This window comes from Acomys russatus, chromosome 15 (genome assembly GCF_903995435.1).
Source record: "Acomys russatus chromosome 15, mAcoRus1.1, whole genome shotgun sequence".
Lineage (NCBI taxonomy): Eukaryota > Metazoa > Chordata > Mammalia > Rodentia > Muridae > Acomys > Acomys russatus.
In genome coordinates this window covers 17,519,162-17,591,066 of record NC_067151.1, presented here as the reverse complement: position 1 = coordinate 17,591,066, position 71,905 = coordinate 17,519,162, and the positions used below count along the sequence as shown (strand labels likewise).

Here is a 71,905-nt window from a genome sequence, read left to right as displayed (position 1 = left end):
GTGAAATTCTGTGGGTGCTTCTCTGCAGGTGGAGGAGAAGCTCCCTCCCCTCCCATTGAGAATACCCTCTGCTGAGAAAAAATCCACCAGGCCCAAACTTGTTAAAAGGCTAGTTCCTTGCAGCAAATCCTAAACCAAAAGGTGTCAAAAGCTGGCTCTTTGAAGAAAAACATATCAAAGGTGCCCTGGAGACAAGCCCTGAGAAGTATCCTGGGAGTGTCTCCTGCTATTCAGGCTCCCTTCTCCCGCTAGAAGGGACACGGATTCCCATTATCTCAACCCAAGGCGGATTCCCATTGTTTCAACCCCAGGCAAGCATGGCTGCCCTGCGCTCCCTCCCTGCCCAGAAGGCCTTCTTCATGATCAGCTTTCAGGAAAGAGCCTTCTTCAGCTAGCCTCCAGAAGCCTGAAGAAAACTCTGTGACCAGATTCTCAGGCCAGCCTCCCGGAGAAAGGAACCCACAAAATTCCTTCTTGTAAATGCTGAATCTTTTGTGTTCTCTGTCTCTGCTGCGAGCGTGAGCAATGTGTGTTGCCTCCCTTTCCCCAGCTCAACACATCTCCTAAACTAGCTGTGAATTCAAGGACCATGCATACGTTTTGAACACTAAAGGATAAACGAAGCCTTCCATATTGGCCATGGAGTTTCAGTGATCTTGATTAAAAAGTCACAGCTATTAATACCATTGAGTATTATCAGCAGGAGGCAAATCTTGATAATGTTGTTGGTGGAAGCAGGATAGAAAGAGCTCATCTAACAGAGAATGTTGCAGGGTTTGGCTAAAATCTCCTCCTGTGCACATGGTCAGCATGAAAAGCACAATGGTGCGGAGCATGGTGGACTCAGTTTCCCATGTAGCTATGACTCTTGGGATCTGAGTCATCTTGGGTCATCTTAAATGACTTAAACCTAAAGTGCCTGCTTCCTCGTCAACCAAGTGTGGCTATGAGAGGATAACATAAGTCAATTTGTGCATCATACCTAAAATGGTGTCCAGTGAGATGTTATTGTTTGTTTGGTGTTATATGTGAAACTGACATGGTGTTCTAAGAGGCTCAAGAAGAAAATTGTGCCCTCTCCAAAGCATACTGACCCACATGCTGGAATGTTCTGTGAAATGTCCCATGGAGGCGTGTGTATTTACACACTGGGCCCCCAGATGATGGAGGTAACTTATAAGACAGTACAACCTTTAAGGAGTAGAGTCAGGTTGGAGGAAGCAGGGGACAAAAATCTAGCATCTGAACTGAAGACATACATGTAATGTTTTATGTTGCATGCTTTCCAAAGCTGAATGGTCTAACAAGTATCCACATGCCATTTGCACTACAGTAGGTATTATAAGTTATCTGGAGATTATTTGACTCATGTGGGAGGATGTTTATAGTTATATGCAAATACTGAATCGCCAGTTTTTATAGGCTTGAGCATTTCAAGTTGGGTTATCACTAAGAGTGGAGTCAATTATCTGAAACCACTCAAGTGACCATTCTCCTCAAAATAATGAAAATTTTGGAAGATGCTTTAGGGTTTCTTTTACTGTAAAGTGACACCATGACCACTGCAACTCTTATTTAAAAAAAAAATTTAGTTTGGGGTTGGTATACTGCTTCAGAGGTTTAGTCCATTAGTCATGGTGGGAAGCATGGTGGCACATAGGCAGACATGGTGCTGGAGAGGTATCTGGGAGTTCTACATGCAGATCAGCAGAAAACAGGAAGAGAGAGTGAGCCACTGGACCTGACGAGCATCTGAAACCTCAAAGCCCCCAGCCATCCACCCCCAGTGACATCTACTACAACAATGCTTCATGTTCTAATCCTTTCAAATAATGCCATTCCTTGTGAGACTTTGGGGGCCATTTTCTTTCTAGCTACCACATTTAGGTCCTTTCTCAGAGGGACCTACAGCTTTTTACAAAGGTAACTGTACACTGGGGGGAAAAGAAACAATTAGATTCTTCCAGGTTCTATTGGATGCTGGTTCTGAAATAACACTGATTCAGGAGGATCCTGAGAAATATTGTGTCCCTCCAGTTAAAGCAGGAGCTTGTGGAGGTCAAGTGATCAATGGAGTTTTGGCTGAAGTCCAACTCACAGTAAGCCCAGTTGGTCCCCAAATTCATGCTGTGGTTATTTCCCCATTCTAGAATCAATAATTGAGATAAATATACTTACAAGTTGGCAGAATTCTCACATTGGTTCCCTGACCTGTGGGGTGAGGACTGCTATGATTGGAAAGCCCAAATGAAAGCCTTTAGAGTTTCCCCTGCCAAAGAAAATGTGAGTCAAAACCCCTGAGGGAACTTCAGAAACTGTACCATCATCAAGGACTTGAAAGATGCAGAAGTAGTGGTTCCCACCACATCTCCCTTTTCCTCTCCCATCTGGCCAGTGCAGAAGACAGATGGATCTTGGAGAATGAGAGTTTACTATCAAAAACTCAATCAGCTACTGCTATTCTGATCACAGCTGCTAGACCAGATGTGATGTCCTTACTTAAGCAAATTAACACATTTCTTGGTACATGGTATGCAGCTAAAATGGCCTTTTTCTCTGTAGCTGTCCATGAGAATCACTGGAAGTAATTTGCTTTCAGTTGGCAACTCTCTTGCCCTGTATCAAAACTTAGAAGAATTCTCACTCATCTGTCTCATCCACAAAATATTACATTGGCGCACTATGTTGGACCAAGTGAGCAAGACATAGCAACGACTTTGAACTGATTGCATATGCATTTCAGAGGATGGGAAATAAATCCAACCAAAATTCAAGGACCTTCTACTTCACTGAAATTTGCAGGGAGCATGCAGAGATATTTCTTCTAACCTGAAGATAAATCATAGCACCTGGCCCCAATTGTAGCACCTAGCCCCTCCAACCACTAAGAAAAAAAGCACAATGTTTAGTGGGGCTATTTAGATAGCACATTTCTCACGCAGGTGCGTTACTCTAGTCTGTATACCAAGTGATGCAGAAAACTAGCTTTTTGTGGGACCTGAAACCAAGAAGGCTCTTCAACAAGTCTAGGATGCTGTGCAGGCTGCTCTCCCACTTGGACCATATGATCCAGCAGACCCAAGGGTACTTGAAGCATCCCTGGCAGATAGGGATGCCGTTGGGAACCTTGGGCAGACCCCTATAGGTGAATCATAGAAAAGAACTTTGGGATTTTGGAACAAAGCTCTACCATCATCTGCAGACAATTCTCCCTTTGAAAGACATCTCTTTGCCTGCTATTGGGTCTTAATGGAAACTGAACATTTGACAATGGGCCACCAAGTTACCATGCAACTTGAGCTGCCGATCATGAGCTGGGTGTTATCTGACCCACCAATTAATAACTAAGAAATACACAGCAGCAATCTATTATCAAATGAAAAGTGGTACATATGTGATTGGACTCAATCAGCAATGAAGGGGCAAGTAAGATGCATGAAGAAGTTGCCCAACTACCTATGGTTTCTACTCTTGTTACAATGCCAACTGCTCCCAAACACACACCTACAGCCTTATGAGACGTAGGGAAAACTAGGTCTTGGTTCTGCATGTTATACAGGTACAGCCCAGAAAAGGTCAGCTGTAGCCTTATAACACTTTTCTGGCATAACCCTGAAAGACATAGGTGAAGGGGACTCTTCATAGTAGGCAGGACTTCAGGCAGTACACATATTATATGTTTTGTTTGGAAGGGAAAGTGGCCAGAATGTGTGATTGTTCACTGATTCATGGGCTGCAGGCAATGGATTGGCTGGTTGATCAGGAACTGGGAAAAAGTATGATTTCAAAGCAGGCGAGAGAGATATCTGGGGAAGAAGTATGTGAGCAGATCTCTCCTGATGGGTGAAGGATGGAAAGATACTTGTTTTCCATAAAAATGTTCATTAAAAGATGACATCAGCAGAGGAGGAGTTCAGTAATCAAACACATAGAATGGCTCATCCTGTGGACAGGCAGCCTCTCTGCCTAGCCATCTCTGACATTGCCCAGTGGCCCATGAACAAAGTTGCCACAGTAGCAGAGATGGGGCTTATCCATGGGGCTCCACAACATGGACATCCACTCACCAAGATTGACATGGGTACAGTTGCTGCTGAGTGCCAGATCCATCAGCGGCTGAGACCAACACTGAGCCCCAGATATGACACCATTCCCAGGGTGACCAGCCAGCAACCTGGTGACTGATCGACCACTTAGATCGCTTCCTCAGTGGAAAAGACAATGTTTTGTTCTTGCTGGAGTAGATATTTATCTTAGTTATAGATTTGCCTTCCTATGTGCAATGCTTCTGCCAAAAACCACCATCTTTGGACTTTATCCACCATCATGGTATTCCACACAATATTACTTCTAACCAAGGAACTTACTTCACAGCCATTGAAATGCAACAGTGAGCCCAGAATCATGGCATCTACTGGTCTTGCCATGTTTCCCACAGTCCTGAAGCAGCTGGCCTGATAGAGAGACAGAATGGCCTTTTGAAGACACAGTTACCATGCCAATTATGTGACAGCAGCCTGAAGGTCTGGGGCAGAGTTTTCCAGAAAATACCATATACTTTGAATCAGCATCCAATATATAGTAATATCTCTCCCGTAGCCAGAATCTATGGCCCAAAACTTGAGAGATGGAAAAGGAATAATTCTCTTCACCATCACCTTTAACTACCTTCTAGGAAAATATTTGCTTCCTGTTCCTGCAACCGTAAGTGTGGCTTTCTTAGAAGATTCAGTTCCAGGGTGGAGCACTCCTACCAGGAGCTTCAACAAACTTTCTCTTGAACTGGAAGCTCAGACTTCCCTCTGGTCACTTTGGGTGTCTGATGCCCTTAAAACCAACAGGCTAAGAAAGGAATAGCAATGTTAAGAGGGGTGATGGGTCCAGGTTACCATGGGAAAATTGCATTGCTTCTCCACAGAGGAGATAAGAAAGATTATGCCTGGAGTGCAAGAGATTCTTTAAGACAACTCTTGGTTCTGCCATGTCCTGTGATTAAAGTCAATAGGAAACTACAACAGCCTAATCCAAGCAGGGTGACAAAGGGCCTGTACCCATCAGGAGTGACGGTATGGGTTAATCTTCTAGAAAAAGAGTCAAGACCTGTAGCTTCTTGCTGAGGGGAGAGGAAATACAGACGGCGTGGTAGAAGAAGGAAGTTATAATACCAGCTAAGGACATGCAGCCAGCTACAGAAAGGAGCATGAATGAGTCCGTTATATTTTGTTAGGAATGCATTTGTGCAGATATTTTGGGTTTTTTTTTAAATCAATTTCTTTATCATGTGTGTAACATCAGATTATCAATAGCCAAAATAATTGTTTGAAATGCCAAAAGGATGTCCCCCAAGGGACATTGCCATCCATTCAAAGTGCATAATGCATTTGTATGAAGGATAGTTATATCATGGAGGGTAGGCATAATCATGACCTGGTTAAATATATACGGTGTCTGCAATTGTAAGTGGCATAATTGTATTATGTTTAGGTTCTGTCATGACATGGTTATTGTTTTCATTTAGAAACCAAGCATGACATTAAGAGATATGATTCTGCATAAAGTTGACAAGGGGTGGATTTGTGATGGCTATTCTTGGTTGTCAACTTGACTACATCTGGAATGGAATGGACTACAATCCAGAAGACGAAAGCACATCTGTGAGACTTCTTTGCTTGGTTGGAAGATGTGGATCCACTTGTAGTCCAGACCTTTGAGGTAGGAAGACACATGCTTTTGATCCAGAGCTTGATCCAGGCAGGAAGACACACCTTGAATCTGAGCCATAATTTCTGATGGAAGCCCATATAAAGACACAGAAGATGTGAGGTTTTTTTCTTTGTCTGCTTATCCTTGACTTGCTGGCAAGTCCATTCCTTCATGGACACTAGAGTCCACTTCCTTGCAATCTCAGCATATACTGAAGATCAGCTCAGCCTTGTGAACTAAATAACTGCTGGATTATTAGTCTTTCTGTTCGCAACCACCCATTGTTGGATTAGCTGCACTGAAGCCTGTGGTTAATTCCAATAAAGGCCATATATATATATATGTGTGTGTGTGTGTGTGTGTGTGTGTGTGTGTGTGTATACATACCTATACATACATACATACATATGTATGCATATGTATGTATGTATGTATGTATGTATAGATAGATAAATATAGATAGATAGATAAATTCTGTAAGTTCTGATACTCTAGAGAACTCTGACTATGATCGGGCTTGCAAGAGCGATGGCTCAGTGCCTTAGGGCACTGTCTGTTCTTCTAAATGACCAGGGTTCTATTCCCAACACCCACCCACATGGAGGCTCACAACTGTCTTAGGACTCTAACCCTCTGCTCTGGCCTCTGTGAGCACTGGGCAAGTATGTGGTGCACAGACACACATGCAGGCAAAACACCCATACCCACAAAATAAAAATAAATAAAAGGTCAAAGGACACTTAAAAAAATACAAAAGTAACATTCCAAAGAGTAAATAATGTTAATGAGCCTTCCAAGAATGATACATTGAACATGTTGAAATTCAAGGCCCTAATACAGAATTATAGATGGATCCTTTATAAGGCCATAAGGTCATGAGAGCGGGGTCCTCACACATATGATTGATGCTCGCTTAACAGGAAGCCAGGTGAGTGCTCCTATTCCTCTTCTGCCTCTGAGAGACACAAAGAAATAATGAAAGCGCACAGCTTGGGAGGAAAACCCTTACCACGTGCTGGCCCCTTCATCTCCTCTTCCTTATAAATCATCAAGTCATTGGTGCTATGTTGTAGCAGCAAACACTGATGAAACTGTTACGTGGTGAGAACAATGCAGGACCAGGTAACTGCCAGGTGTGCATAGCCACTCGTAACTCCTCAGAGGGACTGCAACTGCCCCGAAATGGTGATGTTCTGAGCAGAGCAAGTAGCATATCAATTTATATCTGTGGGTGCGGTGGGGTGGGTATTAAGCATATGCTTGCATATATAGAAACTTGAGCAAAGACCAAGAGCCGGGAGAGTGGAAGAGACAAATTGCTTTAGCGGGTAATGAACTAGAGAGTTGGCTGTGTAGAAAAGCCAGAAATCAACAACTGTTCTCATAGAAGGGCAGGCTCCAGGAACATCCAGAAATAAAGAAGCAAGCAGGAGCCGGATCCTTGAAGGGGGAAAAACAGAAGAAGACACCGCCACAACATCAAGACAAGAGCTATAAGGAAACAGGTAGGATGCCAAGAAAGACTGTGCTCCCTAGAGCTTGCTCCAGGTTGCCTGGATACTCAGTTGGCATCGTGAAGGAGGTGAAAAGAGTACAGAGGATGCTAAAACTAATTAACGTAAGGTCTGTCGGAAGCTTCCAGGCACCACAGGCAGGGATCTGGGAGCTGTGCTGACGCCAGAGGGAAGCGTGAGGTGCTCGTGACATCTTTGCAAGAAGCATGAAGAGCTTATTGGTGTAACTCACCATGCCGCGGTCAGGAATACTTCTGCAGAAATGTCACCATGGACACCCAAAGGAAGGGGAGCCTGATTTGTAAATACATATTAAAAGTGTCATGTGTGTGGATAAAAGGCCTTCAAGCTGCTGCCAGCAACACTAAGAGAATATTAACATGTGTTTCAAAAGCAAATGTGTGTGTATGCTGTTTGTGGTTGTGTGTAATGTGTGTGTAATGATTGTAGAAAAGTATGTCATGAATTTAAGAGGATGTGGAAACATGAAAGGAGCTGGGAGGAAGAGAAGGGAGGAAATAGTATAAATAGAGCATATTCCTATAGGGAGTCTCAAAATATAAAAATAAACATTTTAAAAATGTTTAAAATAGCATATAAGTGAAATAGTTAAAATGATTTTAAAAGTTATGCACAAGAATTATAAAATACAAGGTAAAATTGTACAGAAGAAAGTCAAAGAAAACCTAATGCATACCATATTTGTTGCTTGAATAATGTTAATAAATTATATGAAACATTATTGTGGGAGCTGAAGAGATGGCTCAAAAGGTACTATCATGTACTGCAAAGGACCCAATTCAGGTCCCAGCACCTGTGGGGTGACTCAGGAATGCATGTCATTTCAATTCTAGAGGCATATGATACCGATGGTCCCCTCAGCCACCTGATTGAGTACACACATACACACACACATACACACATGCACACACACATAATTAAAATAGCAAAGATACATGTTCAAACACATTATTGTAATAAATGTTTGTTATCAGTACTTACAAACCATCTCTTTTACCTACGTTACCTTCCCTATTCAGCTCCTCTAAATTGGCATGTGACTTTCCTTCAGAATTTTCCACATGCTGGGCTTTCTTTGGTTATCCACATGAGCTGGAGCTAACAGAGTGACTACACGCAGAGGGGCAGGGCTGAACTCTGTTGGTCTTGCTCTGTGGCAATTGTGTGTGGTGGTTCCACATGCTGGTAGGCTGTGATGATGGAGTGCAGCCGTGCCTGTCCAGCATGTGTGAGTCCTGGGCTCCATCTCCAACACTACGAGGAAGAAAGTTCTCTTCATGTGTGAATTAGACTCTAGTAACATTGAGTATTTAAAGTCAAAATATGCAATTGCCAATTAAGCAAAATGGTGGCTCCTGTGAAATGAGAGAGGTAAACAGTGCTTGCATGAGTGGTCTACAATAGAAAATTATATATATACATGGAGGCAGATGTAGGGGGAGAGGGAGAGATTCCCCTGGTACACACCATGTTTTCAACATCCTGATTCTCCTCAGGGACAGAGGTAACACCACTTAGCATCAAGGAGGATGACTTTAAGCAAATCAGAGAGACTTTGCTGCTTAGGGAGTTTCAGCGGCCGTGGACTAAATCTACCTGATATTTGTTCTTAAGATCAAAAGCATGAATCCACAAAGTGGATCCCTGTGAAATCGAATTTACCAGAATCTGCTCAATTTCTGGCTTCTCTTTAAGGTGCTCTTACAAGTCTATTATTTTCTACACAAAGAGAATGACTTCAACTAATGGCTTTCTTTGTTTAACTCTATTTACTAGTGAAAATGGGCTTAAAGGAGAGAAGGGGGTTTTATTCAGTCAAATGTGCAACGTTTGGTCCTAAGAGATGGAAACTGTTGAGACTCCCTGAACAGTGAGGCTTCATTCGTGAAAACAGCTCTGACTTCTAGTTAAATCTTTCTCCTCATAAAACATTAGGGATCTGGCTCCATACATCCACTATAGAGATGAGCAGCCTGCAGTAGTGACATATTACAATATTTTCAATTGCATTCTAATAGTGAGTAAAAGTAATTAAAACACTGTTTTTCGCATCTGCATCCTTCAGCTGGGGACAGTTTTCACATCTGCATCCTTCCGCTGGAGACGCTTTGGGGTTTTAGCTGTTGCTCTTCTGAAGCAGGCTCTGATGACTAATGCAGCAGAGATTGACCTTGAACTCGGGACTCTTCTTGCCTCAGCCTTCCAAGATCCAGGCTTAGAGGTAACAGCATTGCACTTGGGCCACTCCAGGACAACAAACTTGTCTGGAGAGATGAGAATGATGTTCGGTACAGCAGGAGAAGTCGGATCTCTCTCCATCTGCCGCTTTTACTTTTTCCCAATCCCATAACTGAATCAACTAAAGACAATGGAAGGAAGAGGCGGAGGAGCAGAGCCTTTGCAAACAAGTAAGTAAGGTTCCGAGCCAGAAACTGGGCCCATGGTGAGAATATCAACATGATATTATAGTATTAATTCTGCTCCTTGTGAGAATGAGAGGCACACAGGCAGGCCCTGGCAGGAGGGTCCTCGGGGTTTGCTCCAGGCCAAAGAGAGATCCTATCTCAAAAACTAAGGCAAGGAAACCTGAGGTACAAGCAACACTGAAGGTTGTTCTCTGAACTGAACTCCCACCTCTACATACACACAAACTCACACTCACCATATGTTCACATACACATCGACACACTACACACACATACACCATACGTTCACACACACACACACACAACCACATGACCACACACACACACACACACACACAACCACATGACCACACACACACACACACAACCACATGACCACACACACACACACACACAACCACATGACCACACACACACACACACAACCACATGACCACACACACACACACACACACACACACACGCCACATTCTCATACACATCACCCCACTGCACATGCACAAACATACATACAAATCTCATCACATACACACACACACTCCATCACACACTCACAAACACACACATACCCATACATTCACATACACATTCAAACACCACACCAACATAATACATCATACATTTATATGCACACTCCAACACACACACACACACACACACGCCCTTTACCACACACTCTTACACACATATACACCCTTCACCACAGACACACACCCTTCACTATACACACACACATACATACACACACACCCTCCACCACACACACACACACATATGACATTCACATACATATACCCCACTGTACACTCACAAACATACAAACAGATCTCACCACATACACACACACACACACAACACACACACTCAGAAACACATATATACCCATACCTTCACAAACACATTCAAACACCACACCAACAAAATACATCATACATTTATATGCACACTCCAACACACAACACACACATACACCTTTCACCACACACACCCTTCACCACACACACACACACACACACACACACACTCCCACACACATACAAGAGAAACTATATGTAATAATCTTCAGATGTCTTCAACAAAAAGCAGCATCTTTATAAGCAGCTGCTATTACATATTAAGAACTGTGAGCCAATGGTCCCCAGGGAAAATTAGCTAGTGACCTTCACTGGGCCCCTGTGGTTCCCACCCAGCTCAGAGCACTTTCCGCACTGTTCTCTTTTTTCTCCATCTCCTAACATCCTTGATGGAGGGGTAGTTACACTGGGTGACCATGGTGGGGTAGTTACACTGGGTGACCATCGTGGGGTAGTTACACTGGATGACTAGCATTGACCTATTTGAACATCTAGCACAGAACCTCACAGAAAGTGTTTATCTTATTTTTATCTTCCCTGTCCCTCCCAAAGCCTCATGGGAGTTTCTGGCTGGCTGTTGATTCACTAGCGGCTATGGAATTAGGAATTTAAATGACTCTCTTACTATTGGCATTTAAACCTTAAAAAGCATAGTTACAAATCAAACAGGTTACAACAGCAGCTGAAAGTGTGCCTGGCCTTGAATGCAAGGGCAGGAAGCTGGCCTTCAGAGCCCTCAATATGCTGCTGGGGGCCAGAGTAAGGAGGGTGTAATCGCTAAATGGATTACATCACACTTAATTTCTCAGTGGGTTTCCTAAGCATTTGCGGGCAGCACCATTTGAAACATGCTTTGAATTTCAGATGTTTATACTATGTGCACTATATTTAACTTGTTTCTTTCTTTAGAAAACAAAAGAATGCTTATGAACTACATTAAGCAGAAAGATTAAGGGGCTGGCACAGGACCTCCATCGCTAAGACAGTCGCTCTTCAGGACCTGCGTTCCGTATCCAGAATCTGTATGAAAGAGTCAGATATGGTGGCTCACACCATCTTCGTGCTGGAGAGGAGGAGAGAGACCAATCACTGTGGCTGGATGGTCAGCCAGTATAGTCCACTTGGTTAGTTTCAGGGTAGTGAGAGACTCTGCCTCAAAAAACCCAGGTGGAAAAAAAAAACCAAGGTGGACAGTGACAGAGAAACAACAACATGGTTGTCCTCAGACCTCTGTACACATGCGTACACGTGCACATGAAGAGGCACACACAAACACACACACACACACGAGAGAGAGAGAGAGAGAGAGAGAGAGAGAGAGAGAGAGAGAGAGACACAGAGAGAGACAGAGAGAGACAGACAGAGACAGAGACAGAGACAGAGACAAAGAGACAGAGACAGACAGAGAGGCAGAAGAGAAAGAGCATCACTCTTTTCTCTTTACTGAGATGGGGGTGTAGAGACTAGTCCCCATGCAATAGCAAGATAATAGCCGGGGGCTATTGGATCAGAGGAAGTCACAGGAGAGTTGATTTTTGGCATCTATGTAAATTTCATTCCTGCAAAGTGCAAAGTGAGCTCACCACATCAATAAAGAAGAATGAGGTAATAGAGTATCCCAAGAGTGGAAAGGTTTTAAACAGATGAAAAGTGGGTCACTGCCTAATTGAGAAGTGTCACGAATAACAGCAGAAACCCGGTGAGTAACTTGGAGAGTCACCTCGCCTCGCTGGAGGCCTGACATATCAGCTGTTGGCTGTTGGTTGTAATTAAAACCCCGTTCATAATATTAATGAGGACAGTTTCGGTACGGGTGACTGGCAAGTTCTAATCAAATAAGGAGTAATGGAGTGGAGGAAGTCAAGGTGCAGGGAGGCGTTCAGATGCCACACCTCTCCTGCCTCCACCCACTGCCCAGTTCTGCTCCTGGGGGTCTTTTGCTGACATCTCTTGCAACTTGTCTCACTCAGTCTCCTCTGCAAGTTCTGAGCCTGCTGTGAGGCACACCTGCAGATTCAACCGTGCAAGGATGGAAAACATCTGAAAACAGTTGCATCCTTGTCATAAGTCAATGGGCAATGCATAGAATCTATACGTACAAACCCTGTGACAATGTGGCTTTTTCCCTAGAGGGAAGCCAGGTCCTGTGTGCATTAGGCAAGTTCTCTGCCCTTGAGCTACACCCTATTCATAAACTTCAGTAGCTGCCAGGGGTCCAGGAGACCACCTGCCACAGACACGGAAGGATGACTGGACTCCCCAAGGACATGGCAAAGGAAACAGAGAAATGACCTCACGGGTACACAAAGCATGACATGAGTGCTGGCATGCAAGTGCTTAGCACAGTCTCAATGGGAGAGCCTGTTGACTGTGTTTAAAAAGGGGGGGTGGTCCCTAGCTGCACCCTGAATGTTCACTTTGGTACATCCATGCTTCCCAGTGCATCAGCGTGTCACTTCCTTTTCTTGTTGCTATGACAGAATAGTTCACAGAAACAACTTAAGGGTGGAAGGGATATTGTAGTGCATGGCTCCCACCATACAGTCGGTCGTGGTGAGAAAGGCTTGGTGGTGCGATGAGCTCTTGGTGAGCATGGTGGGAGTCTGTTTGCTCACATTTGGGGAATCAGGAAACAGAGACAGGGGTTTTGTCTCCATCCTTTGCACCCTGTCAGGTATCCCAGCCCAAGGCACAGAGCTGCTCATGTTTGTAGGTGGCTTGTTCCCCCCCAGATTTCCTCCGTGGAGGAGCCTTCCTCAACAAGTTGTGGACACACTCAATGTGTGCTTCATTGCACACTGCCTAGAGCTGCTCCCTTGAGTGATGCAGTCCAGGATAGCTATGACTTCAGCACATTACAAAAGAATAAGCTTATTTTTAAAGATTAAAAATTTATTTTTTATTATGTTCTTATATTGTGATTGCAAGGTTCTCTAGGGTATGAACTTTGTAGTGACATGGTCATGTCAAATTTTTAAAATGATGAACTGAAAAGCCCTTTCCTTTCCCTTCCTACTTTCCTTCCTTCCTTCCTTCCCTTCCCTTCCTTCCCTCCCCCTCCCTCCCTCCCCTTCCCTCCTTTCCTCCCTCCCTCCCTCCCTCCCTCTCTCTTTCTTTTTTAAAATTCTTTTGAGACAGCATATAGATCATGCTGGCCTTGAACTCACAGGGATCTGCATACAAGGTGTATTTTAATTCATTCAAGATAGAAAATGGGTATGAGCAAGGAGACACGGGGGGGGGGGGAGAGAGAGAGACAGAGAGAGAGACAGAGAGAGAGAGAGAGAGAGAGAGAGAGAGAGACAGAGACAGAGACAGAGACAGAGAGACAGAGAGAGAGAGAGAGAGAGAAAGCAGTATAGCAATAGAATGATCCAGAGAGGAAGGGGAGGGGAGGGGAGGGGAGGGCTGCATCTCCAAAACTAACTTAGCATCCTTGTGGTTGGAAAGAACCCAGGAAGGATTAGAATGTTCTTTAGGTAGACAGCCAGGCCCCGGCGCCACACTGCACCCACTGTCCTGAGGACTCCAACCTTCAGGGAGAGAAGGATTCATTTGCTTTTGATTTCAAACTAAATTTAGCACAGTCTCTGAACAATGCATACTCACTGTGTGATAAACAAAGAATTCCAGAGTCAGAAAGACAATGCGAGAGAGCCAGCAGCCTAACAACCAAGAAGGACACAGAACTTGCTGCCTTACAGACCACACCAGCATCTCCTCTGACTGCTCAGTTTCTGCATTGTAGGCATCACTTGATAGTTTTCATTACCCCCTGGAGGGACAGTTAGAGCATGAAGTAGCTCCCGCAGCTGCTGAGATTGAACTTGTGCTCTAGGAGGTCAGGGAAACTTGAGGAGCTCAGGCCTGGCCGGAGGAAGCTGCCCTGCCAGGGAGAGCGGTGGTAAGCACATTCTCTAGGTCGTTTTCAGCAGAGCGTGGACTCCACTTCACTCCCACTTCCGCATGATGGACCAGCACCACTGAAGCCCCCAGACTGCCCCCAGGAGTTAATGATGTTAATTACATTTCCAACTCTTACAGCAGCAAAACAGGACACACAGTGTGCATACCTCAGTTCTAATGCAGAAACAGCAACAATGACTTCAGATGTAAGACTTCTGGAACTTTTGAATTCTCTGAAATATCTCGAGTCTTTTCATCTATAGTTGGGGAGTCACAGATAGGATGATGCCCATTCAACTTATGCTAGGGCATAAAATATACAAAGTATCATATTTCTTAATATGATATATTATGCTACATACACAATTTTATTGAGAAGAAGAGGAAGAGATGGAGATAAAGAAAGAGAAAGAAATTTGTTTCCCTTTGGAGCACAGATTTGAAGGGTATTAGAATAATTATCATTCTCAATTATTTCCATTGCTGACAGAGGTAATCAATATGCTTTATGCTGCCACATTTCAAAAGCGCAAAGCGTTCCATGTGTTTTCAAGGCTTGCAAAGTAATCATTTTAATCACAGTCTAGTATTCTACATATTGGGCTGGAGGTCCCCTCTTACCTTTTAATACTGAGGGAAAACCCTGGGTGTGGCTGTTGGCTCTGAGCCATAATTTTCATTCAAGCTACCCCTCTGCATGAATGAAGGCAGTGGTTATTCCCCCCTTTCCCCTTTAAAGGTGATTTGACAATCACTGAAAATGGAATAAACTATGACTTAGTACTTGGCAGCTTCAGGGTCTGTCTTTCCTGTAATTCATATTCATTCATTCATTCATTCATTCATCAAGTTATTGAATGCCCATGGGGAATAACTACATCCTGGTAGAGGGAGAGAAAAAAAAATACAGTCTGTGTGCCTTCCAAAAACGTGAGGTCTGACGTGCTAACTAGATTAGTGCATGCACAGTGCATAAAGGAGAAAGAAGGCGAGATAAAGTGGTAACTGGGCGGTGCCTCCTCACTGGGGGGGGGGGGGGGGGGCGGGGCTGGTCAATGACCCTTCCATACACTGAAGGCAGCTAGTGATAAAACTTCATAAAAATCAACACCGTCAGTCAGATGGTAATTGCTCTGCAGTAGTGTAGGCTACAGTGAGGACTGGAAGTGGATGGTCCCAACTGGTGAGAACAAGTAGCAATGGGGAGAAAGTGGGTACGCATGGTCATAGGAGTGTGTAGGTCCACAAGGCCACATGCCTTTAATCTCAGCCCTCAGGAGAAGGAATCAAGAAGAGGGGGAGCTCAGCTTGAGTTATGCGGTGAGGGCCTGTCTCAAGACACAAGGAGAGCGGTGGGGTGAGCATTACCAAGATACACTGTATGACGTATTTACATTTAGTAGAATAAAGAATATTCTACTAAAAAAATAATAAAAGGTATTCAGGTGGATAGGAAGATTTCATACAAACAAGAAAGCGAAAGGAGATGCGCGAGCAGCGCCTAGTCTTCTGATTTGAGCAGCCAAAGGGAGAATGTACCCAAACAGTGATAGCAATCCAAGAGGAAGAACAGATTTGTGTGGGATGAGAAGATATGTTCGTCGCAATTAAAAGGAAAACACCGCACGGTGACTATGTTCCATGAGAGTGTTTTTATCAAAGCAACTCTGTGGCTCTCTGGGCTACGCAGAACATTTATTTGTTCAACACCAGTTACTGAGGAACAATCGTGCCTGAGAGAGGAGGCGAGGGTTTGAGGGTGTATGGTGAGCACATATGGCCTCTGCCCTGAAGGAGCTCACAGAGTCCGTGAAAAGTCACCCAAATAATGAGTGTTGCTGATGACAGAGGAGGTCCTAGTTACTATGAGAGACCAGATAGGGAAAAGTCCACATTACATCTGCTGGCTGCAGCTCTCAGGGGTGGAAGGATTAACTATGCGTGCTGTTGGCTTGGAAGGCTATGAGGGAACTATGGGGATGTGGAGAGGCCTGTCACTCAGCTCCATGGCAGGCTTTTTGTACTCTCACAAGCATGGCTCAATGTATGCTCGTGGTGACGGGGGTTTGAGAAAACAGCAGAACTTTTGAAAGTGTAGGATGACATCGTTTTGAATAGGGTGGATGCTTTGTGGAACGCTGGATAGAGAAGAAACATTCAGACAGTTGCGATTTCCCAGGAAGAACAGAAATGACGAACAGGCCAATAATGCCGAAAAGAAATCAAATTTGGTCACGCTTCGTGAAATTAGGATGAAAACACGGCTGGGCTGAATGCTCAGGGTGTGCTCAAGAGACCCGAGAGGGACAGAGTCGAGGGGCGGGACAAGGTGATATTGTTCCGGCCAAGTCTAAAGGCCTCTGAACTATGTGAGCGGAAGGACTTAAAGCTATAGGATTTGAAGCCCAAGGACAAATGTATAGAATTGGGGCGGGAGGGGGGCATGCTACAACTCACAGACCAAGTAGAAAAATTTTGGAAAACAAATTATGTTCTTCATGGCTGCAATAAAAAGGGGTATCCCAGGAGGGAGCATAAACAGACAACTTCTCTGTTCTGCCTTCTTGTTCTGACTCCAGTTCTTTACATGGTGCCAAATAAATACACTGAGGTTGATGTCCCCTAACCATGTGCCAACTCAGGCAAGGGTCTCCTCTGGATGTCCCTTCATAGACATTCATAAATAATGCTTAACTAACTGTCTAGGTGCCTCCAATGGCCATACACATTAACAGATAAAAATCTACCTCATGGCTGGTTGTGGTGGCACATGCCTGTTATCCCAGCACTGGGGAGGAGGAGGCAGGAGGATCTCTGTGAGTTTGAGGCCAGCCATAGCTATATAATAAGATCCTGTCTTAAAACAAAATCCAGTCAACCCCATTGGCCAGATAATTAGAGTTGCAGCTCTCCTGCCATGGCCTTAATAGCTAAATGGTGACATTAATGAAGATGGTGACCACAGTTGGGGGCGGGCAGGCACATGCACATGTGTCTCTAAACCATAGTAAAGGGCTTGAAGACACTAGTAGGAGATCCATGAGGCCAAAGGGGTCCTCATTAAACTAATGAAAGGTAGTTTGCCTTTTCTCTATGCAGATGTTTAAGTGATGGCTTTAGGGGCTAGTGGCTCTCCAGATCCAGTCGGCAGGAGCACTCAATGGGGCCATAAGTCACTGCAGCTCACTGCTGCAAGACAGAGCATAGAAACAAAGTCAACTTGACTTAATGTCACTGCCAAGGAGAGTAGAGTACAGAGATTTTTTTTTTTGCTAAAAATCTCTCGCTGTGTGTATTTCCTGCTACGTACCATGTGACCCATTGCCTTGGTAGATACTCAGTGTGCTCGGAGCAGCCAGTTCATCTACACAGTTTTCATGAATGCTGCCCTTAAGAGACGGGACAGCTGACAGGCACATTTCAGTTATCCAGCCCAAACAGCGTCAACAATGAAAGACATATGCCTGCCATCTTCAGGGAAGCAAGTGGCGATATTTATTGCCGCTGACAAAGCATGGGCTTTCCAACCGCAATAAAAACCTTAGAATAGGACTGGAGAGATAACTCGGTGGACAAGAGCATTTACTGCTTTTCCTGAGGACCCACATTTGATTTCCAGCACACATATGGAGGCTCAAAACTGGCTGTTACTCCTGTCCTAGGAGATCAGATGCTCTCTTCAGTCACCAAGCATGAACTTGGTGCACAAACATGCCTTTAGGCAAAACACCCATATGCGTTGCATTTATCCTGGAGTGGTCATCTTTGTTGACTTGACCAATGTTTTTAAATTAAAATTTTAATAAAAGGCTATACACAAAGCAGTGTATGAAATAATGGGTTTCTTTCAGGCATTTTTATGTGTAAATACCATTGTATGTTGTTCTTACTCTTTCCATACTTGCTCCCTTTACTCCCTGCCCAGACAGCCCCCTTTCTTTTGATTTTGAATGAGATTTGTGGGAATACCAAAATTTGAGTTTTGCTTCTTGTCATTCTGTGTAAGAGAATGTCTCTACTAACCTCAGTGAATATTTGCCAGATCATAAGTATTCAAAGTTATGCAATATGTCTGAGAATTTATTGTAATATGCCAGAAAAATGCATTGTTATAGTGCAAGAAAGACAAACCAGATTTAATTGAATCAGTCAATTAAATTAATTGCCATGAACTCAGATCCCATTTCATAACTTAATGTTTAAGATGGCTCTATATGCCAAATTTTGCTGCAATATGAAGCTGAGCGTTAATTATTATATGAATAAAACATGTTATTGTTTTGTGTCTTTTCTAACTACATATTTCCCCCGGCTTGGTTGTTGTGTGTATATAAGACAGAATAGGTCAACACGAAGTATATTTCCCAGCAGGCAAAGATTCCAGCTATGTTTTATTACATCTCACATTAAAGAGATTTGTTAAAGGGGATACTGAATGAAGTCTTCTCCTGGTATTTTGCTGTTGCTTTGAAAAAAATATTTTATAAAATTATATTATTTGTATTAGCATGTAATTGGCTTATGGTTATTTAAACATGATATATTTACACTCTTTGTTTTAATAGGGCAAGTACATTCCCATATGAGCATAGTTTGGAAGGCACATAAACATGATTATTCAATTACTAGTAAAGTATAAATGTGTGCTGAGGCAAAGAAAAATAAAAATAGAAACTTGATTACCTTACATAAAGAACGAAAAGAGAAAAACAAATGACTGGCCTTAACAACTTGCTCATTAGAGTTGACATCAAAATGTCTACAAGCATTTCCTTGACCTGTCTCCCTGGTAGAAGATGCATGACCCAAGCCCTGCCCCAGTGGCTCTCAGCCAAAGGCATAACACACCTAGGGGCTTCTTGCACTGGCAGCCGTCCTACACTCCTGTTTCTTCCTTGAAGATTCAGCACATACTGTTTTGTTTTAGTTTTCTTTATCTTTGGAAAAGTTGCACTGCAAAATTATTTCCTCCCAACCCAAAGCTCTTTGTTATCTCCGTCCTATATTTTCTTCTATTTTGAAGTTATCATTGGCATTTCAATACTAAGCATATAAGTTTTCAATCCTTCCTGAAACCAAAGAGGAAGTTAGTGTCAGAGATCACAGTGCAGTAAGGAGTCGGTCCAGGAAGGACCGCTCAGGGAAGCCTTCCATCCCCAACAAGAGCAGAGGTTGGAGGTGTGAATGTGACTGTGTCCAGAGAAGAGAAATGAGATGTGGAACCCTGGAAGACATCACACTGAAGGGAGGATGGATGAAATGGACCAAAAGAACACCGCGGGAGAAAGCAGCTCAACTAAGCAGGGTCTCACTTAGAAAAACATTGAATGTTACACTGACAGGATCTAGAATAAGCTAGCTGGGAGAAAGCAAGGGCATTGCCCCCCCCTCTGCCCTCTCCAATCCCCCCTCCCTTAGGGTTGAGTCTGAACAAGTCATTTAAGGTGGGAAGACCCATGTTGACTGGGGGTAGCACCACTCCACGGGTCTGGGTCCCGGCCTGACTAAAGATGAAAAAGCGAGCTGAACAACCACTTTCATCCTGCTTCCCGACTCATGATGCTTCTGCTGCCATACTTTCCGCCATGATGGACTTTGCGAGCCAAAGTAAACGCTGTCTTCCTTATGGTGCGCTGGCCAGGTACATTGTTACAACCAGGACCCTGGCTAGCAGAAAGGCATTTGAGGCAGCAAGACAAGCAGGGGAGGCCTGAGAACTGGTGCATTTGAAGGTTATAGAGACCTTGCTGACAGCGTTTTTTGTCAGAACTGTAGAGAAACTTTTCTTTCTTTCTTTTTTTTTTTTTTTGAGTTTTTGAGAGAGAGTTTCTCTGTATAGCCCTGGCTGTCCTGGATTCACTTAATAGAGCAGCTGGACTCAAACTCACAGAGATCGGCCTGCCTCTGCCTCCCCAAGTGCCATGCTAGGACTATAGGAGTGCATCATGGCACCCAACTTAGGTGGCAAACTTAGGAGAACTTAGAAGTTGGAAACATTGAACTTGGCCTAAATCTTTCCCAAGTTTTAAGTTAAGGGGAAAAGCCCTCAGTCTTGCCCTCCTCACCGTCCGGCTGTGCTTATGCATGCTTTTTTGATGTTTTTGGGTTTCGTTCTGTTACTGAGAGACAACAGATGAGTCTTGTGTGAAGAGCGGGGCAGATCCTGGATGCCTTTGCTAGGACTGCCACCAGAGAAAGCAGCAGATGGTGATGCGACCTACAGAACTGCATCTTCTTGTGGTGTGGAAACCGGAAGTCTAAGACTTAGGTACCAGCAGGCTGGACTCTGGCCAGGCCACTGACTTTGGTTTGCCAATGGCCGTGTTGGCACTGTGCCCTCACTTAGCCTTTCCTCTACCCAAGCATCCTGGCCTCTTCAGTCCTACTGGGTTAGAGCTTATAGACGCATTTAACTTAAATCACCACCTAAAGCCTTATCTCCTAATATAGCTGGGTATCAGGGCTCCAGGCATTTGGGAGTAAAGGGAGAGATGCCATTTGAAAGAACACCCAGTAGGTATTGAGTGGAATGGCAGACATGTAGCCTTCTGCTTTCTAAGCACAGAAAGTGCAGATGAGAAAATCCTCAGACAAAGTCACGGTCAAAGGAAAGATGAACAACTCGAGAGTGTGTGTGTGTGTGAAGTGTGGCTCAAAGGAAAGATTAACAACGAGAGAGAGAGAGAGAGAGAGAGAGAGAGAGAGAGAGAGAGAGAGAGAGAGAGAGAGATATGTGTGGCTCGGGCAGAGAATGTACACAGTAGAACCAAGCTTACAAGTCACAAAGCTAATAATACTAGTGAAAATTCCAATTTGTAGAGAGACTGCAGCAGCAGGAACAGTTACACAGAGAGTCGAAGTGGAAGTTTCTCGTTTCTCTGAAGATTCAGTTGTGTCCCGTGCTGTTTGGCTGAAAGCTGGCTTGCAAGAGGTCACGTGATGGTTTTCTGGAAGAGAGGGCATGTGATGTTTCGCTGGGAGCAGACAGGTGAGAGGGCGCGTGAAGGTGGGAAGGAGAACAAGGAGAACTGCGGGCCGTGAGATGAGGCTTTTGGCATCTCTACGCCACCACGCAACTTCTCACTGGTCTTTGCTGGACTTCGTTGGTTTTCTCTGGTTTTTGCTGGTCTTCAATGGTCTCTGCTGGTCTTTCCCTCACAGAGAGAAACATTCCAGAGAACTTCTCAGGGTACTTTGACTGACTCTGGACACTTCCATGGACTGTGCCAAATTGCCAGAAACTTGCGGTTTCTGCTGGATCGTGACACCTCTATAGATTTCTGTGCTCTTTGCTGTCCGCTGTTGGGCTGGACTGCTGGTATCCTGACAACGCAGAGTAGAATTGGCCCAAGGAATTACATCTAACCAGGTCCACAACCCCTTTTTCCTATTAACATTCTTTCTCCCCTTCCTCTGTTTGGTTGCTTGGAAGTGAGATTGAAGTGTTTAATAACCATAAGTAAAGTAGGTTTTGAAAAGTCTAAGTCTACAGAGAGTCAATAAGATGTCCTCTTATGCATATGCATATATGCATAAATTAATAATATATTTTTTATGCAAGTATACATAAATTAATAATATAGCCACTTATGCATATGCACATATCTATATTTTAGTATTGAGTTTCAAAAGTTCTATTTTCTTCATTTCATTGCGGTTCACATATCCAGTCTTAGTGATGTGAATGAAGGTGAATCCATGGGACCAGGCACATGCAATGAAGGTGGCACCCAGAGACATTGTCTTGTGCTCTTGATTTCAAGTGAGGAGACTAATGCCTTTTTAAAAAGACTATTTTTTATGTTTGTGGATATGACTAGGTGAGTGCAAGCTCTGTGTATGCAGATGCCCTTAGAGGCCACAGGAAGGTGTTCAATTCCCTGGAGCTACAGGGCACGCATCTCCTGCTTTAAAACACCATAGGTGTGGCAGGTCGTTACAAAGTAGTTGGAAACTGATTCAAGCTGGGTGTGGTGGCACACACCTATAATCCCAGAGGCTGAAGCTGGAGGAGCCTCCGTGAAGTGGTTTGTGTCAGCTGAGTGGTTCTGCTAACTCCAGGTTCCTGCAGCCATAAGATCTCTGTCCCTTTCAGGCATCCCCTTTCTGTCCCATCCTGGGGATGACATGTTCTCAAGTACATTTGGGACTTCCTGTGGATGTCTCCAGGTTAACTTCCTGAGACACAAAGCTGTGTATGTATATCTTTCTGAGGTAGAGGTTCCTCCTTTGTGGCCACTGCAGTTACTGGGAGGGACAGTGCCAAAACTACCTAGGGGTCCACAGGTTTGACTGACACCCTCGAGGCTACCTTCAGTCTGTGGTGTTGGATCCTCAGAGGTTTTCTCTTTCTGGGGTCTCAGAAAAGGATCAGTCAGTTGGCGCATGTTCAGTCTTTGTCTGAGCCCCAGTTCTGAGGCTGGGGGATTCCCAAGCCACCAACTCTCTGTTAGCCTTCACAGTCCTTTCCTGAGCTGCTCTCTCCACTAAAGCAAAGGGCAAAGCTCACCTTTGACACTCCTCTGCCTCACATCCAAGCTTAGCAAGTCAAGGCTGCACAGTTTAAATAGTCACAGAAACGAATATCCCAAGGCCCACACCCACCAGGAAGCAAGAACAGTCCTTCTTCTGGTTCTGATAACATGTTTCTCCTCAGGGCCTTCAGATCCTTTCCCTGTCAATGTTTTTTGTTTGGTTTTGTTTTTGTTTTATAATCTGTGTTTCTAGTAAGCACCACTTCGAGGCTCTAAGCTTTGTCTATTATTCTTTAAACTTCTAGGGGCTTTGGGTCAGACCCCCTGAGAGCCACGCCCTCTGAGAATTGTCTATGGTGGCCTTGTAGTACTAACATCTCTTCTATGGCTGGCAAAGTTATCACAGACTCAGAATCTTAAAGCGGCATCCGCTTATCAGCCCACAATTTCTGTCAGACTCGGGTGATTCTGGCCTTAAAGTATCATGAGATCCAACTCAAGGTGCTGCTGGCTATGGGACTCCAGCTTCCTTTCCAGACGCCTTCCTGTGATCCGGGACTTGCGTAGCCTACAGATGTTGTCCTTATGTCCCATTTCCTGTTGGCAGTTAGCCTAACTCCCTGGGTCATTGTCCCAGCCTTGCCTGTGGCCATTGCTGTTTTCAAGCCAGCAGAGGTGCACTAAAACTTCCTGCTACAACTTGCCTTGTACCCACAACAGGACAGAGAGACTTTCCGAAGACCATCAGGCTTCTGCATCTGAAATACGGCGTTTCTCTGGTACGAAGGACTCTTTTTATGGGCATTCCTTCTGATAACACCTGTGATGGCTAATTGTGGCCGTCCATTAACACACCCGGGAAGAGGGAACTCAGCTGAAGAACTGTTTCCATCAGACTGGCCCATGTGGCCATAGCTGTGGGGCCATTTCTTAATTGCTAATTGATGCCCGAGGGCCCAGCCCACACATGGGCAATACTAAAGCAGGTGGCCCTGGGCTGTGTAAAAAAACTACTAGAGGGCTGGAGAGGTGGCTCAGCGCTTAAGAGCATTGGTTGTTCTTCTAGAAGGCCTGGGCTCAATTCTCAGCACCCACAGTCCCAGGGCTCCAATGCCCTTTGCTGGCTTCCTACGACAGCCTTGCAGGTATATGGTGCACAGACATACATGCAGGCAAACAGCCATGCAGATATTTTTAAGGATTCATTTGAGAGAGACGGAGAGAGACAGAGAGGCAGAAAGACAGAGAGACAGCGAGATGGAGAGAAACAGAGAGAGAGAGACAGAGACAGAGAGAGAGAGATGGATGAGGGGGGAGGTAGGGCTGGACGGAACAAAACTGGGAAGCGAGTCAGTAAGCAGCGTTCCCCCATGGTTTCTGCTTCCCAGGTGATGGACTGCAAGCTGTCAACCAAAGAAACCCATCCATCTCTAAGCTGCTTTTGGTCAGTGTTTACCACAGCATCAGAAAGTAAATTAGGACAGTTTCGTGCCCGCTGCCCCTCCCACCACCCCTGCCTTGAACTTTTGGGTTCTGCTTTCTCCTCAGGGCACACTTGGACTGCAGTGTTTTCTTGCAGCTCTGGCTTGCCTTATCAAGCGCAACCACCTTGCTCTTCTGGGCGTTCAGGAACCGTGCCTGAATTTCTAGTCCGTGCTGTGTGGACATATGCAAAGCACAGCTTGTATCTTATCAATCACAGAAAGTGCCAGTCACTTGTGCGTGTGAGTTTTCTAAGATCTCCCGGAAGCAAATAACGAAGGCATATAAGAATATAAAGACTAAAATACTCTTCATTCATTTTACTTGACATTCAGCCAAATTAAACTACCGTGCGCTATAATACAGGGCCACAGTACCAAGATCATATCAAATAACAAACGTACCTGGGAAAGATACAGCAGGTGCCAACTCTTACGTCATATAGTAAATTACGTTTGAAAAACATTCATCTTAAGATAGGTTTCGGTACACACTGTTTAATTTTTAACAGTATAAATTAAGTAAAAAATTTGACTTTTCTTATTTTATGGAATACCCTCCAACCAATACTCAAAGTTGAAAAATCAGTTGATTTTAACCTTAATTTAAGGTAATTAAATCTTAGAAAGTGCCAAGTTGTTGAAATAAGACCCAGTTTCTAGACTTGGCTGAAGAAACACAGCAATTTTGCTATGTGTTGATGTGTTTTCAGGTCGTGCTCTCTGTTTCTACAGTCCAGGACCCCAGGCAGGCACTGCTTGCCACCCACAGTGGGCACATCCTCCCTCGCTAATTAACATAACCAAATAATTGCCCACAGTCACTCCCAGAGGCCCACCTCCCAGCGGGTCTCTTGTGCATAACTTACCATAGTACCTGCCAAAACTGATTTAGACAGTTACTTTGTGTGGCAGCAAGAAAACAACCAGCAATGTAAATGTAAAACTCATTGCTCTCATGCACATTCTATACTCATATGTTTTTTTTGTTTTTTTGTTTTTGTTTTTGTTTTTGTTTTGTTTTTCGAGACAGAGTCTCCCTGTATTAGCCTTGGCTGTCCTGGACTCGCTTTGTAGACCAGGCTGGCCTCGAACTCACAGCGATCCGCCTGCCTCTGCCTCCCGAGTGCTGGACTAAAGGCGTGCGCATCTGGATGCGATTTTTATCCCATGTGCTCAACAATGCGGAACTGTGCCTGGGACTCAGCCTGTCAAGTCACACACAAAGTTTCCCATTCTTGGAAATCATCTCAGCCCTTTTTATGTTTCGAGCATCCTTCTATTCCAGAGGCTGAGTTAGTATGTTCAGCCTGTGTTTGTGGGTCACCCTGTTACTTTGTGTATCCCCTAGAAGGGTACAGCCTTGACACTGCAGCCGTTTGTTTCACTAGTCCTGAGGCTTCACAGGCGTGGTTGGACAATCCTGCCACTGGTCCTAGTGCACTTAGTTCATGGTGCTGGAGGTGGTGACACTGGGACCTCAGTGCTTCCTGGGATGTTGGGCTGGCTGAGTCTCTCTTCGTATGGTTGCTCTGCATGTTCTCTTAAGTTAGATAGTGAGGTTCTTAATGGTGGTTCTTTTTTTTTTTTAATTTTTTTTTCTTTTTTATTGAAAAATAAAATCATTCATATTACATCTCAATTGCTATCCCATCCCATGCATCCTCCCATTCCTCCCTCCCTCCCGCTTTCACCCAATCCCCTTCCCTATGGCTGTGACTGAGGGGGACCTCCTCCCCCTGAATATGATGCTGGGGTATAAAGTCTCTTCTTGGTAGCCTGCTATCCTTCCTCTGAGTGCTATCGGGCCTCCCCATCAAGGGGACATGGCCAAATATGGGGCACCAGAGTTCGTGTGAAAGTCAGTCCCCACTCCCCACTTAACTGTGGAGAATGTCCTATCCCTTGGCTAGATCTGGGTAGGGGTTTGATGCTGACTGCACTTATTGTCCTTGGTTGGTGCCATAGTTTGAGCAGAACCCCTGGGCCCAGATCTGCCCATCATAGTGTTCTTTTTGTAGGTTTCTAGGACCCTCTGGATCTATCTATTTCCCTATCTCCTATATTTCTCTCACCTAGAGTCCCCGTAGAATGTCCTCACCTCTATCCCACTTTCCTGGTAAGTGAAGACTTTCATGGGACATGCCCCTTGGGTTAGTGTCCAGTTATAAGTGAGTATGTACCATGTGAGTTTCTCTGCTTCTGCGTGAACGCACTCATTATGATCATTTCTAGTTCAATCATTAATGGTGGTTCTTAAATGTGAGCCTTCCCTGGTGGAGAATCCTGGCCTGGAACTGATGTACTCTCATGTCTGTTACATTCCAATGTGACCAACAGACTAGACTGTCTAAGGACAGCCACTGCAGGGAGCAGGGAGCATCTAGGCATCAACGTAGGAGACACAGGTAGCTGCATGGTAGGGAGATTACTACTTTTTGCCTCCCCTTGGAAGAATGGGAGTCTTTGCCCTTATTTATAGGACATTTTCCAAATTCTGTCATCGCAGCCACCGCTGATTGGACAGTGTCTCACAGCCACACCTGTCAGGCTCTGGTCTTTAACCAACTCAGTGTTGACTTAGAATTTCAATTATATTTTTCTGCCAGAAGAATTCTTCAAAGCACAGCAAACTTAGGCAACACTCAATGAAAGCAGAAAGAAAATTTAACAGCCTCCAAAAGAAAGATGGTATATCAGGAAAATCAAAAATATAGACACCTGCCCCGGTTGACTTAAGAAAATTATGAATTACATCTTGGTGGCTAGCAAACCACTCATCTAACTTGAAACAAAAAGAGGCACAACTGCCTGACACTGTGACGGGCCTTCTGATGTACTGAATGGTGTCTTTCTCATCGGCGTTATCATTACAGCGTGCCTCAGTGAGCTCTCTGCAGTGTACGCAATACGATCTTGATATCTTAGAAAAATTTCTGCTTTCTCTAGTTTTATTTTTTATGTAATTGTGTGTGTATGTGTGTGTGTGTGCATGTGCACGTGCACACAGGTATGTGCAAGTAATTACAGGTGTATGTGCGTGTAGGTATGTGCAAGTTAGTGCACAGTGTCCTCAGAGGCCAAAAAGGATAGGATCCCCTTGGAACTGAACGTTATAAGCCAACCATTGTGCATGTTGAGAAATGAACTCCGGTTCTCTGCGAGCCTTCCTAACTCTTAACCTCAGAGCCATTTCTCCAGCCCTTGAAGACAACTTTCTTACTAGATTTGTGACTCCCAAAGAAGCTAGTTTCAGTTCATCCTTGTGCTTTTGAGCACATCATGGTAGTCTTCCTCCTGAAGGTAACCGACCATCCTGAAGCCGTAAGTGTGGCTCAGCAGATAGAAGTAGTTTGGAGAATGAAAAAGTAAAGTGTGCTGCTGGGAGCATGGATAGCCTGAGGACAGGTGATTAAACAGTAGCTTTCATTTCCCTGGGAACGTTCACGTTAACAAATTATATGCAAGCTAATGAAGTGATTAATTTAGCCTCTTTCCTTGCCGTCTCACTGGAGGATGTGCAGCAGACATAATAAAGTTACAGAAGCTCACCTTGACAGATGACACTTAACACTGGTTTCTGATTGGTATAATTCTATGTGATTATCGCTATGATTCTATATAGCCATACGGCATAGGCCACATACACAAACTCTTGAAGGTCACTTATTACTAAATCCAGTTCCACACTTCTCTGATATTTAACATGTGGTTCTAAGATTGCGCATAAACGGATGATACTCTGTGAAAAGGTGCAGGGTGACTTGGGCTTAAGTTAGGTCACCAAGACTCAGCATGGTCAATGCCTGGCATATTGGTAGAGGATCCTAACTTGCTGCCTAAAAGTTCCTTTCTGCCTCTGAGAGGCAGACAAGGCCGAGTTTTAAATTCACACTACTAAGTCTACTGTAGGTGTAACATAGGGTCTACTGACAATTAATACTCCGTCTAGGAGCCCTGCAGTCAGCTCCTTCACCATACTTGGAATGTCTTCATCACTCTGGCCTGACATTCCACAGCATACAACTTATCTGGGGTTTCTCTTATCCTTTGAGGGGAAACACCTGTACCTCTTACATCTTACAAGCAGAAAGCTACTTGATGGATATTTTCTAGAACAGGGCAAGCAACAAAGTACCTTCAACATGTAAAGCTTATAAAGGCACTCCTCCTAAAGGTGCTCAGGAGAACAACAGAATATCTTGGTCGTTGGCGGGGCAGTATCTTACTAAGCCACCCAGACTGACCTAGAACTTTCAGTAGTCCTCTTGCCTCAAGCCCTGGAGAACTACTGTATTCTTACAAGTTAATGCCTTTCCTATGCTCTCCATTTCGGTTAAGTTCAGTCAGCATAACCAGCTTGCCCCATGCATATGCAAACAATACCTGCACTAAATAGCAAGATTAAAACTCACGTGGGATGGGTGTGGCACTTCCGTTACTTTTCTTCCAGCTTCTGTCCTGTTGAGTGGTGTGTGGCACAATCTGTGTCGAGTTCTTTAACAATAAATAAATAAATAAATAAAACAAAATAAAACAACAACAACAAAAAAAGCCACTTGGGGGGATTTCTTCCCTAGCCCTTATAAATGAAAAGCACTTTTCTTTCTAGAATGGTGAGCTATTTCAAAACCCAAAATGTACCTTCATGGGAAGGGTAGTGTGTTCTCTCTCTGTCTCTGTCTCTGTCTCTGTCTCTGTCTCTGTCTCTGTCTCTGTCCCTCTCTCTCTCTCTCTCTCTCTCTCTCTCTCTCTCTCTCTCTCTCTCTCTCTCTCACACACACACACATACACACAACGGCAGTGTACTTCTTCTGTGCTGTAGTCAGCCACTGCCTCCGACACTTGGGCCTCCTGCTATGTGTGCCTTCCTGAGATTCAGTGAGAATCATATGTAAGCTCTCTGGAGTAGGTGTAGTAAAGACTACTCGATCTGGCCAGGAAGCACAGAGCAAGCGGAGCTCATCAAAGCCGTGACATCGTCTGAGATGCACAACTCCTCAAAGCTTGGCTTTTTGAGGAAAACCCGAGGATGTACGGCAGACTACCAGTAGGAGTCCTCTGCGTTTTCAAAGCTTCTTACTTAAAATCCCTAAAAATCTGAGTTTCTGATGTTTGTGCCTCCACCTGCTGAAATGGCCTAAATCAGGGTTTACAGAGAAATGGATAATTTTCCCTACCAAAGAAGAGAACAAACAAGCATAAATATAAAAACCCCGGTTTGAAATTTTATTTGTGCTTTTTAATACCTTAGTCTGTGAGGTGAATCTTTTGGTTGGAGGTATTGGTCCTAACTGGATGAAACCTTATTTTATACATAAGTGGTTAAAACGATAGTTGCAGTATATAATCTGCTTAAAATGTTAATATAAACATCAACTTTAACAATATGATGAGCTCACTTTTCAACCATATTTGATGAAGGGTATAACCCTGGATGTGGATCAAAACCAATCTGTTACAAGATTTGGAACGAGAATTTGTAGTTTTCAAATAAAGGCAATAGAAACTGAGACTCTACTTTATCCAGCCAGTTTGCTTTGAGCTAAATATGTACCTCACCTCTAATAGTGAAAAAAAAAATCAGTAAAAGAAACATTAAATGAACAAATTGGTCTACATGTGTCAAATATGCTTGAAGATGTGAATAATTTCACATTTATGAAACTTTGAAGACTTAAGAACATTTTATTCACAAAATAATAAGGAAAACTATTTTTAAAATGTCTTTCCCCAGAAAGATGCCAGTCTCTTCTGTTAAAGAAAATATGGCTAAGAAACTAAACAATGTATGTGAGCTAGAGGCAAATCTTATTTTTCCCCTCAAGACAGGCTTTCTCTATGTAGCCATGGCTGTCCTGGATTTGCTTTGTAGAGCAGGCTGGCCTTTGAACTCACCGTGTTGGGGTTATTGGACCCAGCTGGTGGTACACATCTTTAATCTCTGGACTCAGTAGGTGGAGGCAGGCAGATCTCTATGTGTTTGAGGCCACCTTGGTCTACATAGCAAGTTCCAAGTCGTCTACCACAGCACAGGGAGACCCTGCCTCAAGCAAAACAAAACACACACACACACACACACACACACACACACACACACACACACATGGAGCAAATAATCTGTTATTTTTAGTATTTAGGCAATTGATAAATTTGATCAAATCGTATGTAAGTTATTGTTAGCTTTTCTATGAGAAGCAAAATAAGTGAATTGTGAGGAATGCATAATTAAAAAATTAATATCCAAATGGGCCTGAAGATTAATGACAGTTATAGCTGATGTTTTTCAGGAGACATGATCCATGCCTGCAATCCTAGCACTAGTTAGGTAGAGAAAGGAGGATAGTCACGTTGAAGGACAGCCTATGCTACATACAAAGACTGCCTCTCAAAAACTGTTCCATTTCATTGAGGATAGCCTACTAGACCAGGTTTTTCTCTATCTTCTGGTCTAGGCCTAAATTATTATTATTATTATTATTATTATTATTATTATTATTATTATTATTATTATTATTATTTTAGTTAACTTAGTAGTGGTTTAATGGTAATTACATATACAGGATAAATTAAAACAAATATATATATAATCTCCACTTAACAGTCTTGCCCTATGCTGTAGGTTAAGTAATGACTAAAGCTGTTAAAGCAGAAACTAACCCAAACTGTAGCTTTATGAAAATCAGCTTCCAGGCAGTTTTGGAGAATGAACTCATTTCTGCAGGTTCGCTGGCAACCCGGACAAGGTGCCTGGTACTACAGGTGCAGGAGTTAAGCCAGCAACAGATAACACCCTACCTCTCAGCCTGAGCGGGCCTAACAGAGCCGCCTTCCTAGCTAGGGACGGAGGCAGACGACGTCCGGCTTTCCTGGGAGAGCACAGGGAGCGATCGCACAAAGGCGGCCACGGAGCCTAGCTTGGGGACCAGGACGCCACTCCGTCACCGCAGGACCAAGACCCACTCGCGCTCGGTGTGGGTGCGGAGGACGGTGGGAGGGGCAGGGCGGAGCCGTGGCGCGCGGAGTCTGAGGGGAATGGCTGGGCCAGATGAGGCGGTGCTACGAGCTGGGCGGGGCCTGCGAGGAAAGAAAGGTTGGGCAGGGCCTGCGAGAGGCGGGCCAATGGGCTGGTGCTTAATTGGGAGGGGCGGGGTCTATGCGGGACGTGACCTATGAGGAGGGGCGGGGTCCGCGAAGGGCGTGGTCATCGTGCAACGAGGCGGGGTCTGTGCGGGGCGGGCCCTGAGTGGGCGGGTCCTGCGCAGCGGGCGGGGCGCTGGCGCTGGCGGAGACAGTCTTTGCGCCGGCGGCGGTGGCGGCTGTGGGGGCTGGGCGGAGCGCCGCGGTGCGGGGCGGCCGGGCTGGCGGCGGCCGGGAGCCGCAGGCGGGTGCGAGGCGGAGCGCACCGGGGGCCGGGACGGCGGAACGGCTGCAGAGATCCCGGGAACGTGGAGCTGGAAGGACTGAGGTAACCGCGGGCAGTCGGCCGGGCGGAGCGGCCTCTGCAGCGGAGCTGGGGGGCCAGGCGGGTCAGACCCTCTCTGGATTCCCGGGGCTGGAGGCGGCGCCCGCAGCGGGACCTGGGCCGCGCCCTGCCCGCGCCGCACCGGACAGAACCTCGTTCCGAGCCTTTGTCTGTCAGCCGAGCCGGGGCCGGAGCTGCGGCCGCGAGCACTCGGGGAAGCAGGCGTCCTCCTGGGCCTGAGTGGGGACTGCCTGCCCGGTTCAGCCGGCCTTCTGCGGGAGCTGGTCCGGTGCAGCCGCGGCTCGGAGCTTCCCCTAGGGTCTGCAAACTATCAACAAAGAAGCCCCGCTGGCCGGGGTGAGCCTGAGCTGCCTCAGTGGCGCTCTTGCACAGCTACACTGCGATGGCTTTCAGGCTGAAATCCAGGGTGCTGCTGTAGATGGCATAAAGTACCATTTTGTTTCCGTTTCGACAGTGAGGCTTTCAAAATCTGGGTTAATTCTGTAAAAATCTGACTCGGAAGCATGAAGGAAGGAAAAAGTATAAAAGGGAAAATGGGTTTATTTAAGGGACAATCCTGTAACTTTTTAAAAGTGCTTTCTCCGATGAGTTGTAACAAATAGGTTTTAACGTGGTGTTTTGTTTGCTTCATTTTAGTTTTGGGAACTGTTGACTACCTGGACATAGGAACACCCAGGAACCTGCAAACAGGTCTATTAAGAATCTGTCATCTCGAAAAATTTATTTTATGAATGTTTTCCATTAAGAAGGTGTCAACAGAGGTTTGTGATTTTTGCCACATAAGAGACTCTAATTTGAAACAGCTCCTTGGCAGCGGTCATATGTCTGAAACTGGCAAGAACTAGGCTCTAGGCTCGGAATGCTCATCCTTCAGCGAGAGAGACACAGCGCTACCTACATCCTGTCTAAATGCAATCTCTCTGGTGCCACTTAACATAATGGATGACTTTTCTGCATCTCGTTTTCAGATAGAGCCCTGAGCCTTGCCGTGCTGTGGAGGCGTTTTCTACAGATCCAAGCACTGGCTGTCCTCTTCTGTTTTCCAGATGTGTGTTCTCATTGGTGTACTTGAAACATCTACCATCACATGAACTCCAGACTGAGCCACAAGAGTTCTGTGACCCCAAAAGATCCAGGAATGGTGTCGCCCACCTTCGGGACAAGCCATCGTTACATCCGTTTGATAATTAAATAAGTATATCCTTTGCTAATTAAGGCTATGGAACCAAATAATAAAGACAGGCACATTTCTTTGCCAAATGAACTCTAGGGCTGTTGGATTTCACTGTACCTGGCCATTCCCAGTTAACTTAACGTACAAGTTATGCCCAGATGGACGTGAGGCCTGTGGCAATGTATCCAGATTCTAGCCCACGCTGAAGATTTTAAAAAACAAAACTAGACCTATTATGACTAACCCTCGGGAAGAAAAAGTCTGCAAAATGGCCCAAACGAGTCTACTGCAAGGGAAGCAGTTTTACTGTCGGGAATGGGTTTTCCACAAACTTCAGCACTGCCTCCAGGAGAAATCCAGCTGCTGCAGCAGTACAGCCAACACACAGTCCCTCGCCGGGAATGCTGGGAATAATGCTAGTGCCATCTCCGGCAAGGGGGCCTCCTGGGGTGTGTTGCTGGTAGGAGGGCCTGGCAGTGGGAAGACAGCCCTATGCACTGAGCTCCTGTGGCCCAGTTCACCCGCCAGCCAGCAGAGAGGTCTGCATCGCCAGGCGTTGGCTTTCCACTTCTGCAAAGCCCAGGACTCGGACACTTTGTGCGTTGGAGGGTTTATCAGAGGGCTGGTCGCCCAGATCTGCCAAAGTGGACTTCTCCAAGGTTATGAGGACAAGCTAAGAGATCCAGCCGTCCAAAGTCTCCTAGAGCCTGGAGAGTGTGAGAGGAACCCGGCGGAAGCATTTAAAAGGTAACAGTGAGGAGGTAGCCACGCTGGCATCTCCAGGCATCCAAGTCTGAGATGCCTTGACTACACTGCACAGTTGCTGGACTCGAATTGCTGTCCATGGACACACCCCTTAGGGATATATAAGGGAGCCAGACCTAAGCTTTGTATTACTGCATAGTGTGTGGCTTTGCTGTTTTAGTAACAGAATGCTGCCTGCACATGGGAAGGGGGCTTGTTCTAAGATACAGCTAGCAATGAGGTTTCACCAAGGCTGGCTTTTGTCCATAGCTGCATTTACAGTTTCTTTAAATAAGAAAGGTGCTTTCTCTACAACAGAGTCCTTAGGAAATGTGTTCATGCTATGGGTTTATTCTCTTAGTAACTAAAAGAAAAGTTGAGTGACCCGTGGTGGTGTTTATGAAATTCGAACCATCTTAGCGTTTGGAGAGATGAAGACAATATTGTTGTACTCATTTAAGAATCGCTGTGATAAACGGGCGGGTTGGTGTAAGCGAGCGTGCTGCTTCTGAAAATGGTTTCAGATGCAAAACTGCGTTCCAGGACCGGCATTCCTTAGAGGCAAGTTTTGCTTGCCAGTCTCTGCTCACTGAGGAGCGGCCCTGTGGCCCACTCTGCCTCACTTCTGCTCTGCTGGGGTCACTCCTCTCCCTATGCACCCCTCTCTCTCTCTCCTCCGCGCCGCCTGGACCAAGTGTGTGTTCCCTCTCCTGCTCTCTTGTGCCTGAGAGGTTTGTGTGGAAGAGGGATTTGCGCTTGGTTTTATGTCCTGAAATCTTAAAACTTTTGCAGGCAGTACTGAAAGTACTTGACAACGATGGCAAACACTGTGGGAGTTGCTACGCTACACGCTCACAGGTGTCGAGTCGTGTGATTTTCTTAGGAATTCTGTGATGTGGAAACCTTTTTTTATTATTATTATTAATTTATTTTTTGTATATGAGTGTTTTATCTGCATGTACACCCATATACCAGAAGAGGGCATCAGATCCCCCATGCAGTTGCTGGGAATTGAACTCAAGACTTCTGGGAAAGCAGAGTGCTCTTAATGGCTGAGCCATCTCTCCAGCCCCTATTCTATTTTCTTGATGAGGAAACTGAGAGAGAGAAAGCGGAAGGAAGTTACCTAAGCTTATAAAGTTTGGGAAGGTACATACTGGTGTGTGTGTGTGTGTGTGTGTGTGTGTACACATATATATTATGTATACACACACACACTAGTGTATGCAGTTGCATCAGATGTTGTGGGTGGTGAAGTTGGAGAGCCTGGAGGTGTGTGTTTAGTGCCATGTTCAGATGGCCCATAGAGTACCAGTAAGTGTGGGGTGTGAATAGGAGATGGCCCCATAGACTCAAGATTTGAAATCTTGGGCAGCTAGGGCAGCCCTAGAGGTGGGGCCCAACTGAAGGAGGTAGGAGCCTGGGGTTAGGCCTTGAAGTTTCATAGCCCCACCCCATTTCCTCTCTGCTTTCTGCTTCCTGACAGTGGACATAATGTGACCATGTGCCTCAAGTCACTGCTGCCATGCCCTTCTCTGGTATAAAGAGCTGCTCGCCCTCAACCTGTGGACCAAAGCCCGTCTCCCCTTAAGTTGCTTCTTGTTAGGTGTTTGATCACAGCGGTGGAAAATAGTCAGTGCAGGTAGGGTGACCAGGAGGACTGCAGGTGAATTGCTCAGATAGGGAGATCAGCTTGGGCATAGGGGCTGAGAGGGGTGACATTCTTCTAGACTTTTTAATGTGTAAAAACAGGACCACTGTCTGTAAGCTGCTGAGGAAATCAGAACAAGCCTGGGACACAGACTCAGCCAGGTGGTAGGTTTAGTGGAGGGCACCCTGTGGGGAAGCTTTGTATTCAGTGCTGTGGTCTGTAGCACGGCTTCCAGCTAGTCATAAGCACCCCTGTCCCCCCTTCACTGTCTTTTCTCAAGATAGCTATTAATAATCAAGGAGCCGTGTTTAATTTGTTTTAAATAATTTCATAAGCTATCTGGGTGGCATTAAAAGCGATCGCTTCTAGAATGCGTAGTCAGATACCTAAGAGTTCAAACTCCTGTTTGGTAGCTGTGTGCTTTTGTTTAGTGTGTTCTCACCCCAAGCAACCCTTTCTTCATAATACTGATTTTCCTGAAAGCGTTCAGGAAAATTTCTCCCCCTCAGACATTAGTCTGTAACGCCTTCTGCCTGATTTGCAGTTAATAACTAATCAAGGGGATGGAAGCCCAGTTAGGGTCTTAGGTGAAAGCCACACCCACACTGTCCTTATGATTGACAGGGGTGCCAGTCTCTTGGTGGTCCCACCTATACTTCCTGTGTGTCATCTCACAAGAAGTACCTCATGAGCTGAGGCTCCTCCATCCAGGCTTTCCCACCCTTTAGAGCTGGAAACCCACTGTTTGTACCCTTCGCACTCTGGCGTTTCGTTACAGCAGTACAAAGAGGACTTAGGCAAAGCACTTTGAGTGAACTCTGCAGAAAAATTCATTAGGAACATGTGTTAGATCTGGACATGAGTAGACACCATTCAACATGTCACCTAAATGAGGGCTGTCATTTCCAAGTAGCTACTTTACTTGGGTAGAGTTAAAAGTAGACAGTTAAGGGTTTCTGTGATGAATCACCATGACCAAAGGCAACCAGAGGAGGAAAGAGTTTATTTGTTTATGTACCCATATCACTGTGCATAGTCAAAGGAAGTCAGGACAAGAACACAAACAGAGGAGTGCTGCTTACTGGCTTGCTCATCATTGCTTGCTCAGCCTGCTTTCTCTCAGGACCACCAGCCCAGGGTTGCCACCACCCACAATGGCCTGGGCCCTTCCCCATCCATCACTAATTTAGAAAATGCACTATGGGCTTGCCTCCAGCCATGTTATGGAGGCATTTTCTGGATTGAAGTTCCTTCCTCTCAGATGACCTTAGCTTGTGACAAGTTGACATAAACTAGCCAGCATGGTGTGGAAGGAGATAATTGATGCAGAGTTAAATGAAATAGAAATGTAAGCCTGGAAAGATAGAAGCATCCTTTTTTCTTTTGATAAAAATTTCAAAGCCAGCTTTTGTAGCCATACTTTCTTAACGTATAAATCTTGATGATATCAGTGGCTTTGTGAATATACAGAAACAGTCTCCATTTGATGAACAAAAGTCTTAGCTGGGGAACTGGCTGAGGAGAGATTCAGTCAGGAGCTTTTCAATCCACTTGACCCCCCCCCCCCATCAGTTTGACTCTTTAACTTTTTCCTGCTATTTTACTCTTAATCCGTGTATAGATGGTGTCGTCGTGCTAGTTAGTTTCTTACATGAGATGGTGTATGCCTGAGTTTATTGCAGTGACTTTTAGTCTAGCTAGACATGGCAGCTCCTTTCCCCTCAGACATGGTGTGTGCTGCTTCTCAGATGCAGGGCTCTAAAGTTCCCCTCTCGTTTGTTCGTTCGTTTGTTCTTCTTTGGTTCAGTAAGAGCTGTGCTGAGTTGGGGGCTGAATTGAGCTGGAGATACAGCAGTTTGTGGTGCTGCTGCAGCCCTGCCTTAAAGAGACTGTGTTCTAATACCTATCCTGCTTCCTTTTCTAACTTTCTTTATTGTTTGGTTGTTTTGTTTTGTTTTTTTCCAAGCCAGAGTTTCTCTTGGATCTCCCTCTGTAGACCAGGCTGGCCCTGAAATCGCAAAGATCCTCCTGCTTCTGCCTCCCGAGTGCTGGGATCAAAGGTCTGCTCTTCCACCACCTGACTTCTGCTTCTCTGAAGAGTACAGTGTTCTTGTGACACGCTGTGCCGTGCGTAGTATTATTTTGCTTACCGAAGAGACATAATGCCCAAATGCTTGCTGCTTCTCATCTTCATCTTGTTTGCAATTAACTGTATATATTTTCAGGCGTTTTTCTTTAAATTCATTTGTGTTACTCAAAGAAACGAAGCTTATAATGCTTTCTCTTTTATTTCTTTAATTTTGTCCCAGCCCTCAGGTTTTAGTACAAAGCTGTGTGTTTTGTCTTCAATTTGGCCTCTAGTGTCAGAACAAGTAAGGCGGGGCTTCCTATCAGTCCTGTGACCATTAGCAAATTCCAGTTATTTTTGAGCAAATGGTAGCTATCTCGGTAGGAAGTGAGGTATGTGTTGGGGTATGGGGGTGGGCGGGGGGGGGGGAGCTGGGGGCAGCAGTTTCAGCTCTCTCGCATGCTTTAGTTTGACGTGGTTGCAAACTCGAAGCTAGGCCTTCCAGGTCACTTGGATTTGGGTGGACAGAGTGCCCAGAAGCCCTCATTTTATCCAGCCTTTATTTCTTTCTGGATGACACTTAGCAGGTGGCCCTTTCCCTCCGGTGTCACAGAGTGAGTGTAAGTGGATTAGCATTGTGAGAAGATGTGGAAGGAGGGTGAGTGGCACTGGGTGTGGTAGTGGTGGAGGGCCCTGGACTTGCAACAGAAGATCTCAAGCTGAGAGGTGGATCCCAACCCTCCCCCAACAGACCAGGAGTCCTGGAGGGCCTGAGTCTTTCTGGTGCTTTTGTCTGCATCTCCAGGCACTGATCTGGGGTCTCTTACTCTGGCAGGTATCCTTGTTCCCGCCCCTCTTCACCATCTTGATGACGTCATTCCTGCCTGAGGAACTTTTCCTGCCTACTGTAGTGCTGAGTTAGCATTTTGCATGATGTCAACAGCTGCTAAGTAATTATCATTTAATGGATGCATAATGCCGCTTGCCTATTTAAAATATTCTCTAGCATAACTGAAAGGCTGAAGCCTTTGAAGGAGTAAGAAAAATGAAATGTTGTATTGTAAGGCCAGTTTTAAACGCAGAACAGACTAGTGTAATGATTTGTAATTTATTAACCTTCTGTGTGAACTGGCATCAGTCCAGGTAATTTAGTGGCCAGATAACCACCTCCCACCTCACCTCTCTTCAACCGAGGGCTCAGGGCACAAGGCCCGCTTCTTGTTCCTTTGTGTGTGCTCACAGCAAAATATTCTTTTTCCATCACTTGTCTTTTATAACTAATACTATATAGGAGAATTGCCGTTTTCATTCTTTTTTAAAAGCATTTTGAAAATTAAAACATATATACACATGTCTGTGCATCAGATCTCCAGGAGCTAGAGCAATAGGCGGTTATTAGCCACCAGATGTGGGTGCTGGGAATAAAACTCGGGACCTTTGTGAGAACAATAGTTTTCTTAACTGCCACACCGTCTTCAATTCCCATTCTTAAGTATTTTTACATTGAAGATCCCTGTTAAAATGTCTTTTTTTTTTTTTTGTCCACAGTTTAAGCACTACAAAACTATAATTTCACAAAACTTTGCAGGTGTCTTTCAGGTCAAGACTTTTTATCCTTTGCCTTGTCATTTAAAATATTTATGTGTACATTTATTTACTTTTAAAAGCATTCTTAGTTATATATAGTGTGTGCTTGTGAGTGGGTGTGTATGCATGAGGTGTCTGCAGAGGCTTGCAGAGGGAGTTGGATTCCCCCACCCCCACCCCCACCCCAAGCCAGAGTGACAGCTGCTTGTGAGCTGCCATGTGGGTGCTGGGAACTGGACTCAGTTGGAAGATCAGTAGGCACCCTCAATCCCTGAGCCATTTCCCCAGCCCCACCCACTCTTCTTCCACTTCCTTCCCTCATGTCTCTTCTCTTGCTCCAGGGTGGACTCTGAGTGCTGAGCACCTCAAGTGCTCTCTGCAGCTGCTCTGCATGCTTGGCCTCCCAGAGCTTGTGTGATACTGACCCAGTCTGTTGCTCATATGTCCATATTTTTAATTCCCTTTGGCTGTCACTCATTTTCCCTTTAGAGCAGAGAGAAAGCGGTGCCCTGTAACAAGTTGGGATCTTTTTACACAATTCCAAAACTTAATGTTTACGTCCAGATTTTGTTCATTCCTGGGACAGTTCTCTAACTGCAGTGTGGGGTCTGAGCCAGCTGCTGTGTGCATGTGGGGCTGACGTTCTGGCTGCCCCGTCTCTGCTGTTCTACACATAGACAGTGGCATTTGTTTGCGTAGGCCAGAAACACCCTGCGAGTTCTCTGCAAGCTTGCACTCAGGTTGTCTTGAATTCAGCCCGTAAATGGAATTTCTTCCACCTCTTGGTCACTCGGTTTTTCTTATCTTAATGAAATGTGATGTCTGTCACACATACCCACAGGGAGATGTAAATATATCACTGGCAGCCTCTGAACTCATGGCTCAGCCTGCCTTTTGTATCTCTGATGTCACTGAGCACTTTTCATTGTTTGTTCTTTTTCCCAGAACCCCCCTCTGACTGTTCTTTGATGGCTCTTCCTCTGGTTTCTCTTAGGTTTGCCCTACAAAGCATCCTCACATGTCCTTGGTGGACATGACTCTATCTTATCTAGTGACATGGTCAGCAGTGGGACTGCCTAACATACATAGATCTTCAGTCATCCTGATCTATACCTGGCATTTCGCCTGGCCATCCCTCACTAACCTTTGCTCAAATTCACTTCTCTTCCAAGGTTTCTTTCTTTTTTCTTTTTTAACACTGTGTGTGTGTTACTTCTCATCACACACACACACACACACACACACACACACACACACACACAGTTAACAAACAAATGCAAAAAAAAAAAAAAAAACCCAACAGGTATTGCACATACAATCCAGATATATCCTAATTTGATTCTTTCATGCCAAGCAATGAGATGGGAAAGCACGGGACGACTGTGTTTCCCACAGTTAAGCCGGCATGTTTCTGTAAGAGCTTTGTCTGTGGAACTGAAGCAAGGTGGTTCATAATGCCTAACAGTGTGTGCGGTGTGACATTTCCAGGCCCCATGTTCAGAGCCAAGGCTGCAGTGAAGTCTGACACAGCACAGGCAAGCTGCCAGGCATTTCCCTGATTCATTCCAAATTTTATGTTGAGCTTTGGGGCCATTGTATATTCAGAAATCTTTACTCTTACATAGGTATTTTTTGAAAGTTAGGGAACCCCCATATGGACCTGTAGCCCACACACAGTTGAAGCAGCTGAGTTCTAGAACCATGTCTGCGCCTGATTGTCTCAGGACTGAGGCCTGTGCCATGGTAGCAGATATGGCCTGAACAGAGGCTTCAGTGCAGCTTCTCCTGTGGTGTGGCTTGCCATCACCATGGTAACAGAACTGTGGTGAGAATGTACTCTGGTTGGCCTACTGGCCCAGAAATGATGATGGTTATGGAGAAACAGGATCGCAGCTGTAACATGACCTCATGCCTGGAGTAGATAACACACACACATAGACGAGGGAGAGTGTACAAAATTGTTTTGGGGGGGTGAGGGGGCCGTTATAGACCACGGCAATGAAAATAACTGCAAAACTAGGAAGAAAAGAATATTTCAAGTGGGAAGTCATTGTTTGCAGTAGAAATCTGAGAGTCATGGATTAGTCAGTTTCACTCTTCCATATTCTCAATCTGCCAGTTTGTTTTAACTCCATGATTAAGCCAACACCCCCTGTTTCCACTTCCCACCACCGCCAAATCCTTCTGTGTGGCCAGAACCGTGGCAGCATCCCTGGACCATGAGAGGAAGAGTCAGGTCATGTTAACACGAAGAAGCAATTACTGCCCTGGGAGCATAGGCCCGTGCACAGCGGTGTCAGTCGTAAAGTATTCCTGTGAGTTGAGGATCGTGCGTGGGAGTGAGTGACAGGCACGAGAATGCGTGCTAGGGAGAAGTGCCCGGGAGGCTGGATCCGCTCCTGTGATGAGGTGTGACATGTAGCAGAAGCTAGAGAAGCTGTGGCCTCGTGGGTTGCTTACAGCAGACAGAGAAGACAGGGTGCAAGGAGAGGAATAAGAAGAAGAGACGGGCTCTCTGATTCACGGGAGATGGGCGGAGTGTTGGACACTGTTGTAGTAAGGTGTAGTGGTTAGTGGAGTGGTGAGGTGGGTGGAATCTGATGAACAGGCAGCCAAGGTAACAGAGCAGAGGGAACACCTCCAGCTAGCGTGTGACTTTGCTCCCCAGGGCTGTGGTTAGAGGAAAACTGTGGAGCTGTGAGCCAGAGTGGGTTAGTTTTGGGCACTCTGGTGAAGTTGTTTTCTGACACATGCCCCTGTTTATATGGTATGCTGTGTCAGATGGTATGGAATGCTGAAAATACCTGGATTACCAGATTATTGTTTCTTTTGCCAGTGGGCTACCAATTCATATTTCTAACTTCTTAAGCATGTATTTATTTGTATGTATGTGTATATCTCTAGGCATGGTCATGCCATGACACATGACACCTGTGCTTTTCCCATCATGTGGGCAACAGGGATTGAAACTAGGCCTTCATATTTGCCCCCAAATGCATTTACCCACTATGTCATCTTGCAGCCCCCATAATAATTATTTTAAAGATTTTGTTGAGCTAAAGAGGTGACTCAGCAGTTGAGAGCACTGTCTGCTCTTCTAGAGGACACTGGTTCCATTCCTAGCATCCACACAGCATCTCACAATCGTCTATAATTCCAGTTCCAGGGAATCCGACACCCTCTCCTGGGCATTTAGGCCCACACATGGTGCATAGACAGGGACAGACAAAACACCCATATACATAAAATGGGGAAAAAAAGAGGTGTGTTTGTTTGTTTATTGTGTATGCGTGCAAATCGGGTTTGTGCATTTAAGTGCAGAAGTCAGAAGATAGTGTCGAATCCCCTGGAGCTGGAGTCACCAGCAGGTGTAAGCCACCCAACATGCGTGCTGGGACCTGAACTTAGGTTCTCTGCAGGAATACCAAACTCTTCAAATCCGAGCCGTCCCTCCAGGCCCCCACAGTGAAGTCTGAAGCGTGTGTCAGTGTAGATGGTAGCATAGCAGTGTCCTGCTAGGGCCTCTCATCAGTGAGGCCCTCTCTTTCCATTCTAGGGCCAGCAATGCCAATGGGAGGCTGTCATCAGGACTCAGCTGCCCTGGGGTTCTTTGTGGGCTTTGCCAAACCTCAGGTACACTTGTCATCTCTGGTAGTTTGTCTCACTTTTGACCACAGCTCTGCTCCGTGGGGCTCAGAGGTTCTGCTCTTTCTCTGTGAAGCTCAGATCAGCTCTGTAGCCTCCTGCCCTTTCCACCTCAGATTCCTCCAGCTCTCTTGAGTGTTGTTTGTGTTGAAAGTAAGCAGAATTCTCTTTCCAGCACACAAACTGAGCTTTCCCGCTGGCTGGCCTGCAGACACACTTGGCCTACTTTCCTCAGCCTTCCAAATACTGGCCAGAACTCAGCAAACACACCTCAGGGAAAACAAATCTTGTGTGCTGAACCCTTCAGATTTGCACTTTGCTCTTTAAAGTAGACCTGACTGACCTCTACCAGCCCTGGAGGTTTGGTTCCTGGTAGAATTCCTTGGTGGGCCAAGCTGGTTGCTGGTCTGCACCTGTGATCACTCAGGCCTCCCGATCATCCGAGGACCCTGAGACCAGCTGGTCAGTCTCCATCTTTGAAAACGCCCCTGTTCTCGGGAGTTGTGGTTCATCTGGGCTTCTTTCGTGTCTTTACAGATGCAGGTATTGTAATCTGGCCATTGCTTTTCCTTGTGACCCAGGTAGCCCCGTGCTGTTTGCCACTTGCTGTGTTCACCCCGCAGTCACTGTGGATGTTCTGGAACTATATATGGATTTATGCCTCGTGTTGTTTTCTTATATCTCTGCTTTTATTCCTGTGAATATCAATGTGGCTTTTCTAAGTCCTTAGGCAGTCTTGTAAATTACTTCTCTTTGAACACTAAGTCTAGGTCTGGCCTTCATGCCTGGTATGTCCCTCTTCTGTCTGGATCCCCAGACTCTCCATTCTGTTTTGTGGCTCCCTCTGCCTCACCATCTTAAGCCTCAGTGTTATCTTTGAGCGATGGTGGCAGTTTGAAGCTGAAAGTCACTACCCCCAGTTGGTGTCAGGTTTTCTTTGTTGAGCATTGACAGACGTTTTTACATCCAGCCCCTGCGTGTGTGCTAGCTCTGTGTGCTCTCTCAGCTCTGGCAGGTCTCTGGCCATCATTGCATGCCTTTGGGGCAAGCCTGGGCTCGGTTCACTCAGAGCTAGCTTTCTGGTGTGTGTGTGTGTGTGTGTGTGTCTGTGTCTGTGTGTGTGTGTGTGTGTGTGTGTGTGTGTGTGTGTGTGTGTGTGTGTGTGTGTGTGTGTGTGCTGTTTATGCTTTCATATTCCAGCTTAGCCTCGGTCACAGTTTCGGAAACAGGCTTCCTCCTGTAGGTTGGCCACACTCTGACCTTGTTTCAGTTATCATCTGCCTGCTGTTACTGCTGGTTTGGTGAACAGTTGCTTGAAAATGCCAGCTACCACCACCATCTTCTTCCCCTCTTACAGATGCTTTAGTTTATTGAACGGATGGTTTTCTTTTTAAGAAAAGAAAATACAATCTAAGTTTGTTGTCTTGAAAGAAGACAAGATGAAAATCATTAGTATTTTTATTTTCTGTAAAAAGCAAATACCTCCTTCCCTCCCCAGGGGGAAAATCGTTTTTATTAAAGCCTGTAATTTTTTTTCAAGAATTCAGTAATTCATTAATAAAATGACTGGCATATATGTTAGCATGTTGTCTACGATAAGTTAGGACATGCTAGATTTAGCATCAACCTTCTAAGTAAATGACCCTCACACATGCTAGGTAGGGGAGCTCCAGCACTGAGCTAGGTCCTCAGCTCTTCTCTGGGTAATTCTCGGATACTGAAGTGTACAGGGAGGAGAGGGCCCTGAGACTCTAGCTTCGCAAGTGTGCGGTCTCACACTCTGTAAGTGGTGACGTCACACTGACAGGTGTGAAGAAACCAGCTCACAGCAAAGGCTGGCTAGGCTCACAGGCCTCGAAGTTCTGGCCTCTGATCAGGGGAGTGCTTCCTAATGTTGTTCACTGGCCTGCACATGTATGTACACCGCATGAGTGTGTACATATACAAACAGTCCTTCCCTACATCCGTAGTAAGACCCAGCTTAGTGATTAACTAGCTGTGCCATTCTTTAGTGGATCTGTGCACTTTTCAGCTCGTTAGTCACTAAAGCAGTATCTCCTCAGCAGCTCCCGAGCTCCTGTGTCACCCTGTCATCGTGACGTGGCTGCGTAGACTGCTTCATATAACCTACGGGCAGCCATAGCAGCATCTGGGGTCTCCAACTCTGTTCTTCATGTCTGTGCAGCAAGTGCTTTTCCCAGCGAGCCTTCCCCTTTGGCCCTGTAAATCAAGAGGTTTTGATGGCACCATTTAAACAGAAATGGGATAATCTTCCTGTAGAAACGCAGTCACGGACCACTCACTGCTGAAGTAGTACAGTGCAGAAGCCCAGACAAGAATGCTCACGCGTGAGTGTTGAGAGGTGTGCACACACTCCCTGTGAAGCCAGCAGGTCACGAGGTGAGGACAGGACCTCCCTGGCTCCTACTGTCTTCATCTCTCTTCTTTCTCATGTACTCTCCAGAATCCTGACCCTGCAGCAGAAGTGTGCATTTAGAGAGTAGAATTCAGTAATATATTACAAGGAAACAGAGTTAATCCTGAGACACAGTTTGCTTTAGGTGCATGGGCTCCAAAGTTTTGTGCCTGCCCCACCGTCCATATTCTCTCTTCTCCCCCCCTGCACCCCCTCTCTCAGAGATCAGTGACCTTAATGTCTGTCCACCCCAATTTAGTAGAGGATTCTGATATTCTGTTGTGTATAAAAATACCAAGAATTGTTTGGCAGCACCAGGGCTGAGGAAATGGGGATTCTGCTAGTTAGGGTTCTGTTGCCCTGTAAACAAAGCCACTGGTCGGGGTGGGGATGGTATTTCATCTTACACTTCCAGGTAACAGCCTGTAGCTGAGGAAAGTTAGGGCAGGAACCTGGAGGCAGGAGCTGCTGCAGAGGCCATGGAGGATGCTGCCTACTGTCTTGCGCCTCATGGCTTGCTCAGCCTGCTTTCTCATGGAGCCCAGAACCGCCAGCCCAGGGGTGGCCCCCCTCACAATGGACTAAGTCCTCTCTCAGCAAGCACTAATTAATTAAAAGAAAATGCCTTGCAGGCAGCCTATCTTAGGAAGCGTGTTCTTCATTGAGGTTACCTCCTTTCAGATGGGCTTTAGCTTGTGTGAAGCTGGCATAAAACTGTCCAGCATGAACAGGAGGCCGTGGCAGATCACTGTACGACCTGACCTTTTTTTAATGTATTTGCAAAGTTAATGCAACCTACTTGAAATAATTGTAGTCATTTGATTTAAGAGTTTTGTTTGTTCTCGTCCCATTTTCAGCTACTGTTTTTTAATTGCTTTTCCCCCCCACCTACTAGTTCTGAGTATGTGTTTTTTTGTAAATGCATTTTTAACGACAAGTGTAAACACACACACCTGTGTTTTTAAGAATTTGCATTTTTCCTCCTCAGCCCTGGGGCAGCAGGACATTCAAGGTCATACCTGCTGAGGTTTGCATCGGCAACCATTTCCTAACAGTCAGCATAAATGTTTGTCAGAAATGGAGGAGTCAGGCCACTCTGCCTCTGCTCTTGAAACTGGACTCCCAGAGTTGGCATCAGTATTTCTTAGGACATTTCTAATGTCTGAGAAAAGGTCAGGTCCCCACTGTTACACAGACTGACTGTGACAGCCCTGCCGAGAAGCTGTGGCTCACAGATGCCCTGCAGCTGGGGTACCTTCTTGAAAACATGACACTGCTCATCTTTGTAGGCCCAGGGTGTTCTCTAAAAACATTTTCATTTGTTTACTCCAAGCACCTAAACCAAAAAGAAATCACAAAACAGGCCTTTCTCCAGTACTGTGGAGCACAGTGATCTCACTAAACCCGTAAAGAGGGGCAGGTGGTAGAAACATGTCCTGTAGGTCCAGGTATGGAGTCCACATAGAAACCTTCAAAAAACGTAAGAAAGGAGCATGTAAATAGCTGTAGAGTAAGTCGTAGAAGCTAGAAGGCTCCGTAGAAGTTGTAATAAATGGATTAATTAGAAGGAATCCGCTCTCATGGGGGCGGACACTGAGATGCTATGAGGTGTGCAGCTGGCAGGCTGGCGTCCTGGGAAAGCGACCTGAATCAGGGCACTGGGTGGTACAAGTGCTCATTGCAAAACTCAAGATCTCAAGACCCAAACAGATGATTTTTTTTTTTTTTTCTGAATCTGAAGAAAGGAATAAGCTGATGCCCCAACTCAGGCAGCCATGCATTTAGCCTTTGGCTGATTGCGTGAGAGCTACCATATTAGACCTTAACCTCAGAGACATCCAGAAGAACAGAAAGCCACATGTGGGCATCCTGTGGCCCCAGTCAAGCTGACACATAAAGCCAACCACCACCATCCCACACAAGCTGAGTGGAAGCCAGCAGTGAGCCGTTGATGTTCACATTTGGGCATGAAGAGCCCTGTTCTGGACACTGGAGTTATAGGTATCTTATTCTTGAGTGCTGTGAGTTTTTTATATATTTGAGATAGACATCATTATAAATGAATGCTTTATAAATATATTAGGCCACTCATTCATTCACCCAGCAAACATTTATACGTAACTCTTCCATGGGGTTTTGGGTGAGCTATTCGGAGGGCAAAGGCCAGTTCACTTTCCTCTTCCCTAGAGATCAGCACGGTAGATGCCACACTGCCAGTTCCTTGGTGACCTGATTAGTCACAGCTGTTGAAGACTTTGGAGCAGTGTGTGTTTGCAGCGCCCTCCCTGTGTCAGGCTGCAGAGTGAGCGGCGCTATCTCAGGCCGTCTGGGAGTGTAATCGCACTGAGCTCCGGGGGTGGAAAGGAGAGTGATCGTGGGAGCATGCATACAAGGAGGGCTCTGGCAGGAGAGCAGGTTTGTTCAAAGGCCCACGAGCAGGCCCTCAGGATCGGAGGGGATGGGTAAGCAGCAATTATTGGTCAAGGCCTGGAGTCAGAAACCTGTGGTTGGACTCAGCGTGCTGCCAAGGCAGTGTGGACCATAGTAACTGCAGGGGTAATGATGGGATTGAAGGCCCTGGTTAGGCCAGCCCATGAACAAAGGCTTTCTGTTTAGCGACCCGCTCAGCACTGGTGTATGAAGAGCAGAGTCAGCCGACCACTGAGAACTCAGGCTCCCACACCAAAGGACGCATTACCAGGAGAGACTTATAGTTTCCTTGCATACTTTATTATATATTACTTTTTTTTTTTAGTTTGCATGCAGTAATAGTGACTCTTGTACAGTTCTATGATTTTGACAAATGATACAGAGTGATCCTGTCACTCCAGAATTCCCTTCTGCATTCCTTCTTGTGTACAATTTCCCACAGCCAGGTTCTAGACCACATACCCATAATCCTGCTTTTGGGGGAAGCCATTTTGATGCACTTGGACACAAAGCCTTTTGGATCTTGGGCCATGTTTTTGGAAGGCGGGCTGTGTGAATCCCTTAGCCTGTTGTTTTCTGTTTCCTTTTTGGTTGGAGTGGCACCCTCTTGGGTAATGTGTACATCTGAGTGTTTCTTCTTTGGGGTGGGTTAGAGGTGAAACCGTAGAAGCACTGAGGTTCATTGGACTCTCATGCGGCTGCGAGTGATAAATACTATGAGCAGGGATTTTCGGTTCATGGGTGGATGTGTGGCTGGAGAACTGATGCACGAATCTGTTTTGTTTGTTTTCAGTCAACGTTTGAGTTCACAGCAGACAAAGCACTAGATAGGGTAAGGTGCAGTAAAGGGTGTGCAGTGGGCTTGTGGAATGTCATTATTTTGGTGTTTTTGTTTTGGACTGTAAGCATCAAGAGAATGGGGACTTTGCTCTTCAAGGTCCCCAGCACCTGGCAGGTGACCTCAGCAGATCTGAATAAATACAGTGTAGACTGGAAAGTGGATGGCTTCATTGTAGTGTGCACTGCTGCAATGAAAAGTGATAAAATTACTACTCCACAGTCTCTAAGTGAGTATACTTTAGGCTTTCTCCATGTGCAGGCCCTCTGTGGAAAATTTTCATGGAGCTCTTCTTAATTCTGCAGAGCATGTGATGCATGTATTAGCTGCTTCTCTGTTGCTGTGCTAAGACACCATGACCAAAGGCAACCTGAGAAAGAAGCGTCATTTCATGAAGGGGACTCAGGGCAGGATCTGGAGTAGAAGCCATGGGGGGGTGCTATCTGCTGGCTCATACCTTGCCTTTCTCAGTTCGCTTTCTCCAGGACTACCTGCTGAGGGGTAACACCCACTCACAGTGGTCTAGGCTCTTTCGCATCAATCACAATCAAGGAAATGCCCCCTAGACCTGTCCACAGGCCAGTCTGATAGAGGCACTTTTTCACTTGAGGTTCCTTCTTCACAGATGACTAGGTTAAGTTGGTAAGAAACTAGCCAACACAATTAGCCCTTGTCAGTTTGACACAGAAACACAAACACATGACTACTAAAGCATTACCTTTTCATTTCTCTTTCTCCCCATGATGTCATTTTACTATTAATTCTGCACCATGGAACAGTATAACTAAAAACATTACAGTCTTTAAAAAAAAAAAAAGTCTTGCACTTTTAAAAGTTCAGTGTCTTAGTTAGGATTTCTGTTGCTTTGAAAAAACACCATGACCAAAGCAACTTGGGAACAATTGGGTTTATTTGACTTACATGTCCACATCGTAGTCCATCGTTGAAGGAAGTCAGGACAGGGCTCAAACAGGGCAGAAACTTGGAGGCAGGAGCTGAGGCAAAGGCTGTGGAAAAGTGCTGTTTGCTGGCTTCCTCACCATGGCTTGCGAGGACTACCAGCCTAGGGACAGCCCTGCCCACAATGGGCCTCACCCTCATCTATCAATTACTAACTAAGAAAGTGCCCTACAGCTGAATCTTTTGGAAGCATTTTCTCAATTGAGGTTCCCCCCTCTAAAATAACTCTAGCTGGCTATGTCAAGTTCACATAAAACTAGTCAGCACATTCAGTCTCCTTAAAATATCCAAGTCTCCTTAAAAATCCAAAGTCTCTGGGCTGGCTAGTTTTATGTCAACTTGACACAAGCTAGAGTCGTCAGGGAGCAGGAAGCCTTCGTTGAAAAATGTGCCTCCATAAGATCGGGCTGTAGCTAAGTCTATAGGTCAATTCTTAATTAGTAACTGATGTGGTAAGGCCCAGCCCATTGTGGGTGAGACCACCTTTCAGCTAATGGTCCTGGTTCTGTAAGAAAGCAGGCTGAGTAAGCCTAGGTAAAGCAGCGCCCCTCTCCTGCCTCCTGGTTCCTGCCGTGCTTGAGTTCCTGTCCTCATTGCTTCTTTCCTCCCCAAATTGCTTTTGGTCATGGTTTTTCACCACAGCCATAGTAACCCTACCTAAGACAGTCTCATAACTGTGGGTACCTGTAAAATCAAAAATAACTTAGACTTTCTTACTCCAAGAGGGAAGAATTAGGGCACAGTCACAGATCAAAGCAAAACCAAACTCCAGCAGTGTGAATAGCTTAAAGATCATGTGGGACTCACGAATTTCTGGGCTTCAAAGAGTCTAGGCAGCTCTGTTTCTCCAGCTCTGCCTTCCACAGCACACCCAGCTTGCCTTATAGTCTCAGGCTTGTCCCCACCACAGCTGCTGCTGTACTTAGTGGTCATCTCATGACACTAGCATCTCAGAAATGCTGAGGTCTCCATTACAACCACACCTTTACCAGTAGTCTCTCCTCTTTAGGGACTTTGACCCCACATGGTGCCAAGCCTCATCTCTACGAGACCTCGTTAGTCCTGGGCTTTTTAGTGCAACTGAGGCTGTAGCTTTACCTATGGCCTCTTCTGGCCTCTCACTGCCAAACCTCAGCTCTTTCCATGACCTCTTTATGCCTTCACAACCAGTACCACCTGGGCAACTCTTACACATTACCAAGTCCAGCTGCCAGCACAAGGTACAGATTTGGCCTTCACTGGACCGAAGCTTCTGTGTGCTGACCCTGAGGAAGTACTTCCCAGAAGACTTCACCTCAGTGGTACTGGTCTCCTCTCTATCACAGCTGACTCTTCAGCCTCAGCTGACCAGCACAGGGAAGGTTTCACCTCAGTAATTCTGGCCTCTTGTTAATCACAGCTGGCTGATTGAGTGGCCCCAGCTGACCAAAGACCACAGATTTTTTTTTAAATACAAAATATCACACCAACTGTCCCAGGAGAGTCTTTGCTGCCCTCTGAAGCTTCGTGAGGCAGGCCTCCATCGTCTGCATCACTCTCAGCAGTATGCTCCAGCTTCCCACAGCACTTTACTATGCTCTGGGCACTCAATAGCTTTTCCAGCCCAAAGTTCCAGACACTTCCACAGTCTTCCTGAAAGCAACTCTCGGTACCAATTTCTGCCCTAGTTAGGCTTGTATCACCATGATAGAGACTATGACCGAAAGCAACTTGAGGAAGAAGGGGTTTATTTCATCTTATACTTCCAGGCAGCCTCACTGAGAGGAGTCAGGGCTGGAATTCAAGGCAGGAACTGACTCAGAGACCATGGAGCAGTGCTGCTTGTTGCCTTGCTCATGGTGGCTTTCTCAGCCCGCTTTCCTATACTTCCCAAGACGACCTGTCCAGGCTGGCCCCATCCACAGTGGGCGGGGTCCTCCCACATCACTGATTATCATGAACAATCAGTACAGACTTGACCACAGCATAGTCTAATGGAGTCATTTCCTCAGTTGAGGCTCCTCCCCAGGTGACCCTAGCTTGTGTCAAGTTGGCCAGAAACCAAACCAGGACAGAAAGTTTCTTCCTGCCATGGTGTCCTCAACGCTTATCTGTCTTTCTGTTTTCAGCACATTCAGGATAGTCTACGCATTTCTCATGACTCAGGACACTGGGAGGGGTGTTGAAATTTCGCTTCATCCAGTCCCTACTTCCCTTAACTATGCTGAGTCACGGCACATACACAGGCACGTGCCTAATACACACTGAACTATGGAAGTTAACGCTGCTGAGAAATGAGCAGCTTAGAAGATGCATTTGTATCTGAAGCCTGTTTTTAATAACATAATAACTAATCACTTGGACTATGACTTCCGGTGCCCTGTGGGTGACACTGACCTGTCCTGTGCCTGTCTTTCAGGTGTGTGCTGCTTCCTCTCCTGGGCATGAAGCCACCCCCTCAGAGCCTCTACCTGTTGGTTGACTCCGTGGACGAAGGCTGCAATGTGGTGGAAGGGGAGCAGACATCACCCAACCTCTCTGGAACTGTGGCAGAGCTCTTGGCTGGACACCACGAGTTCTTCCCGCCATGGCTGCTGCTTCTCTGCTCTGCCCGGAAACAGAGCAGAGCTGTCACTAAAATGTTCACTGGTGAGCAGGACTGTGTGACTCTCAGAGTGCGTGTTCTCTAGAGCTGGACCCAGGAGGGGTTCTTGGAGGGAGCAGAGCATGTGGGCAGAAGCCTGCGTGCTGCATAAACTTTCTCAGCCCCTCACCACCACACCTTACGCTCATGTTTAAAATAAGGCGTGGGCTGAGGGGATAATTCAGTCAGTAAAGTATTTGTCGTGCAAACCTGAAAATACCCCCCCACCACACACACACACACACACACAGGGAGGGAGGGAGAGAGAGAGAGAGAGAGAGAGAGAGAGAGAGAGAAAACTACAAAACCCAGCCAGGTATTAATCCAGTACTGGGGAGTCCGAGGCAGTCAGACAGAGGGCCCGCTGTCCCGCCAGCCTAGCCAAGCAGGAGGAGTGACCCCTAATGCTGTTCCTTGGCCTGCACACGCATAAATGTGTACACATACAAACAGTCGTTCCCTACTTCCATAGCAAGACCCAGCTTAGTGATGAATTAGCTATGCTGTTCTTCAGTGATCTGTGCACTTTTCAGTGCGTTAGTCACTAAGGCAGTATCTCCTCAGCGGCTCCTGAGCTCCTGTGTGACCCTGCCATCGTGATGTGGCTAGGTAGACAGTTTCATATACTCTAACGGCAGCCACGGCAGTATCATGGTGAAAGCTCTGGGTGAGCATGATGGTAGCCAGTGCTGGGGCGGAGGGGCAGTGAGGGAAACGCCCCTGGCAGTATCAGCTCACGTAGGTTTGATATTCATTATGAACTTCTTAATTTCATTTTTAAGTACGTGTATGTGCGTGGGTATATACACTTAAATTCCTCATCCCCACTAACTGGAGTTACAGGCCACTGTGAGTGGCCCAGTGGTGATGCTGAAAATCAAACACGGGTCCCTTCAAAAGCAGCACATGCTCTAACCCCTGAGTGTGTCTCCAGCCCCAAGCTGTGTCTTCTGTTTGCACAGATGAGTCACTACAGCAGTACACATTAGTGCTTACACTGTCTGTGTGGCCTCTGGCAGCTTGCCTCACTTCCTGTTTCCTGTCTGTAAAGTGGGGTACCTGTGAACCTAGATATGCCGGAGGCATAGTGAGGGCTTTGGACACATTGCTCTTATTCTAGTCATCTTATTCTTGTTTGTTAACAAAAGTCAGTCCCGGCCTGGCCTGAATTCGTATTGCTGCTTGTAAGTCTGGGTCTTTGTCCTTGTCTGCCACACGCTCTTTATTGTGAACAAGTGTGCTGGCTACAGGCCTTTGGGAAGATGGAGCCTCGGCTAAGAACAAGATTGGCCTGCAGGGCATTCTCTTGACTGATGATTGGCATGGGAGGGCCCAGCCCACTGGGAGCAGCTGGATCTGTGCCGTTGGGTTGTATAGAAAGCAGGGTGAGAACACCAGGGCGGGCCAGGCAGTAAGCAGTGTTGCTCCGTAGTCTTGTGAGGCAGCTCCTGCCTCCGAGTTCCTGCTCCAAGGTCCCTGGTTGCTGGAGTGCAAGCTGTGAGATGAAAGAACCCCTTTCCTTCCCAGGTTGCTTTCGGTCATGGTGTTTCATCAGAGCAGTAGAAATGCAAGGGAAGACGACACACTTCCTTTCTGTCCTCTTTCTCCGCTCTCTGGCGTCCAGGTTGTACTGCATTCTCACTGCAGGTAGATCATCTTTGAGACCCTGGAGTCCCACGTGCTCCAAAATCCAAAAGCGGTTCAAGCGCATCCAAGGGGAATCCCAGGGAAGGTTTTATTTTGTGTGTTATTTGAAATATTGTGAACCTGAGTTTTCAAGCTGTGTGGATAATGTGTGTGTGTGTGTGTGTGTGTGTGTGTGTGTGTGTGTGTGTGTATGTGAGAGAGAGACAGACAGACAGACAGACAGACAGATGGACTTTGTACTTTGGAGATGGCTTCTGTTTTTCTTATGTATATTCAGATATTTCAAGATCTGAAATATTCTGAACTGTTTCCTGCCTCGGCATTTTGGGTGAGATGCTTAGCCTCAGTTGCCAGAGTGGCCTGGTCAGTGCCCCTCTGTCCTCCAGTCCGCTGCTGCCTCCTGGGCTAGGCAGACGGTACGCCCTTTGTGGGGCTGGGTTACTTTTGCTATGTCACAGTCACGCGTGCACACAGTGGTGTCTGTGCCTCAGCATGAGTGCTCCCCGGCATTGTCTTCAGCCAGGCTGGCTCATCTGCTTCACGGGCTTGCACACAACACTAGCGTGTTCATCCCTTGAGCTCCTTGCCATCTTAGGTCACTGCTCAAACAAGATGTTCACACGCAGACTGGGTTTTCCATCCTTGCTTATTTGTGCCTTCCCCCTATGTAGCCACACACCCACTCTGTCTGCTTTGATTTTCTCCGTGGGTCTAATACCACGTTACGTTTGTCTGGATTTCATGTGTGTATTTACTAATTATCCTCTCAACTAGGATGTAGTCTCCATGGAAACAGGGTCCTGACTGTGTGAGCGCCTGCTTGTAAGCATGGGGTCAGGCCTGTCAGGGTCCTGATTGTGTTTGCACCCATGTGTAAGCAGAGACTCAAGCCCATTTGTTTAGCCAGCACCAAGGAGTGTCATGCCCACTGAAATAGTTTACCAAAAATAGAAAAGTAAGGTTTATTGGGGCCTGAGAAGATGGTTCATCTAACACAGCATCTGCTCCAGAACCCACATATGGAGGCTGGCTGTGCTGGCCTCCCTCCTGGGCAGGCAGAGAGGCTTACTGGCCAGACAGCCCAGGCTACATGGTGAGTTCCAGGCCAGTGAGAGACCCTGACTCAAGAGAAGGCTTGTGGCACCTGTGGGCACTTCCCTGGCACGAGCATGGTTTCCCCCCCTGTACCCCAATACATAAATAAGGTCATTTTTGGTGCTCAGGGTGTTTATCTTGTTGGGCAGTGGATGGTCTCAATTCTGCATGTGCTAGCTCAGTTTCGTCCTCAGGTGCTGCAGCTCAGACGGAGCTTTGTAGATACTGGCCCAGCTTGCACTGCTGAGCTAAACGAAACCTTCTGCTCTCATTTCTGTATTGTTTCTGCCACTAAGTCTTGCCCTGGCTGGAATGGACCTCTCACCATGTGGATCTTGAGCCTGTAGCCATCTTCCTGCCTCTGCCTCCATGGTGCTAGGACTGCTGGCACCAGCTGCCCACCCCACATTGAGCATATAACTGGTGCTGGTGGTACATACAAGTTCTTATTAAATCCATGTCACTCTTTATATTGGTGGGAGATTTGTGTTTCAAGGTATAAGTATTTTCCACCCATCTGCATAGCATCAGTCCCATGTCCTTGGACTTCTTCCTCCTCCCATCTCTGTCAGTATCATTTTCTTTCTCAGCTTTGCCAGGAAACACTTAAGCATCACCCAGATCCCTGACGCTGACTCCATCAGTCACTGGTCATGGTGGGTGACTCAAGCCCTTCTGTGCTTGAACATACCTTACTTATAAGGTAGGAAAACGTCCCTCGCATGCACATGGTGTTTGTATGTGAAGGTTTACAGTGCATATAGCCAGGGGTAGCCCTTGCCCTGAAGTCAGAGGCCCTGCATTCAGTCCCCAGTACGGCACACACACAAGGAGAGCCCACTTGGGAGGGAGGCATCAAGCCTGGCACTGCAGAGGCCTACTCAATTTTGTTTTTGTTATCTCAAGTTTTCATCAGATGGTTTTAGTTAATTAGCTTAAATTATAAATATTTATGCATAATGGGTTGTATGATCTTTCACGTAGATCGGTCTGTGTCCACATCTCTTTGGAAACTTTATAACACTATTACATACCCCTTTAATAATGTCTTATTTATTAGCTACAGGCCCAAAACTTGCTGTGTAGTCCAGGCTGGCCTCAAACTCACAATCCTCCTGCCTCAGGTTCCCAATACTGGGATCACTGGCATGCACCACCTTGGCAGGTGGGCCATTTGTACCCTAAACTGATCCAGTGACTTTATAAAGGAAAAGGCTTTGGAGGCCAGTCATCTTGTATGCCTGGGATGTGTGGGGTGCCAGGCACTTCTGGGGACATGCTCAGCCTTTCCTCAGGTTGGGAAGGTTTATTTTATGTTATCAAATTAAAATAATTAAATCTCCAATTGTCAGTAAACAGCCCAAGCCATTACGAAACTCTAACACTGTTAAAGTGCAGCCTCTAAATGAAAGCAGAAAGTGTTTTCTAAAGGGACACAGCATGAAGCACACACATGGCTTTACTAGGCAGCTGGGTATTCACCTTATGGAAGAAAAGCCCCAGTAAATGAGGACACACACCGCAGAAGACGGCCAAGGCTGTGCTGTGAAGCACATTCTAACATGGCCAAGAACAGGCGAGAGGCCAGACTCAGGCCAAGTGCAGTTCTAAGCCTTCTCAGAGGTGAGCTGCTCTTCCACAGTTTAGCTACTGTGCATGCGTGTATGCATGTGGTGTGTTTATAGATCCCGCTCTGGATCTTTGCAGATGTGTTATTTCATTTTGTTTCTGTTAGCAGATTGTGCTCTTAAAAAATCCCCTTCCAAGTGTTTCAAGCTTGGGTTCAAATAGTCGTTGGTTTGTTTTTCAGTGATACCTTTTCTTTCCTGTTGGTCAAGGCAGATGTTGGGGTCACCTTCGACTTAGCCACACTCACCAAGCCCTGTATGACCCACCTTTTGCCCATCCCCAGCACAGCATGGATTTTTGTACCTGCTGCTGCTGCTGCTGCTGCTATTGTCTAGCTCGCCGTGGTCCCTTCCAGAGTGTGTCCTTTCTCTAAAAGGGTTGCCTGTGGTCTTGCTTCACTCTGCTCATAAGTGGTCTGGGATGGCCGTTCCTAATGCACACCAGCCTGTATGAGCTTCTTCCATGAGGCAAATAGACGATTCCGGAGCAAACTCAAGTCTGTACCCTGATGCTCCTCTAGAAGACTGCTATGGTCTGCTTTGGAGAACTCCAAGAAGCCACCACTATTGTGGTGTTTAGCTTTGGTTGACTTTTACTAAGTGGCTTGGCAGTATGTATCTGAATTGGTTCCAGCTATTTCTTGACAGTCTGAGAGTTAATTGTTTTAATTTGATATCATAAAGCAACGTATTATAGAGCGACTGGATATAAACCACTCACATTAAATCTAATACATAGTCAAGTGGATGGGTGGAAGTAGCGAGTACTTGTGTGAAAAAGAGCATCCTATAAAAACAGTCCTATCTGTTGCTTGCAAATTTGATGTCCTGAATATCTTCCCAGGGTACTTTTATAGCCTAGTAAGTCTGTCTGTTTCCGCTTAGTGCTGCTTGCAAAGGAGCTGAAATAGGCACCAAGCTACAAGAACAGGTAATAGGCACATTCGTTGGTAGGAAAATGACGTCATGGTCTTGCCATTTTTGTGTTTGTACATGGCAGAAACTGCTTTGCATCCAGCAGGTGTTAGTAGATTCATTTACTAGTATAAGCCAAGCTGGGTTTCCTGGTACATTCTCTTCACACCCATGCCTGCCTCTGTGCTCTCCTTACTCAAGCTGGTCGTCTTCTGCAGGGTTCCGGAAGATCAGTTTGGACGACCTTCGGAAGGCATACATCGTCAAGGATGTGCAGCAGTACATCCTCCACCGCCTGGACCAAGAGGAGGCACTTCGGCAGCACCTCACCAAGGAGACGGCCGAGACCCTCAACCAGTTGCACATCAAGAGCAGTGGGTGCTTCCTGTACCTCGAGCGCGTGCTAGACGGAGTTGTGGAGAATTTCATCATGCTGCGGGAGATCCGCGACATCCCAGGGACGCTGAACGGTCTGTACCTCTGGCTGTGCCAGAGGCTTTTTGTCCGAAAACAGTTTGCCAAAGTTCAGCCCATCCTGAACGTGATCCTGGCGGCCTGCCGGCCCCTGACCATGACAGAATTATACCACGCCGTGTGGACCAAAAACATGTCTCTAACCTTGGAAGACTTCCAGCGCAAGATAGACGTCCTCTCCAAGCTCTTGGTGGACGGGTTGGGCAGCACCAAGATCCTGTTTCACCACAGCTTTGCCGAGTGGCTCTTGGACGTGAAGCACTGTACCCAGAAGTACCTGTGTAACGCTGCAGAAGGGCACAGGATGCTGGCCATGAGCTACACCTGCCAGGCCCGGAACCTGACCCCGCTCGAAGCACAAGAGTTTGCCTTGCACTTGATTAATTCCAACTTGCAGCTGGAGCCAGCCGAGCTGGCACTGTGGATGATATGGAACGGCACCCCGGTGAAAGACTCCCTGTCCACCCTGATACCCAAGGAGCAAGAGGTGCTGCAGTTGCTGATCCGAGCCGGCGCGCATGTCAACAGCGAGGACGATCGCACCTCCTGCATTGTCCGGCAAGCCCTTGAGAGAGAGGACTCCATTCGGACATTACTAGACAGCGGAGCTTCTGTCAACCAGTGTGACTCCAATGGGAGAACTCTGCTGGCCAATGCCGCCTACAGTGGCAGCCTAGATGTTGTCAATTTGCTTGTCTCCAGGGGAGCCGACTTAGAGATCGAAGATGCCCATGGGCACACGCCACTCACTCTAGCTGCCAGGCAAGGGCACACGAAGGTGGTTAACTGTTTGATCGGGTGTGGAGCCAATATTAATCACACAGATCAGGACGGTTGGACAGCGCTGAGGTCGGCCGCTTGGGGGGGCCACACCGAGGTTGTGTCTGCCCTGCTTTACGCTGGCGTAAAGGTAGACTGTGCAGATGCAGACAGCCGGACGGCTCTGCGTGCGGCAGCCTGGGGTGGCCACGAGGACATCGTCCTGAACCTGCTGCAGCATGGCGCTGAGGTCAACAAAGCCGACAACGAAGGCAGGACTGCACTGATAGCTGCGGCATACATGGGCCACAGAGAGATCGTAGAGCACCTGCTGGACCATGGCGCAGAGGTAAACCATGACGACGTGGACGGCAGGACAGCTCTCTCAGTGGCCGCACTGTGCGTGCCTGCAAGCAAAGGGCATGCGTCAGTCGTGAGCCTTCTGATTGATCGAGGGGCTGAGGTGGATCACTGTGACAAGGACGGAATGACTCCCCTGCTGGTGGCTGCCTACGAGGGCCACGTGGATGTGGTGGACCTGCTTCTAGAAGGAGGAGCAGATGTGGACCACACGGATAACAACGGGCGGACGCCCCTGCTGGCTGCAGCTTCCATGGGGCATGCTTCTGTGGTCAACACGCTCCTGTTCTGGGGCGCAGCGGTGGACAGCATCGACAGCGAAGGCCGGACAGTCCTCAGCATAGCTTCAGCACAGGGGAATGTGGAGGTGGTGCGCACGCTCTTGGACCGAGGCCTGGACGAGAGCCACCGGGATGACGCTGGCTGGACACCTCTACACATGGCAGCTTTTGAGGGCCACAGGCTAATATGCGAAGCTCTCATTGAACAAGGTGCTAGAACAAATGAGATTGACAATGATGGGCGCATCCCCTTCATTTTGGCCTCACAGGAGGGCCATTACGATTGTGTCCAGATCCTGCTGGAGAACAAATCCAACATCGATCAGAGAGGCTACGATGGGAGAAATGCACTGCGTGTCGCTGCCCTAGAAGGACACCGGGACATTGTGGAATTACTCTTTAGCCATGGGGCCGATGTGAACTACAAGGACGCTGATGGGCGGCCGACGCTTTACATACTGGCCTTAGAGAACCAACTAACAATGGCCGAGTATTTTTTGGAAAATGGTGCAAACGTGGAAGCCAGTGATGCAGAGGGAAGGACAGCGCTGCACGTCTCCTGCTGGCAGGGTCACGTGGAGATGGTGCGGGTGCTTATTGCTTGCCATGCCGATGTCAATGCAGCAGACAATGAGAAACGCTCAGCCTTGCAGTCTGCCGCCTGGCAGGGCCACGTCAAAGTGGTCCAGCTTCTGATAGAGCATGGCGCCGTAGTGGACCACACGTGCAACCAAGGTGCCACAGCCCTCTGCATCGCGGCCCAGGAGGGACATGTGGATGTGGTGCAGGTTTTGCTGGAGCATGGTGCCGATCCCAATCATGCTGACCAATTTGGACGTACTGCCATGAGGGTGGCAGCCAAAAACGGGCATTCTCAGATCATTAAGTTGTTAGAAAAATATGGTGCTTCCAGTCTGAATGGCTGCTCCCCTTCCCCTGTGCACACAATGGAGCAGAAGCCTCCACAGTCAGCACCATCCAAGATGCAGTCTCTGACCATCAGGTCCAACAGCTCTGGTGGGACTGGCGGAGGGGACCTGCAGGCTTCCCTCCGGGGCCTGCCCAATGGGCCAGCTCATGCCTTCAGCTCTCCATCAGAGTCTCCAGACTCGACTGTGGATCGGCAAAAGTCATCGCTATCCAACAACTCCCTGAAAAGCTCCAAAAATTCCTCTCTGAGAACGACTTCCTCCACAGCCACGGCTCAGACGGTGCCCATCGACAGTTTCCACAGCCTGTCCTTCACAGAGCAGATCCAGCAGCACTCGCTGCCGCGCAGCAGGAGCAGGCAGTCAGTGGTGTCCCCCTCTTCCACCACCCAGTCCTTAGGACACAGCCATAATTCTCCCAGTAGTGAGTTTGAGTGGAGCCAAGTGAAACCAAGTCTGAAGTCAACAAAATCAAATAAAGGGGGCAAGTCCGAAAACTCCAGCAAGTCTGGGTCAGCTGGGAAGAAAGCTAAACAAAATAATTCCTCGCAGCCAAAGGTTCTAGAATATGAGATGACTCAGTTTGACAAAAGAGGACCTGTCGCCAAGTCTGGGAGTAGCCCGCCTAAGCAGATGCTGGCGGAACCTCAGTGTAAAATCGTGGCCCCTTCATCTCAGGACAGCAACCGTGCCCAGCCACAGTTCCTCATCCACCAGCAGAGCGGGGAGCAGAAGCGCAGAAATGGCATAATGACGAACCCCAATTACCATCTGCAGAGCAACCAGGTGTTCCTGGGCAGGGTCTCCGTGCCTCGAACAGTGCAGGAGCGAGGGCATCAGGAGGTGCTGGAAGGGTTCCCTCCCTCAGAGACAGAGCTGAACCTCAAACAAGCCCTGAAGCTTCAGATTGAGGGCTCCGACCCCAGCTTCAACTACAAGAAGGAAACACCCTTGTGAGAGGTAAGAAAGCAGTAGGAAGCATAAAGGAGCCAAAGTGTCGGTCCTCAGCCTTGATGCACCCGTTCCCCGGTAGGTACTTCCAGGGCCTGCAGGCACCTCCTCTCGGTGTGTGTTCAGGAGCCTCATCCCAGCTGGCCTGTTCAGCATGAGTTCTCTGAACTGCAGCTCCTAGCGGAAGCACTTAATGTGCCATAGCATTGATAGAGCCATATACAGATGCACAGATGGACTATAGGATAGCTAGTAGACAATAGCCAGCAGATAGTTGGTAGATATGTAGATAGGTCATAGACGTAGAAAGATGGTAGGTAATAAATATGTAGGTACATAGTTGATGAGAAGATAATAGGTAACAAGAGACAGTGACAGTGGGTGGCGGATGACAGATGGCCCATCCATACATAGATACTTAATCTTTTTACTCTTTATCTCCCCTCTCACTCCCCCTCAAAATGTTAGACTGATGCATGTGTTTGTAGTCGATGCTGTATTTGTGTACTTGGAATACTGTTTGAACCCGTGGCACGTCTTTCAGTCAAAATGTATAAGTAGATGAACAGATAAACGTATCATTTATTAGCCCCAGATTAAGATTTTTTTTTTCCTGTGTCATCTGCTTCTATCAGGAGATCTCTGATGGAAAATAGGGCTGTTTTCTAAGTACTCATTGTTTGGTGTTTGATGTGCCTAGTGGATAGTTGGTAAATGTTAATTTCATTGTTTCACCTAGAAACAGATCGGGGACTTAAATCAGTGATCTAGTTTTATTCTGATAACTTGTAAAAAAAAAATCTAGTAATGTCGGCATGTAACACGAGCAGATGGAGGTGAGGGTTTATCATGTTTACTTATTTACATACTTAGGGCAAGATATGGAGAGTACATATTATGTTCGTAGCACTAGTATCTTATATTAAATAAAAATGGTTTTATCCTCCTCACTGCATAAGTAGTGGTGGGTGGAGGAGCAGCAGTGCTCACCTGTGCACCCTGGGTGCTCCCTCAGAGGCACTGTGCCATGTCATAAGTAAATGAAGGATTTCACTAAGCATCTTGTCTCTTGTCCAGTGACTTTGCCAAACACCTGACACCTTGGTGATGGTCTTTGGTGATTCAGTTGAGGAGTCTGTAGATGAACTGTCCTTACATACATCTTCTAATACAAAACATGCTTTTGTAAGGGTGGATGGATGGCCAGCCCAAGGCCATTCAAGAATACTTCTCCAAATACTTGGTTCTGATGGGGCAGCCCCCTACCAACTCATAATACCTCTTGTGAAAATGAAGGATTACGTCTGTACCAAATGGTAAAAATATAATATAAGGTAAATATTTGGTAGAATAACAAATTTTTGATGTTAAAATTTTTCTTTACATACAAAAATATATAAATAGTAAGTGAATATACATACTCTTTTATAAGGTCTTAAAACTGTGTCATTATAGGAAAAGTGCAGAAATTAAATTTTATTTTATTTTATTTTTCCCAGTTTCCCGTTGTGTGCAAGAGAAGGCGTTGAGGTCAGAACAGCCAATCAGCTGCCAGATGGAAGCAAGCTGTCTGAGGACGTGCTGCCGAGCCTGCACTCCCGCAGGACTGTTTCCTGACTTACTGTCATGTGCCTACCCAGTCAGGCTGCCCTTCCAAGCATAACCCCTATGCTGAAGCAGCCTCCACCACACCGAATAAATGCAGGTGCAAACTGCAGTTCCTCGATACAAACCAAACCCGGTTTTGAGTATTTTCCCATTTGGTAAACGTGCATGTGCCATGGTCAGGTGTCTCCACAAAGGCGGTGTTCCGTATTTATTGTTTTCTGCGTTGTGGTGTGTGCTCAGTCCCATCACAGTGTCTGGTGTGCCTGGTTCTTGTGTATTTAATAGGTGTTCGTTAATAAAACAATTCTTGCAACTGTTTTCTGTCCACTACCCTTCAGCATTGGATAAAAATGTTTCTGTGTTGATGTCAGAGGGAGGTGAAGAAATGACTTTGTGGCTCAGTTCTGGTGGTGTAGAGAGCCATTCCGGGTAGGTTAAAATCTCTTTTTTTCCAGGCAAGTACCATTTGTGTCAGGCTGAATGTGACAGAGCAGGCAAACGCCAGTCACTCCAGCTGCAGGCAGAAGAGCTCTGTGCATTCACGCAGGCTCTGAGCCATCTTCCAGCTGCCTGGCATCCCACCTGCAAGTAGATGCACCGTCATTCCTGAAGCTTGGACGTTCTCAGGGACAGAGCAGTTAGTGCCTGTGGGGCACATGTGCAGACAGAGGCTCCAGGTCCCGCCAAGGATGACGCTCTGATCCCGGAATCATTCACCGGCTGCCTTCACCTCCCCCAGCTAAATGAAATGTAATCTGCCGTCATAATTGAATGCTCACTGCTCTGAGCTGTTTCCACTTGCCAGTTGCTGCATGATCAAATCAGCCCCAGTCAGAGCCAATTGGGTGCATTTGAACGACTTGGTGGGATGGATGTTCTTGAATGTATGCTGTGCTGTCCATCACAAGTGACACCACTAGCCCTCAGTCACAGCACATGCATTTTGTCATTTGGTAGAAGTGATGGGCTTGCACTTTTCTGGCCACATACTCTTTCCTGTTCTCTTCTTTGCACAGTTGCACATAGGGTGGCTGGATGCCGTGGTTAAGGGAGGCATCCACATGTGCCAGGGGAAACGGAACAGCTTAGATGGATTGTGCAAATACTTGGCAGGATGATTCAGAAACCAAGGATGGTTTGATCCTTGAGTGAGTCCCATTCGTCTCCCCAGCCTTGGAGAATCTGTGCTTTCCACGTGCTGTTGCTAAGGGGAAATGGGGAAAGAGAATTTGGAAATTGAGCACAAAACCATTGCTACTACTGAAAACTCTGGAATGTTTTAATGAGAGACCAGTAATGGTCATTGAGTGTGAAGGGCAGGAGTAGCATTGTTTGTGGAAGCTCAGATGTATAATTGCTGTGATGAGTGTTTCTCACATGAGTCTCTGTATAAGCCTTTCCTTGCTTTGTATTTTTCAATGTTAGCCAAGCTCATTTCCTGTGTGTCATTGGTCCGTCATAACCAGGATGAGGATCAGCTGATGAACTCACTCAAAGTTAAGGTGATGACGTGGTTGATACTGACAAGTCAAATGTGAATGTTTCAAGGATTGAATTCTTGTCCCTATGGGACACTAATTAATGACACTTAACAGGACTCTCGGAAGGCAGCCTTAAAAATAAAATGTTTCTGAATCTGTTGGTAAGTGTGGTCATCCCCTGTTGCTGGAACCAGTGTGACTCCATCACACACACACACACACACACACACACACACACACGTTCACTATAGAAAAGGAGCCTCTGACTTCTTACTAGGTTTTGGTTTTTTGGTTTTTGTTTTTTTTTTTTTAAGGAAGAGATGCTGAAAGCTGCCAGTTTTTCTCTTCACCTTGAATTATTAAAATCATATTTATTTAATTTTATTGCTTTTACAAAGTTGCACCTTGTGACCAAAGGGCAAAGGCAACTCAACACATAGGGATTTGTGTTTACCAAGTGTTTTTTGTGTCCATCTTTACATGTATGGAGCAGTTGGTAGGAGGAGAGCCTGTGGACAGATAGGGTTCTCAGAAGTACTCCTCTGGTGTTTTGTTGTTGTTTTAAGTCAGTTATGATTTAGAGTAGAAAACAAAATGGTTTCTGGTGAGGACCAGGCTGACCAGGGTGCTGCAGCCAGCCCGCTGTGCTTGTTCATTTGGGGTGGGGGGAGGAGGTTATGCCACAACTGGGAAAAAAAACTTCTGTTCTATCACAAAGATAAGAAACAGTCCCACAAATAAAAAACTAATAAATAGCTATTTTTAAAATTCAAATGTTTAAATTTTGTAAGTCAGCTGTTGAGGACGTCACGTGTTTATAACGTTTTGTAGCATTTTTTAGCACTCCTCCCCAAAAGGTCAGTATCAATGGTATGACATGTGGTGAAACATCAGAAGAGTGAACGTATGAAGGGGTTCAGAAAAATGGGGTGGGGGGAGACTGCAAACCAGCACCCTGTGGTGTACAGCAAATACCTTTTGTTCCATTCTGTCCCACCCCTACCAGATTCCTCAACCAAAACCAGTCCCTGGCTTGAGAGGAGCGAGTCTTACTGTTTGGCTAGGCACCTGTTCGTTTTGCTTAGTGCCGTCCGTCAACACTTTCTGCAAATGTAGTCGCAGACAAATGCTTTCTTTCTGTTGTTCGCTCTGTGTGGGGTGTGTAAATAACCTAAAATGTACATTGAATTTCACAGTGTAAAGTTTTATTTTATTCCTTGTATTATATTATTCGAAAACATCCCAATGTACATGAAGTGCATAATAAATCTATTTGCTTTACAGAAAATGCCTTGTCTTAATTTTATCCTTTAAGTAGTAAGCATTTTAAGTTTATAATTTTAAAAAACATTGAGGGAGTGGGAATGAGCTATTCCAATGTCCAGTGGGAGCTAGCAGGAGACCAAGACTTACCCTCTATCTCTTGCAAAGCTTTGTTAACTGTTGGCTTTTCTGTTTCGCTTCCCTCTCCTCTGACAGAGCATCTACAGTATGTCACTGGCAGTTCTTTACTGTGACATACATGCCCCTTGGTTTTACCACAATCTTATCCTGGGTATTTTTTAATTTTCTAGAAAAATGGATTGTTTTCTAAATAAAAGTTGTGTGTTCCTCCTTTGGTAAGCCCAAGTTCATTCTCTGGATGTTGTTTTTCCCAGAAGACCCCAGCTCTGACTTGAATGTCAAGGCCATGTGTATATTTCGTTCCTCCCATGCATGTGTGATTTTATTCTGTTCCTCCCATGCATGTGTGCATATATCCCGTTACTCCCATTCATATGTGTACATATTCTCATGTATGCACATATTCTGTTCCCCCGTGCATGTGTGCACATATTCTGTTCCCCCATGCATATATGTATATTACATTCTTCTCAAAGGAGGCTTCTAAGGCTGAGTTGCTTTTCCTTCATGACTTAATAATTTAATGCAATTCCCTAGAACTCATAATTTCCTGCCATCATTCACTTACTCATTTTTATACACTTGATAGGTTAGTAATAAGCAATTTTTCTGTAGGAGGTATTTGAGCAGAAATAAATGATACAGGACTTTAAGAGACTTCTTGGTCAAGGAGAGTTCAGCTGGTAGGTGAAAGAGACAGGGCAGGGACTCTACAGAGACTTGGTCAGCAGTTTGAAAGATGCCAGCTTACAGTAAGATACACAGGAGTTACATTGCTTCATTTCTGGGAAGGTATCATGCAACGTATATACTAAAGTTTCTGTGAAGGTGCAACATCTGCCTGCCAGTCTCTCCATTATAGTTTAAATAAAACCCAGTAGTAAGATAATTTTAGGAGAGAACAGACACAGAGCCGCAGCCAAACATTAGGGGAAGCTCAGGGTACCCCACAGAAGAGAGGATGAAGGATTGTAGGAGCCAGAGGGGTAAAGGACACCAGGAGAACATGGCCCATACAATCAACTAAACAGACCTCATGGGCTTATAGGGACTGAAGTGGCTACCGCTGAGCCTGCATGGGTTTCCACTCGGTCCTCTGCACATATGCTATGGTCGTTAGCTTGGGGCTTTTGTGGTACTCCTCAAACACTAGGAGTGGTGTGTCTGACTGCTTTACCTATTCTTGGGACCCTTTTCCTCCTACTGGGTTTCCTTGTCCAGCCTTTATATGTAGAATTCTCACCGCAGCTTGTTATGCCAAGTTCAGTTTGCTATCCCTGGGAGGCCTGCTCCATTCTGTAAGGAAATGGAGGAGCAGTAGATCTCGGGGAGAGAGGAAGTGCGAGTGGGGGACTGGGAGGAGTGGAGGGAGGAGAGGTTGTAGTCAGGACCAATTGTATAAGAGAAGAATAATTAAGAAAAAAGAAAAAATACAATCAGATAATAGGAAATTTGTTCCATGTTTGGATTTTCTTTTTTTTTTTTAAGTTTTTGGTTTTTTTTCATTTACAAATATCTACATATTTGCCTGCATCTGTGCAGTTGTGTTTGCATGTGTGTCTGTATGATCTTGTGTGTCTCTGTAGGAACAAGGTTGACATCAGGAGCCTTCATTGCTCCTCCCTTTACTCTCTGAGGTGAGGTCTCCTGAATTGAACTTACTGATGCTAGCCAGCTTGCCCCAGCAGATCCCATCTCTGCCTTCTGAGTGCTAGAAGTATAGGTGGGCAGGAAGCAATGCCGACACAGCATTTATGGGACTTCTGGAGATTTGAACTGGCCTCACACTTAAGCAACAGGTGCTTTGTCTACTGAGCCATGGTCTCAGCCCTGGCTGTCCTCTTGTAAATGTTATTTATAGTAGTCAACTGTTGACTGAATATAGCATAGTTTAAAGTCCACATTACACTGCATACTCATTTCTGTTTGGGGCCTCTTAAGACACTGCAGCTGACGTAGGTTTCTGCATATGTCGTGGGTGTATGCATTTCAATAAGATAGCTATTACTGGGTCTTAGGACCTATGACCACCAGCGTTTTTACTAACTAGTGCCAGTTTTCCAAAGTGGTGTCATCCACTTCTACTCCGCCAACTCTGTACAGGAATCTGTCACTCTACATCATTTCCAACACTTGACTGGTTTGCTCCGCGCCTCCCCCTCTTTAATTGTGTATTAGTTGTGCATTCATACTGGTATCTGCAAGGTGACTGATGAAATTAAGCATTATATAAAAGTATACTAGGATATTCTAACTTGGAGAGAACTCACTCTTGAGCTTCTTGGTTTGTAGGCTCCTTTGTCATTTTCAATATGTCATTTGGGTGATCTACGTAGTGTTATGCACGTCTCTTCTCAGACTATGCCCTCTTGCTTTAAGTGGCACGTGTTAACAAAAAGACTGATTTGTTGGCTTTGTTTATTTCCCATCCTGAAGTCCTGATGGCATCCCCTGTGTTCTTCACTAATAGTTTAGTTGCGTTCAATCAGTGGTGTAACCGGCTTTATCCGGTTTTCCTAGTTGTTCTGTGTGTGTGTGTGTGTGTGTGTGTGTGTGTGTGTGTGTGCGCACGCGCGTGTGGCAGGGTGTTGCTTGTTGTTTTATCTGCAGCTTTGTTGGGAGCTACCACCATCTGCGGCTCCTCACATTTGTGTGTGTGTGTGTGTGTGTGTGTGTGTGTGTTTGTGTGTGTGTGTGTGTGTGTGTGTGTGTGTGTGTGTACGCATAGGCTGTTGAGAATCCTCATATCTTAGGCCTGAAGATTGTCTTAGTTTCTCTGATATAGTGCATTTCCATAAGAACCATACTGAGGTTGAAGCTTTGATTGTTAAAATTTCTGGTCTTAGGGCTGGCAGGATGGTTCAGAGCATATAGCTACTTCCTGCTTGCCAAGCCTGAGGTCAGTCTCTAGAAGCCACATGGTGGAAGGAGGAATGGCTCCCACAGTGGTCCTGACTTCCATATATGTGAATTGTAACACACACACACAGTAATGTTAAAAAAAATCTGGGTTTGTTTCAGACATTCACTCTATAGGTCAGCCTCTGTTAGCTGAATTGTTTATATATTTTAGTCTTTTCATTTCCTTCATTGTTTAGATGAACTCAAAGTGATGTATCTTGGTGTTACACAAAGCTATGGACAATGATGAGCAGAGCTCCCCAGCTCTTTGTTGGTTATTGATATTGTTACAAATGACATTTTAAATTTTATTTTCCCTATTAGCATACAGAAATACAGTTTCCTTCAGTGCAAGTCTTGTCATATATATTTTAAAGCAAGATCTACCAGTATTTACACTTAAGTATAGTAGGATACATTTTTATTTTGATTTTTTTTTAAGATGGGCTCATGAAGCCCAAGCTAGCTTTGAACTCACTTTGTAGCAGGAAATAATGACCTTGACCCTCTTGCCTCAGCCTCAAAGTGCTGGGATTCCAGGTATATGCCACCATACCCAGCAGGTTCAGGGTGCTTTAATGACTCTGCTAAAGTCACTAGTATAATTGTGTTAACTATTTTGTGAGCCTCCCAAGGCTCCTTTCCTTCACCCACTTAGTTTCCTCCCCCACCACCAACAACTACTAATGCTATTTCCTAATAGCGTTGCCTCTCTAGGCTTGCCATGGGTGAATCACAATACAAGTACATTGTACCTGTTCTATTTATATTTGTTAGGTTTGGATTGTTTTGGTTTTGAGGTAGTTTTGCTATGTATCCCAGGACAGCCTAGATCACTGTGTAGACCAGACTGGCTTCAAGATACAAGCTAGCAATCTTCCCGCCTCAGCCTGGTGACTAAAATGCACGGTGTAACATGCAGGGGTCCTTAGTTGGCCAGGGTGGCACGTGCCTTTAATCCCAGCACTCAGGAGGCAAAGGCAAGCAGATCTCAGAGTTCGAGGTCAGCCCTGTCTACAAAGCGAGTCCAGGACAGTCAAGGTTACACAGAGAAACCCTGACTTGAAAAACCAAAAAAAAAAAAAAAAAGAAAGAAAAAGAAAGAAAGAAAGATAAATTCTTAAAATTTCACGTATATAGTGAAATATAATTCTATCTAGCTGTGCTTTCCCGCTCCAACTCCTATGTTCCCCCAACTTATTCTGCTCCTAACTTCATGTCTTCTTTTGAGACCCTACTAAATCCAGCTAGTGCTCCCCCAAGGGGCCCCCCTGGAGCACGGGAATCCCACCAGTGCCCATACCATCAAAGCAAACAGTTCTCCCTCCCAGGCAACTGTCAACTTCCTGTCACTCCTCGGTAAGGCTCTTCTGTCTATCCCAGAATGCCTCAGGTGTGTGCAGGGCTCGCGTAGGTAACCCCAGCTGCTGTGCGTTCAGGAGATTGAGCCCCAGGTTCTGTCCAGGAGACAATCACAGTGCTCCTTCCCATCTGCCAGCCTGTGCCTTTTTTCTGCCTCCTTTTATGTTCCCTGAGCTTCGGGGTGGGGTGGAGGGATGGCAAGGATTGTTCATTTAGGGGTGAGCACTGACTGCCCCTTAGTTTTAGGACTTTGAGCAGTCTACAGTGGCCCCTACCCACTGCAAAAAGAAGCTTCTCTGACCAAGATCTAGGGGTAAGGGGATAACATAAATATGTAGAATCCAACTTTACAGAATTATATGACTTCTTAATGCTGAATGATGCTCATCTCCAGGCTCCCTTAACACTGTAAAAACAAGACTTCATAGTTTACTGGGAGTGTGGCTCAGGGGTGACTGTGCGTTTAGCATATGCCCTGGCTTCTGTCCTCACACCCCAAACCAAAACCAAAAAATGGCAAATGTGCTGACCTTAGCTTATTTGCTCAGGTACACACGCAGCAGCCCCTATAGTGTAAGCAGCAGTGCTGGGCGCCGTTACTGGCATGGCGCCTGCTTAAGCTTCTCTGCAGAGCAGAATTGATGCAGCCCTGTCCTTTCTAATGTAACCATTCTTAATGTCTAAAGGAAGTACTACTACTCCTGTGAAAAGAGAGACGGTGTTGAATTAACCGTGTGCTTTTCTACACTTGATGGCTCTTTAATGATTTGCCTACCACATTTTATGGAGAGGCAAATTAAGCAGATTTCTAGGGTCACTAGCCAGCGTAACCTCATTCACTGAGAGACCCTGTCTCGAAACACAAGGGGAAACACCAGGAATGACATCCAAGGTTGTTCTGTGGTTTCTACTCACTGGTGCACACCTGTGCACATTCACCCACACACTTGTGTACCAGCACACACGTATACATACCCCCTACCCCTATATTTCAATAATATGAGCACGCCTACAGGAACTTAAACCAGAGGTTGCAGGCGTCCTATGTGTGCATTCTAAGGACACTGCAAAGACAGTCTGTCCAAACCCAAGACTCCTCCACTTCCCCATGCAGCCAGCCAGTGGCCACAGTGGTGCCTGTGAATGGAAAAAGATGTCCATTCTGCTGAGTTAGTATAAAAGATCCAATCTGGGTAAAGCTTCTGTTCAGAAAAGTGAAGAAAACACAAAAAAGGACCTGTTCTGATTTGTTCAGAAAAGCAAAGCCCCTTCTGTTTGGCTTTAACAGAATTCCCGCTGTGCAGACCACTCTGTCGCCTCTTAAACTTCAGACAGTGTACCTTCGCTGCACTTGGCTTCCATGCTGTTAGTAGATCGGAAATAGATATTTTTGTTACTCTATGACCACTAGTTGCTACATGGGCTGTCGTCTTCTCTTTGGAAGGATCATATCAATGTGTATTGACATTAAGGTTCTATTAAGGTCATTCCAGAGAAAGAGTAGGCATTTAACTTAATGAAGGGGACTGTAGGAGCTCTCATTTCTATCGAAACAATAAAGTTAAGGAACCCAGGGCCTTCTCAGACTTACCTGCCTTTCCAGTTACTTCTTCCAACACCGTCCCTCTCACCAACCAATCCCCACAAGATCCAGCAAGCCCCATCCTGCCCCTCCCCTTTCTAAAACAAATTCTTCCACTTTCGCAGCTATATCCAGCTATATCCACCTTTGATGACCTCAGCCCCCCTCCCCCAGTGAGAGGCCCTTTCTTTTTAACACTGCTGTGGTGTGTTTTGTCTTTACTGGCTGCTTTTCTGAGTTATCTGGAGTAGACCCTCCTGGCTGACACTGGCATCTGCCATTAGATAGAAATCGAGCCTTCCTTATCCCAGTGCGTTCACATTATCTTCACGGAGTAAGTATTCAATTACTTTCTGGAGCATTTTCTTTTCATTCAGAAACAGCTGTGAGCTGTGAGACACATTTAAATCCTGTTAGTTTAGGCCACCTGTCAGAACATATTCTTGGCTTAGCCATGCTCAAACAGGAGGCCAACTCGTAGCACAAGCAAGTATATATTTTCTACTCCTGCCTTCCCATCTGTTCTA

The 71,905-nt window shown here is 46.0% G+C and overlaps 1 protein-coding gene across 3 annotated transcripts; it reads left to right on the top strand.

Annotated features, from left to right (window-relative positions):
- The first annotated feature begins 31,727 nt into the window (after positions 1-31,727).
- On the top strand, positions 31,728-64,369 carry Ankrd50 (ankyrin repeat domain containing 50). Of its 3 annotated transcripts, none has more exons than XM_051157085.1 (5): positions 31,728-31,847; positions 32,502-33,786; positions 51,777-52,006; positions 57,505-61,049; positions 62,540-62,619. In XM_051157085.1, exons 2-4 carry the CDS (start codon positions 33,275-33,277, stop codon positions 61,044-61,046), a joined length of 4,284 nt encoding a protein of 1,427 aa, XP_051013042.1. In that variant the 5' UTR covers positions 31,728-31,847; positions 32,502-33,274; the 3' UTR covers positions 61,047-61,049; positions 62,540-62,619. The 3 variants fall into 3 exon arrangements, with proteins under 3 accessions (XP_051013042.1, XP_051013044.1, XP_051013043.1); XM_051157086.1 differs by having other exon boundaries at positions 31,737-31,847; positions 32,834-33,786; XM_051157087.1 differs by lacking the exon at positions 57,505-61,049 and having other exon boundaries at positions 62,540-64,369.
- Positions 64,370-71,905: the final 7,536 nt, after the last annotated feature.

Coding starts and splice junctions, on each gene's coding strand:
- Ankrd50 (XM_051157085.1), top strand. CDS start 33,275: ATGACTAACCCTCGGGAAGAAAAAGTCTGCAAAATGGCCCAAACGAGT. Junction 33,787..51,776: donor CCGGCGGAAGCATTTAAAAG/GTAACAGTGAGG, acceptor CCTGTCTTTCAG/GTGTGTGCTGCTTCCTCTCC. Junction 52,007..57,504: donor TGTCACTAAAATGTTCACTG/GTGAGCAGGACT, acceptor CGTCTTCTGCAG/GGTTCCGGAAGATCAGTTTG.